Raw genomic sequence first — 72089 nt, 5'->3', positions numbered from 1 at the left:
AACCAACCTGTCTCATGTGGATTTATGAAATTGATTACTTAGCCACAGTGTCCCTAGGAATAAAATACATGGGAAGCCTACTAAATATTTATGTGATTTATTTGTGTGGGAGAATGCTAGATCAGGTGAGTAGCAGAATAGAGAGTCATCACAACCACTCAATAAATTCCAGACCTGAGCCAGTTTACAAACCCACAACCCCTTGAAGGAGTGTAAGGCGAGGTCCCTTTGAAGGAGGACCCTGCAATATCACCAAAGGTTTATACTGTTAGTCTTTCTTCTAGCCTTCCCCGAAGGGACCTGCGTCCTTTCACAAGAGTGACTGTTCAATGGGAGAAAGGAAATAATCAACATTTTAGGGGATTACTGGATATTGGCTGTGTTTCAAAGGCCCACCAGTCAGTGAGAGGGGGGCATATGGAGGTCAAGTTATCAATGGAGTTTTAGCTCAGGTACACCTCACCATGGGTCCATTGGGCACCCGAACTCATCCTGTTGTAATTTCCCCAGTTACAGAATGCATCAAGACATACTTAGTAACTGGCAGAAACCCCACATTGGATCACTGAAATGTGGTATAAGGACTATTATGGTAGGAAAGGCCAAGTGGACACCATTAGAACTCTCATTGCCTAGGAAAATAGTAAGCCAAAAGCAATACCACTGTGTTAGACAGGGTTCTCTAGAGAAAAAAACCCAGGGCACTAATAACTATATATATAAATAGATAACATAAGAAATAAACAGTTAATTTATAAAGGAGTATAAATGGCTCAGTGCAACTCACTTCGTGAGACAGCTAGTACACCAGCAGTCCTTCAAGTCTTGAGGGCCGCAGGGTAGTGGAGCAATTCAGGCTATCCAGCCACAGGCAGCAAACAGCAAGCAGGTCACCAGCAGTCAGCCAGATGACAGCGTCCGACAGTCCCCAGTGCAAGAGGTGTACCTTCCGGTAGTGTGCCGAAGCAGATCTTGAAGGAACCTCGTTACAGTGACACAGTTCATGGGTTAGGTGTTCCACAGGTAGTGTAGTTTGCTAATGGAGGCACAGAACAAGCAAGGCAGCTGCACACTGGTCCGATGATCAAAGAGCAAGAGGGAGAGAGGCGAGGCTCGCTGAGCCATCTATCTCTCCACCCTTCAACTAATCTCACATGTGTTCATTGGCCATGTTGGCACAACAAACTTATGTATCACAATCACATTCCTAGAGGGATTGCAGAGATCAGTGCCACCATCAAAGACTTGAAGGATGCAGTGGTGGTGGTTCCTACTACATCCCCATTTAGCTCACTTATTTGGCCTGTAACGAAAACAGATGGATCCTGAAGAATGCCAGTAGATTATCATAAACTTAACCAGGTGGTGACTCCAATTGCAGCTGCCATTCCTGATGTGATTTCATTGCTTGATCAAATCAATACTTCTCTTGGTACTTGATATGCAGCTATTGGTCTGGCCAATGCCTTCTCAATACCAGTCTTGAAGGACCACCAGAAGCACTTTGCCTTCAGCTGGCAGGGGCAACAATACACTTTCACAACTCTCTTCCATGGGTACATCAACTCTTCTGCCCTGTGCCATAATTTGGTGTGAAGGGAACTCGATCACCTGTCTCTTGTGCAAAATGTCACACTAGTGCATTATATTGACGAGATTATGCTAGTTGGACCCACTATGGAGGATGTATCAAAGACTCTAGATTCATTGGTACAACATCTGCATGCAAGAGATTGGTACGATAACCCAAAGAAGATTCAAGCACCCTCCACCTCAATCAAATTTCTAGGGGTCCAGTGGTGTGGGGTATGTCCTACTAAAGTGATGAGTAAGCTATTGCATCTTGAACCCCCAACAACTGAACAGGAGGCACAACGCCTAGAGGGTCTCTTTGGATTTTGGAGGCAACATAGCCTTCACTTGGGTGTTCTATTTCTATTTATCAAGTGACATGGAAGGCCTCCAATTCTGAATGGGACTCAGAACAAGAAAAGGCTCTGTAACAGGTTCAGGCTGCCGTGCAAGATGCTTTGCCACGGGGACCATATGATCCAGCTGACCCAATGATGCTAGAGGTGTCAGTTGTAGATAAAGATGCAGTGTGGAGTCTTTGGCAGACCCCTATTGGGGAATCACAGTGTAGACTGTTGGGACTTTGGAGTAAAGTCCTTCTATCCTTTGCAGACAACTACTCCCCCTTTGAAAACCAGCTGGCCTGTTACTGGGCCTTGGTGGAGACTGAACACCTCATCATAGGCCACCAAGTCCCCATGAGGCCTGAGCTGGCTGTCATGAACTGGGTATTGTCTGACCCACAGAATCATAAAGTTGGACATTCACAGCAACACTCCATTGTTAAATGGAAGTGGTATATATGAGATTGGGTCAAAGCAGGACCTGAAGGTACAAGTAAGCTGCATGAAGAAGTGGCCCAAATGCCCACAGTCTCCACTCCTGTCACAGTACCTTCCTTCTCCAACTCTGCACCTGTGGCCTCCTGGGGAGTTCCTCACCATACTTTAACTGAAGACCAAAAAGTCATGCTTGGTTTACGGATGGCTCTGCACAATATGCAGGTGCCACTTGTAAGTGGACAGCAGCAGCACTACAGCCCCTTTCTGGGATCTCCCTAAAGGACAGTGTTGAAGGGAAATCCTCCCAATGGGCAGAACTTTGAGCAGTGCACCTGGACGTTCAGTTTTCCTGCAAGGGGAAATGGCCAAATGTGAGATTGTATACTGACTCATGGGCTGTGGCTAATGGCTTGGCTGGAAGTGGAAGACCATGATTGGAACGTTGGTGACAAGGAGGTGTGGTCTTGGAAGAGGTATGTGGACAGACCTCTCTGAATGGGCCCAGAAAGTAAAGGTAATTGTATCTCACGTGAACACTCACCAAAGGGTTACCTCTGAAGAGGAAGACTTTAATAATCAAGTGGATAAGATGACACGTGCTGTGGAGACTGGTCTTCCTCATTCTTCTGCCACCCCTGTTATCAACCAATGGGCACATGAACAAATTGGACATGGTCGCAGGGATGGAGATTTTGCATGGGTGCAACAACATGGACTTCCGCTGACCAAGACTAACTTGGCTACTGCCACTGCTGAGTGCCCCATTTGCCAGCAGCAGCAGAAACCAACATTAAGTCCAAGATATGGGGCCATTCCTCGGGGAGATCAATCAACAACTTGGTGGCAGGTTGATTACGTAGGGCCAGTTCCATCATGGAGGGGGCAGCGTTTTGTTCTTACTGGAATAGACACCTACTCTGGATATGGATTTGCCTTCCCTGCACGTGATGCTTTTGCCAAAACTACCATTCATGGACTTAGAGAATGCCTCATCCCCCGGCATGGCATCCTACATAGCATTGCTTCAGATCAGGGAACTCACTTCACAGCAAAAGAAGTGCAGCAATGGGCGCATGCCCACGGAATCCACTGGTCATATCATGTTCCTCATCATCCTGAAGCAGCTGGCTTGATAGAATGATGGAATGGGCTCCTAAAGACACACAAACAACTTGCGGGGCTGGGCAATGTTCTCTAGGAGGATGTATATGCTCTAAACCAGCAGCCAATATATGGTGCTGTCTTTCCAATAGCCAAGATTCATGGGTCCAGGAACCAAGGGGTGGAAGCTGGAGTGGCACCACTCACTATTACTCCTAATTATCCCCTTGCAGCATTTTTGCATCCTGTCCCAGCAACCCTGTGTTCCTTAGGCCTGGAAGTCCTGATCCCGAAGGAAGGGACTCTCCCACCCGGAAACACAGCACGGATTCCACTGACCTGGCAGCTGAGAATGCCCCCTGGCCACTTTGGGCTTCTCATGCTTTTGGATCAACAGGTCAGGAAGGGTGTCACTGTACTGAGTGGTGTGATTGATTCCAATTACTAAGGAGAAATTGGACTGGTGCTACATAATGGAGGTAAAGAAGAATATGTCTGGAATCCAGGAGATCCCATAGATTGACTCAGTGCTACCATGCCCTGTGATTAAAGTAAATGGTAAGGTACAGCAACCCAATCCTGACATGATGTATAATGACCCAGCCCTCAGGGATGAATGTCTGGGTCACCCCATCAGGCAAGAAAACCACAGCCAGCTGAGGTGCTTGCCAAGGGCTCAGGTAACACAGAATGGGTAGTAGAAGAAGGTAGTTCTACCTATCAGTTACGACCACGTGATCAATTGCAAAAGCAAGGTTTGTGCTTGTCAGTTTATTTTCTTCACATATGCTTATTGAATATCTTTTTTATATATGTATCAGATACAATTCGACTTAGTGTGTTTTCATTTATATGTATAATAGATGTCTGATGTTAAGTATAAGTGTGATTTCATTAATGTCTGGGAATTATATATGGCTAAAATATTGTGTACAGGTGCCAAGTTGGCAAGGGGTGGATTGTGATAGGTAGTTTTATTGTGTCAACTTTGCCAATAGACACATATGAGATTAACAAGGTTGAAGTTTACTTGAAGGGTAAAGAGATAAATGGCTCGGTGAGCCTTGCCTGCTCATTTCTTGCTCTCTGATGATCAGACCAGTGTGTGGCTGCCTTGGCTGGTTCTCTGCCTCAGCTTTGAAGGTATACTGCCTGTGGGACACCCAACCCGTGGACCATGTTGCTATAGTTTGAGATTCCTTCAAGACCTGCTTCGCCACACTGTTGGTGTGTACATAACTTGAGCTGGGGACCGTCAGACCCTGTCATCCTGCTGACTGTTGGTGACCTGCTTTGCTGTTTGCTGCCTATGATCAGACTGCCTTTATTGATTTACAGAAGACTCAGCTGTCTCTTTCCTTGACTTCACCCAACAGCCTTCATGAGTTGAAGGGCTGCCAGTATATTAACTATCTCACAGAAGTGAGTTGAACTGAGCCCTCTGTACTGCTCTGTGGACTAATTAGCTGTTCATTTCATTGTGTTATATAAAGATATATAGAGAACCCTGTCTAACAGTTGTAAACCTGAACTTAAATGTATCAATACACCTAAAGGGCTAAAACTTAGGTGAAACTTAGGTGATTTACCATTTGAAGTTTCTAATCACTCTAGTCAGACGTTACAATGATGTTTCAAATCATGTGGTTTCATCTGCACGTACTATAAGCCACACAGTGTTTTTATAAACATGGTTAGGGAGGGGGAAAAAAAGAGGACCTGATGCAAAGGGCTTAAGTGGAGAGCAAATGCTTTGAAAATGATTAGGGCAAAGAATGTACGGATGTGCTTTATACAATTGATGTATGTATATGTATGGATTGTGATAAGAGTTGTATGAGCCCCTAATAAAATGAAGAAAAAAAAGAAAATGATTAGGGCAAAGAATGTACAGATGTGCTTTATACAATTAATGTATGTATATGTATGGATTGTGATAAGAGTTGTATGCGCCCCTAATAAAATGCTTTTTTAAAAAAACATGGTCTTGTCAAATTTAATGTTCTAGCTAGTGTAGTGTAGTAATTAGTATTGGTGAACCTAATCAATAACTTTTTGAGAAGCAGGAATTAAAGGAACAGAAGGTGAAATTTTAAAAGGCTTCAATTCAGTTACCAATAATGTTTTAATTCAAGATAGAAAGATTTAAAAAACCATTTGGTTAATATTCAAATAATCTAAGAAGTACTACATTTAAGCAATTTCCAACTATATTGATCACATATTTTTCTATGAATTGATATCAGCAAGAAATGTTATGAAGGCACCTTTAACACAACCTGTGTAACACTGTAAATTCAGCAGCCAGCAATAAACCTACCCTTCAGGTATGAGAGCGTACCACAGCATGTTAAAAATGCATATTTCATACATAGCCTACGACTAACCTTTTTTCATTCCCTCCTGATACCTGTTTCTTTTTGACCCATTGGCCTCCTGGGAATTATCCCACTACAACAAGCAAATATCGGTTCTAACCAGATCTGGCCCAAGGAATGTGTGCAAAATGGACAGCCACAACTTACAGTTGATCCCAGAACAAAATCTTTAGTTAATGTAGAAAACGTCGCCAGAAAGACATCACCAGACCAACCAGTCACTTCCTTGCCAAGAATTACAACTCTACTCTATTGCCTATTTATGACCATTCCTTGGATAGCTGTAACTTATTACAATCCCCTCAATTTACTTCAGAGTGTAGACCTGTAAACCTTCAGGATCTCTCGCCCTGTGGGCTTGCGTTAGCTTTCCCCGCTCACTCGCCTTCATTCTCCGTGTTTGTGGCTCAGCAGGGCTGAGCAAGACCTGGGCTAATGCCATGTCCTGCAAATCACCTAGAGTGTTCGTCACGTGCAGCCGAGGGCTGCTTCTCCCAAACTCTGCAGCAGTGCAAGCCGGCACCTGGGATTTCCCCAAGGACAATTAGGAGAGGGCTCTGACCAAGCCCTCGTATCAGGGTAGACTTCTGAAAGTGCAGGAGTTTTCAGATAAGACCTGAATCCCTGTTACGGATGGGTGTAATTTGGTTGTGCAAGTGCTAGTCTTGTGCGCATGGAGAATCCATTATGCACTGAAGGGAAATACCCTGATTTTCTAACACTTGGGGTTCAGGGCTGGGCCCTTGGACCATTAGCACTTGTGCACATGTCTGCTGCCACAGTTTTCTTGTTACTCGGTGAGTTTAAACTTGTTTACTTGAGTTTCTGCCTGAACCTAGTGTGGGAAATCTGCCGGGAATTCTTGAGTGTTCTCCCTTAGGATAGGTTCTTAAAAACTGGCAGGACTTTGGTTATGGCCCCATGACAAAGAAGAGAGTGATGCTTTGTGTAATGTTCCATGACCAGTATAAATTACAGGGATCTCAGCGGCCCTAAAAATGACTCTTAGATGATGATACCATTTTACAATTAGTCCTATTTTGTTCCTCAGTTGGTAAAACCAAACACCAAACTCACTGCCAGCGACTTGATGCTGACTCACAGCGACCCTATAGGACACAGCAGAACTTCCCCGCTGTGAGTTTCCCAATCTCTGTTTACAGGAGTAGAAAGCCCTCTTTCACTCACAGAGCAGCTGGTGGTTTCAAACTGCAGACCACGCCAACTGCAGTCAAACTCATAATCACTAAGCCACCAGGACTCCTGAGTTGGAAACTGGGATGAAAAACGTTATGTTGAAGCCTCTCTATCTTTGTACAATGACAAATACATTCAGACACCATATAAAATCTGAATCCAGACTCAGTGTCCTGTCTTGGCAGGAGAGAACCCATACAAGCCTTTGAATCCACTCCATTTGTCACTTCTGTAGGCAGTAGGAGCTGGCAGGCCCCTGGGAGGCCCACGGGGGACAGCATGGTAAGAGTGGTCAGTCTCACTATGGACTCTTTTCACACACACATACACACACCACCACCTGACCAGATTCAACTAGTTCTGAACAGAACCATATAGGGACATCTTCACGACAGCTTCCTCATAAAACTTTCCAGCAGACCCCTGCTCCAACACCAAGTCATCCGGGGGTCCTTTTCAGAGTCCATGTTCCGTTTATGACTATTAACTTGTACAATCGGAAAAACCATGCTCACAGGTGAAGAGAAGATCCAGTTCACTTTTCAACTTGATTTTCCATTCTTTTGACACGTGTGCGATTGAGGTGACCATTGGGCAGTGCTTGGTGATGTGTTTACCCCAGAGAAGCAACACCTGGTTTTAGACAAAGCCAAAGAAGCAATGCACTGGCCATGCGTGGCTTAACCAGCTCAGCACGGTCATCCAGATGGAAGGAACATTTTCCCCAACTGAATCCCCTGTGGGACACAAAACAACTTGACCAGTATATCACATTAGTCCTTTACCTTGACTGTTTGTTCAGGGGGTTGAAGGATGGGGTACCTGTACCCAAAAGATTAAACTAAGTTTATGAAGTCCCACAGAAATTGGAGGAAGACCCTGGGGTGGTGGTGGTGCATTTCTGCTGCATTCAGACAACATATTGATGGAGGCTGAGAATCCCCAGGGAATGATACAATGGTTAATGCTACTTCTATTGGACAAAGCGCAGCAGACGTTCAGAAAGAGCTTCATAGAATATTGAAAGAGTTGACAATAGCAGAGGGACGGAAAGGGCAAAGGGCAGAGCTACCAGGGAAAAGAGGCAAGTCTGAAGCAGGCGGTCTGTCTAGTGTTCTTGCAGCCACCCTGTCGGGCCAGAGGGCAGGCGCTCCACGAAGGGATGCTCCCAGCTGTGCTCCTGCTGACAAAAACCAAGGCTCCTGTTGAAAGAATGGTGGCACTGGAGAAATGGTTGCTCAGAGAGCCTGGGGGCCAATAACAGACGTCCTATGGTTAGTTGCGAGTGTGACTCAGGGCAGGGCGCTGCTTCAGGCACGTGTATGACTTAAGAGCCAGCAATAAGTAAGTGCTACAACATGCTCAGTTGGAGCTAAGCCTTCTGCTCTGATCGTAACACCAACCCCGGGACAGAGTGGGTTTTCTGCCGTCGATCTCAAGGACGCCTTCTTCACACAGAAGAATTGCGACCGGCAAGCATGAACCGCAGCAGCCCACAATTTCCCCATTAGATTGGAAGAGCTGCGCTCTCAACAAAGACAGCTCTTCCTCAGACTCCAGACACTTGCTTGGCCTCGCTGGAACTACTTTGGCATTTGAGCGACAATATCTTGCTCTCACATCCGTGTGTAGTATGTTGAAAATGAATTGCACTCCGTGCAGTTCGCTTCAGAGACTTTAAGCTGCCAAGCCGAGGCTGGCTGTCATGTGACTCAAAACAAGATCTAGGCTGTGTAACAGAAAGTTATTTATTGGTGATTTTCAATCAAGGAAAACAAGGGCGACGTCAAGTCAGGCTGGCAAGAGGCCAGTTGCCACCTTGTACCCTGTACAACCCACAAATACTTGCAGGGATTTCCGAGCACGGAAGCGTTCAGCAGTATTTCGATTCCTAATATTGGCCTCCTTATTAAGTCTTTGTCGTCCCTTTTGCAAGGCAAAGAGACAAGCAATGGGCCTTTGAATATCTGGAGGTGGCCTTATCTGGGACTATCAAAAACAAATCATAACCAACTCACTGCCATCGAGTCAAAACAGACTCATAGCAACCCTATACGACAGAGTCAAACTGCTCTGGTGAGTTTCTGAGACTGCACATGTCTACAGGTGTATAAAGTCCCATCTTTCTCCCTCTGGGGCGCTGGTGGTTTTGAACTGCTGACCTTTTGATCGCAGCCCAATTGTAACCGCTAGGCCCCATGGCTTGGACTATGAGACATGTGTAAATATTTTGATTTATGTCATCATGAACTCGAGGGCATTGCGGCAAGAGGATTGAATCAGTATCTGAGAAACTGGAAGTAGCCTGTTTCAGGGGCGGGGTGGGCACCTCAGACTTCACTGAGGTGCCTCATGCATTTGCCAGGCTGGCTTCATCACCCAAACTCACTGCCGTTGAGCGATTTCTGACTCATCGAGACCCAGTAGCCAGAGTGGTTTGCTGAGGCTATAAAACTGGACAGAGCAGAAATCCTTGTCTTTCTCCCTCAGAGGAGCTGCTGGGCTCGAAGAGTTGACCTTTTGGCTGGTAGCTCAGTGGCTGTGCACTGTGGTCACATCACTCGTAGCCTGTTCTCCTTGTTTTTGTTGTGAGGTGCTAGTGACTCAGTGCAGACTCATCGTGGCCCTGTGTCCAACAGGCCACAACACAGCCTGCGTCTGCGACATCGTGACAATTGCTGCTGTGTGTGAGCCCACGGCGGCAGCCACTGTGTCAGTCCACCTCGTCAAGGGTCAGCAATCTTTTTGCTGCTTCCAAATTTGCCAAGCATGAGATCCTTGACCATTTGGTTTTTTTTTCTTCTTCTTTTTTTGTAAGTAGTTTTCTTGATATAGTGATCACGTATCATACACTCCCTAATTAGAGCGCTTTAAAATTTAATTAGTTGTATGTACATCATCACAATCAGTTCTAATGTTCCCTTTTGCCTTCCACATCCCTTGTTTGCACTCCAAATCCCTTCTCCCCCGCCTCCAAGTGCTCTATAAACAATTGCCTGTGATTGTCTCCATGCATCGACGCCTTCCATGGTCCAAAAAACTTGGAAACTCAACAGCAACAATAAAAACAAAAAGAAAACAAAGCAGCAAGAAGGAAAAAAAAACATAAAGATAAAAGTAAAAGTAAAGAGTAAGAAAGAAAACTGTTGTGGGTTCAAATCAATGACAGCCACTATCACGTCTTGAGATTTAGAAGAGTCTTTTATTCGGTTTTAACCAGACTGCGAGAATCTGAAAGCGACTCCTGGATTGCAGTCCAGGACTTAGGCACATGTGGACCAAAGCAGAAAGCAAAATTAATGTTGCTATGCTTCATAGTGTGTGAGTGTTACAGGGTACAGCATTGATTATAGCATCCTGGTTAATAAAATAAAAATAGTAATACCCTGGTTACAACCTGAAAAGGAATCATATTATTAATTACAGTGTTCTGATCTTGAGAACGTAAGCGTGCATTCTACAATCGATCAGTAGTGGCTCTTTCCAAGAGGGCAGGGAAGGAGGCAGGACATTCAGCAGTCAACAAGATGGCGTTGCAGTGGCTCGTGCTAGTGTGACTCAAAACCACCATCAATACTTTAAAAGCCAGAGAAGAAATTTCTGTGGTGGAACAAGGGAGAAATACGTGAGCCTAGAGCGAATTCAAGTTGGGTTAAGAGGGAGGGCAATTGACCAAGTATCCTACTATACTGTGGTTTGATCCACCATAATCAAGTTTATAATAATCTCTGTCTGAATTAGACATCCCCTCACAGAAGGGTCACAAGGAAGGGACGAGCCTGCCAGGGTGCAGAGTAGCACTGATGAAATATACAACATTCCTCTAGATCAGCGGTTCTCAACCTGTGGGCCACGACCCCTTTGGGGATCAAACTATCCTTTCACAGGGGTCACCCAATTCCTAACAGTAGCAAAAGTACAGTGATGAAGTAGCAACAAAAATAATTTTATGGTTGGGGGTCACCACCACATGAGGAACTGTATTAAAGGGTCACAGCATGAGGAAGGTTGAGAACCACTGTTCTAGATCTTTAATGCTTCCTCCTCCCCACTATCATGACCCCAGTTCTACCTTACAAATCCAGCTAGACCAGAGCATGGACACTGGAACAGATAGGAGCTCTTGATACATGGAATCCAGGACAAAAATAATAATAATTTATAATTTATCAAAGGTTCACAAGGGTGGGAGGGTAGGGGGAGGGGGGGTGGAAAGAGCTGAAACCAAAGGCTCAAATAGAAAGTAAATGTTTAGAAAATCATGATGGCAACATTATGTACACATGTGCTTGATGCAATTGATGTATGGATTGTTATAAGAGCCCCCAATAAAATGATCTTAAAAACTAAAAACACAATAATCCCTGTTTGATAGTGAAGCTGGTCAGGTCCCTGGCCTGTGGCTAGTGGTATCTGCCAGAGGCTTCATCTGACTAGACACTGTGCAGATGGATTTTGTCCTCCACGGCCTTCAAACATTGGGTGTTCCCAATTTTAAGTTCTGATACTGTTCCCTTCATCACATTTGGATTTTGTTATTGTCATCCTTGGATCACACAGGCTGGTGTGCTTCTTCAATATGGACTTAGTTGATGGCTCACTTAGATGGCTGCTTGTTTGAATAGAAGCCTATAAGACTCCAAAAACCGATTCCAGTTCATAGCTGGACACCATCTGCTTCCTTGACCACACTTTGCTGTAGCACCCTTATCTTAAATGATTTCTTCACGAAGGCAGATATTAAGCAGAGCCATGTTATAAGAACTAACAGTTCTTGGATGGGGGGCTAGAATTAAATGGGAGCCCAGAATCCATCTGCTTCTCCCAGGATTATGAACAACCCGGGTTTCCTTTGGTGGTCACATTATGACAAAAACAAAACCAACAAGAACAACAACAAAAACCAAAACGAAACAAATGACAGACAGAAAAACCACAAACCAAAGAAACAAACAAGAAAAACATTGCCAATCATCCTCCTGGGGGGTAAGGCATTGCATTGATAACATCGATAATTTATCCAATGACATAGGATTTAAGGTCCTGTTGACGTGAAGAGTTTATCTGAGTGGAGTCCAACTGTGAGCTGTAACCCTAGAGTTGATGCTTTGTACAGACGGATTTCTTAATCGATCGAGCTGTGTTTGCACTGAGCGTGGGGGTTGGTGCTAGGGGAAGTTTTCCTGTATCATTTCTTACAAGGACAGATCTTGCCTATCAGATTGAAAACGGACATATTCATGCAAGGGGAGCACTGAGGCACTAAATATATGGTGGTCCGGGTCCCATTTCACTGGACCGCCACTAAGCCAGGTGTCCTGCCCAAGGCCAGTGACAGCCATGTCCACAGCCTTGAGTGGCCATTCTTTGTTCCCACCGGAGGATTTCAGGCCCAAGTCCAAGTGCACAGGCAGTTTTGAGGCTCAGTACATTCATATGCATTTCTACATTAAGTCCTTCTGGTGCGGCCCCTGGGGGATGCTGTGTTGCCTGTGAGGCCAGCGTCTAAGACCGTCATAGAGCTCAGCCTGTGGCGTGGTTCACCGAGGGCTGGGTAGAAACATATTCATAGTGTCTACTCAGGAACAGAAAATCGGGTTCCTTGCGATTACTGTTTAGCTTCCCTTCCTGATGTGAGGCCGCTCCTCTCCATTTACTCACCACACCCACCCACAGAAATCTCAGTGCCTCCTCCGAAATGTAGCTGCTCCCCTCCCCTGGTCTGAACTTGATTTTCCAGTAAGGTCTTCCTGTGAGGTAGAGGGCGGCTTGCTGACTTGTTGCAGCCCCTCAGGATCTATGTATGCTACATGATCTAAGTCAGCAGTTCTCAACCTGTGGATCTTGACTCCTTTGGGGGTCGAATGACCCTTTCACAGGGGTCAACTAAGACCATCAGAAAAACGCATATTTACAATGATTGGGGGTCACCACCACATGAGGAACTGTATTAAAGGGTCGAGGCATTAGGAAGGTTGAGAACCACTGATCTAAGAGATCTCCCTCTGTCTGATTCAGAATTTGAATTAAACATGGATGGATGCAGCAAGAAGAGAAGCAGATTCGATGGATTGTAACTCTCCAAATTTTAAGAGCAACTGCATTCCCCATAGGCACTTCAGCACACAAAGTTGCAGTTACTGCAGTGCTTCAGACCATTCACCTAACTCTGGAAAGGAGTTACAATTGTCGCAAACGAACATAATTTCCTTGGAATGCTTCATGGACCTGGACACAGCTAAAACAATGAAACTAAACTCACTGCCCTCAAGTAGATCCTGACTCATAACCACCCCACTGGAAATGGACCCAGGGGGTTTCCAACTCTATAGCCCTTTATGGGAGTAGAAAGCCTCGTCTTTCTCCTGAAGAGTGACTGGTGCTTTCAAACTGCTGACCTTGAGGTCAGCAGCCTAGTTTGTAATCACTATGCACCAGGGCTCTTTATGGAGGCAACCGATAAACCCAAACCAAACTCACTGCCATTGAATCGATGCTGATTCAAAGTGACCCTATAGGACAGAGTAGAACTGCCCTGATGATTTTCTGAGAGTGTCACTCCTTACAGGCATAGAAAGCTCTATGTTGTTCCTGAGGTGGTATCAAACTGCCGTCCTTGCAAATTGCAGCCAGGCTCCTACCCACTCTCCAATCGAAGCTCCTACAGAGGCAGCACGACTTTTAAATTTGGCTGGTAAAGGAGTCAGCTCTGCTTAACAGATCCTTCAGTGTCTAGACATAGGACTCTTTCCCCAAACCAGTGGTGGGAGCACACTGTGGACTACATGGAAGGGCAGGCACAAAGCCCACATGCAGGTAAAAGGAGAGCAGCTCAGACTGAAGGCCTGGCAGTGACAACTGCCCTGATTCTCCATGTCCCCATCCCCTCCCTTACCCATTTGAGCCCAGCTGACATGAGGCGCCCTCTGCAAAGTGACCTTCAAAATACACACCTAGAGGGAGGGCGTATGGCTTCTTGGCACCAGTCAGGCTCTCCCCCAGGCTGTCTACCCTCGCCCTGGCCAGCAGACTGGATGTCCTACAAGCCTGAGCTTGTGCCTGTCCTGCAGCTTGTTCCTGCAGCAGTGGACTCATATGGTATTTGTCCTTTTGTGACTGACTAACTTCACTCAGCATAATGTCTTCCAGATCCCTCCACGTCTTGAGGTGTTTCATCGCTCTTGTTTAGGGATGCATAGTATTTCATTGTGTGTACATATGAGCTTAAATTTTTTTTGAAATCTAATCTTCTAGTGGTGGAGATTTAGGCTGTTTGCAACTTCTTGCTGTCGTGGACTCCGCTACAATGAACATGGGAGAGCATATATCCTTTGGGGATCTCTTTCTATTTCTTCGGGGGTATATGCCCAGTAATGTATTGCTGCTGGGTCATATGGTATTTCAATTGCCATGTTTCAGGAATCGTCATATCACTTTCCTCAGTGGCTGTTGTGTTTACGAGTCCACCAGCAGGGAATAAGAGTGCCAACCTTATCACACCCTCTCCAGCACTTATTGTTCTTAGCTTTTTGGTTTTTTGAATTGGGCTACGGTCATGGGTGTTAGATGGTGTCTCATGGTTGTTTTGGCTTGCATTTCCTGGAGAGTTAGTTACCAGGTGCACATCCTCGTGAAAGGGTAGCTTTACTTTCACTGTCTGTTATAATTACACAACCTCTAGCCTTGATCTCTGTACTACATGGTTAACGCCCACCTTAGAGAAATGACTTCATCTAGCTCATATCTTCGGGCCATACTTTCAAACAGTGAAGTCAGAGTGCCACAGTGAAGTCAGGTGTACATGAAAAACACATACCGATGAAAATTCATTTGTTCCTATCTTAGAAAGCTGGATAGCACTACAAATGTGCTAACTTGGCTCCTCTCTCCACAGAACTGATTTGCAGGAGGGTTTTCTCCTGCGTATCCTCCCGGTCTTTAGTCCCTATTCACCGTTTCACAGTGATCCAAGCAAGTAAACTGTCCGATAGATAAATCCCACTCTGTGTGTTTACTTTCCTTTCACTCAAACCCTGCGGCACCCTTCCATGCATCTCTGGAGACAAATGAACCATCAGCACTTGACTGACGCAAGCTAACCGGTCACTTGCTACTCTAGCCCCACCACAAGTCCTTTGGTGTTATAAAAGCCTTTATTTGGATTTGTGGATATAACCCTTTACCTACAAGTTCTAGGTCTAGACCTATGACCCCAGGTCAGGTAAAGTAGAACCAACCTTTTATCTTTTTCCCCGGTACTGCCAAGGCTAATGCATGCTGGGATTTGATTTTTCAAACTCCACTCTTCAAGTTTTCAATAGCAGACACACTTAGCTCATTCTTTCTTAACTCTGAAGAAGCCTGAAGGCTGATTTGGGAGGATATGGGTGTGCAGCCTTTGATTCTAGTTACATGAAATGGCTTGGTTTTTCATGAATCTACTCTGCATAATTTAACCCAGACCCACAAAATTATTGCAGTGCTTCCAGGAACATATCTTTGGCCCAAGCACAGTTGCAATTCTCTTTGAAAAGTAGTTCATGATGATATGATTTTTTTGGGGGGGTGGGGGGCAGGATAACTTGAAGTCAGTACAATAGCCAACTCCTGTTGTACCCACACCAACTCCTCTGGTGAAGTAGAAATAACTGTTAAAAATGGATCAGCATGCTGACTGGGCACACAAGTTCAACCAAGAAAATGTAAGCCAATATATTTGAAGCGCCTTAAAAGGCCTGCCCGTGTTAGATTAGTTCTTTCCTAGTCATAGTCATCATAGTATTTTTAGCTTTGGGGTTCTGATTTTTCAATACATTAAATTTGTGTCTTCTGGAGTATATCTCTCCCATATACATCCCATTTTTTCAACTCCATGCACCGTGAAATCAGTGCCAGATTGCGTTGGATGTCTGCCAAGCTCACTCACTGCCATCAAAGTCAATACCAAAACATAATGAACCTTTACGACAGGCTAGGACAGCCCCTGTGAGTTTCCAAGACTAACTATTCACAGCCTCAGAGAGGCTGCTGGTCTCAAACTGCTCACCTCGAGGTTAGCAGCCCATTGTGTAACCACTATGCCACCAGAGCTCCTATAGGACACAGTAAAACTGCCCTTAGGTTTCTGAGACTGTACTCTTTACAAGGAGAGAAAAAACTATCTTTAGCCCTTAGAGCAGGTGGTGGTTTTGAACCGCTGACTTTGTTTATCGCAGCCCAATTTGTAACCACTATGTCATTAGGGCTCTATCTAGCTTGATGTATGTAACCGTGGTTAATGACATGACAAGAGCTCATTGAAAGAGGAGGGTATGAGTTCCCCTCCCAACCCCATCAAGCCTGTTCAATGCTGTGAATTCTGCAGCTGGCCTGAAGAATCTACCCTTAGGGTACAAGACATCGCCACAGGGTGTTGAAACATGCACCTCATCTAGGGTCTATAATTAGCTTGTTTTCATGCCTCTTCCCTCCTGATACCATTTCTTGTTGAGTCCTTTGCCTCCTGGGAATGTATACCACCACAGTTACAAACCAATCTGGCTTGCTGAACCTGACCAGAATGGATCATCACAACCTACAGTGAATTCCAGAAGGAACGAATGTTTGTAAAGGAAAACAAACCACTGAAAGGTCGTCACCAGAGCATCTTGGCCACTTAGAAGGATTGTGACCAGCAATTTCTTCGCTAAGAATTGCAGCCCCGCCCCATTGCATGTTCCTGGCCATTCCTTGGAGACCTGTTGCATATGCATAGCTCCCTCTGTTTACTTCCTAGTGGGAGTGTATAAAAAAGCAAAGCATGTTCTGGGGTTGGCCGTGGCGACTCTAGTCTTGGCGTAATCCTTTCAAGGAATCCACTGAAGCGAAGCTTACGGCTTTCACCTTCATTAAGACCGTGTTTGTTGAATTCAGACCTGGGTGATCAACGTTTCTACTAAGCCAGTCAGGAGCTTTGTGTCCCAGTACCAAGTGCTGGCTCTCCGGCAGCTTAGCGGTGACCAAGCAGGCACCTGGGATTTCCAAGAGGAGCCCTGTGTGGTCTTGAAGAGCTGTGTTTGGCACGACATTGGCCTCTAAAAGCAGAAGAGGAACACAGAATTACCAGGTAAGACCTTCTTTTGTCCGGTAAGAGATTCTTTGGCATCTCTGTGATCTGCGGCTTTAACAAGGGCTCTAAAGGGGCAGTTGGTTGATTGTTGAAGAGCTGATGTGCCTGGAGGAAAATCGCCTGGTGCTCAAGCACCTGGGGTCCAGTCTGAGCACACAGAAATGTAAGGTGTTGGATCATTAGCACCTGTATCTATGTCTAGTGGCACAGTTTGATTTTTGTTCTGTGTTTTAAACTTGTTTGAGTTTCTGGTTCAACCTAATAGGGGAAATCCGCAGGGAATTCTTGAGTGCTCTCCTTTAGGAAGGGTTCTTAAAAACTGGCAATTGGTTATGGCCCTATAAAAAAGAAGAGAGCGATGCTTTGATGTGATGCTCCATGACCACAGTATAAATTACAGGGATCCCAGCAGGCCTAAAAGTGAACCTTAGATGATGATACCATTTTACAATTAGACCTCTTTTGTTCCACAGTTGGGAAGTGGGATGAGATGATTAAGTTGAAGCCTTTATGTCTTTGTACAATAACCAGTAAATTCAGGAATCACCTAAAATCTGTGTCCTGTCTTGGCAGGAGAGAACCCATACAAGCCTTTGAATCCACTCCATTTGCCACTTCTGTAGGCAGTAGAGCTGGCAGGCCCCTGGGAGGCCCACTGGGGAGAGCATGGAGACTCCCCAGGGAGTCTTTTCCACGCCCCTATCCCACGCCCCGCCCTTACACGGGCCAGAGTCAACTAGTTCTGAACAGAGCCATATAGGGACATCTTCATGACAGCTTCTTCAAGCAGCTGCCCAGCTGACCCCTGCTCCAGCATCATGTCATCCAGGGCTACTTTTCAGGGTTCATGTCCCCTTTATGACTATTAACTTGTACAATAGGACAACCCACGCTCACGGTGAAGAGAAAACCCAGTTAACTTTTCATCTTGATTTTTCATCTTTTTGATACCGATTGAGGTGACCATTGAGCAGTGCTTGGTGCTGTGTTTACCCCAGAGAAGCAACACCTGGTTTTAGACAAAACCAAAGCAGAAATGCATTGGCCCTGCATGGCTCAGCTTGGTCATCTAGATGGAAAAGACATTTTCTCCAACTGGATCCCCTGTGGGGCTCAAATCAACCTGGCCAGTATGTCAAATGAGTCCTTTACCTTGACCATTTGGCTCAGGGGGTTGAAGGATGGGGTACCTGTATCCCAAAGATTAAACTAAGTTTATGGAGTCCTACAGAACCTGGATGAAGACCCAGAGGAGTGTATTTCTGCTGCATTTAGATAACATATTTAGGCTGAGAATCCCCAACGAATGACAATATGGTTAATGCTACTTAAAAAAAAATCATTTTATTAGGTGCTTGTACAACTCTTATCACAATCCATACATACATCCATTGTGTCCAGCACATTTGTACATTTGTAGTCATCATCATTCTCAAAACATTTGCTTTCTGCTTGAGCCCTTGTTATCAGCTCATTTTCCTCCTCCCTCCTCACTGCCCCCTTTCTTATGAACCCTTGATAATTTACAAATTATTTTGTCATATCTTACACGAAAGCGCAGCAAATGTCCAGAAAGACCTTCATAGAATATTGAAAGAGTTGACAATAGCAGAGGGCAAAGGGCAGAGCTCCCAGGGAAAAGAGGCAAGTCTGAAGCAGGCGGTCTGTCTAGTGTTCTTGCAGCCACCCTGTCGGGCCAGAGGGCAGGCGCTCCACGAAGGGATGCTCCCAGCTGTGCTCCTGCTGACAAAAACCAAGGCTCCTGTTGCAAGAATGGTGGCGCTGGAGAAATGGTTGCTCAGAGAGCCTGGGGGCCAATAACAGACGTCCTATGGTTAGTTATGAGTGTGACTCAGGGCAGGGCGCTGCTTCAGGCATGTGTACGACTTAAGAGCCAGCAATAAGTAACTGCTACAACATGCTCAGTTTTAGCTACGCTTACACTCTGGTTTTAACATACCTAAGCTTATACCCTTAACATTAACCCTAGAGAGATCTCAAAGATGCCTTTTTCGGTGTGTTCATGAGCCACAAAGCCCCAAATTTCACCATGAAATTGGAGGACCTTCACTCTCAACAAAGACAACAGCAGATGTCGTCAATTCCTCCTCAGTTTGGTCAGCCTCTCTGAGGTGGCTTTGGCAGCTGAATTACAATGTCTTGCTCCTTACACCCCTGTATAGTATGTTGACCTGTTAGTGGCTGGTGAAAATGAATTTGACTCTACAGAAACCATTTCAGAAATGTTAAGGCTTCTAGCTGAATCTGGCTGTTATGTTTAGAAACAAAACTAGTCTGTGCAACAACAAAAAAGTTATTTATTTGTGACTTTCAATCAAGGCAAGCCAAGGCAAACTCCTGGGAGGCTGGCTACAGTCTCATGCTCCCTTGTGCCATTTTCAAGTCACAAAGATTTGCAGGGATTTGGAGGCATTGGAAGGCTTTTTCAGGATCCCGTGTTGGCCTCCCTACTAAACCTTTGTAGTCCATTTTGGAAAGGAAAGATAGAGCCCAGCCCAGTGGACTAAAGCAGAACCACCGAAGGTCTTTCAACATACAAAGGTGGTTGTATTAGAGGCTTTTGGACTACCAGACATGCATGAGTCTTTTGTCATTAAGAACTCTAAGGCACTGTGGCAAGAGTATTGAATCAGTAGCTGAGAAACTGGGAGTAACCTCTTTAGAACTTCAGACCAAGTGAGTAAAAGGGTGGGGCTGCCTACCTGAAGGCCACAGCTGTACCACCTGCTGATAAAGTCTGCTGAGAAGCTCACACTGGCCTAGCTGCTGTGGGTACAAACAGCCCACTTGGTGAGAACCCTCCTTGAGCAAAGGTTTCATGCATTGACCAGGCTGCCCTCATAACCCAAACTAGACACAAAAACACCCTGGAGCCAGAATAGAACTGCCCTTGTGCTTTTCTGAGGCTGTAAAACTTTATGGAGAAGAAATCCTTATCTTTCTCCCCCTGCTGGGTTTAAACTGCTGGCCTTTCAGTTAGTACCCCTGTGCACAATCCAGGGTGATACCGCTGGTCTAGGTAGTTCTTACCGTCAGCTTGATCATAAACCACCTGATGTTACCAGCAGTTACCATCAACCAGTCACTCGTCTGCTCAAGTTTCCTTGAGCATTCCATTGTGCAAAATGATATAGAAATCAATGACTCTAGTTAAGCTTCATGATTTGAGTGATCTTCCTCTACCTGATTTAGAACTTGAATCATACAAAGACAGAACATTTTGTGTAGTAGCACAGAGAAAAGTGGATTATGTTGTTGTGATTCTCAGGAGTTTTTGAGGCAAATGCATTCATTACCCATAAGCACTTGTGAACAAAAAGATGAACTTACTGCTTTGCTTCAGCCCTTCCACCCATTTAGAGGAAAATTAATTTGAATTTTCACAAACTATTTAAAATTTATTTAAAATTCTTCATGCTTATGGTAAACTGTAGAGGCAAAACTCACTCACTGCCATTGAGTCAATGATGATTCATAGCAACTCCCTGTGGGTTTCTGAGACTGTAACTGTTTATGGGAGTAGAAAGCCCAGTCTTCCTTCCCTGGAGCTGCTGGTGGTTTCCAACTGCCAACCACGTGGATCACAGCCCAACACGTAACCACTACACCACCCACTTCACCTAGGAAGGAGTCAAGTATGCTCAACCTATTCTTCAGCTTCTAGACAGTCTCCCTACCCAAACAGGTGGTGACAGTACACTGTTGATTACAAGTGATACAGCGATTGCAAGTGAGACAATCAAATGGCCAATATGGAAGTTAGGAGAGGAACCCAGACCAAAGACCCAGCAGTAATTCCACATATACCCTGACCCAAACTTGATGCAAAATTAGGATCCTCTCCGGATGGTTGTCGTACAGCATCCCAGTGGCAACTTGTGCCCCATGGCAAGTAGTTTTGCACCAGAGATGTGAGACTGTTCCTTTCATAGACCCATGTGCCTCAGGTAATCAAAGATGTACAGTGTACTCATTCTAGACGAGGAGCACTGTGAGACGGGGACGACGACACACAGTCAATGGAGGCAAGAGAACAACCCTTTGAAGTGTGGTCCAATGTTTTGACTTTCCAGTAAAATAACTCCCCAAATCCTATTTCAAGAAAGCCAAGTGTCCAATACCAAGGACAAATCTGAATAAAGATTGGCAGGTGGATTTCATTGAGATACCACTTGTTGAGGTCTTTAGTGGCAGGATAGATGCCTTTCTCTGATGCTCAGAAAAAGCTACAGAAATGGCAAAAAGCCACTTGAAGACATCATTCCTCATTTTAGCTTTATCCCCCAATTTATCCAAAGGGACAATGAGATTCGTTTTATGGTGACAAACAATAAACTATTGACAGACTATGTAGGTATCAAGTTCAATTCCATTGTTCCTGGAGGACTCGGTACAGTGGAAAGGCAGAGGGGATGAATGTCTGTTGGGTGCCATTGAGTCGGTTCCAACCCAAAGCAACCCTATGTACAAAAGAAAAAACTCCAGCTGGTTCTGCTACATCCTCACAATTGTTCCATGCTTGACCCATTCGGTCAGTCCACCTTGTTGAGGGCCTTCCTCTTTTTCACTGCTCCACCACTTTGCCAAGCATGATGTCCTTCTGAGTCTGGTCTCTTCTGATGGCATGTCCAAAGCTGAGACGAAGTCTCGCCATCCTTGCCTCCAGGGAACATTCTGGCCATACCTCTTCCAAGACAGATGTTTATTCTTTAGGAAGTCCATGGGACTTTCAATATTCTTCACCAGCACAATTCAACACATCAATTCTTCGGCCTTCTTTGGTTTCTTCTGTTGGTTCAACTTTCACATGCATATGAGGCAAATGAAAACACCATAGCTTGGGTCAGGGTCAGGTAACAAAATCGGATTTCAACACTTTAAAAAGGCCTCGCGCAACAGATGTACCTAATGTAACACATCTTTGGATCACGAGTGCTTCTTCATAAGCATTGATTGTAGATCCAAGCAAGACAAAATGTTCACAATTTCAATTTTTTCTCAGTTTATCATGATATTACCTATTTGGTCAGTTACGTTAGTCTGGGTAGACTAGATAAACAAATTCATACACTCATATGTGTACAAGAAGCAGCTTTATATACAAGAGTGATTGAATATTGAGGAAACATCTCACCCCAGTCCAGATCAAGTCCTTAAGTCCGATATTAGCCCATATGTCTGATACCAATCTATAAAGTCCTCTTCAGAATCATGAAGCACATGCAATCACAGGTCAGTGGGTGCAAAGTCTTGTGTATCCAGTGGCAGTAGAAGCATCTCAGCACTGGCAAGAGTCTCCACATGGCTCCTCCACTTCCCAGGGCATGGGCTCTATGAGCGTAATGCCATGTGTCTTGTCAGTAAAACGTGTCTCCAGGAATGAGCAGAGAGAGAGAGAGAGAGAGAGACTCCTACCTCCAAGAAGGAAATACCAGGAATCCCAGAATCTTTAGGGGAAGGCCCCAATTGACTCCACTCCTTCACTCTTCATCTTCTCAAGTCCCAAACCAACACCAGATTATGTAACTCCCACACCAGTGGTGACAATTTTGGTGGTCTTTTTGTTGAGTCATAATTCATAAAGAAGGCTGAAATCCTCGATCTTCATCAATGAGGGCAAGTCCTTCTCACTTTCAGCAAATGAGGTTGTGTCATCTACATATTGCAGGTCATTAATAAACCTTCCTCCGATCGTGAGGCCACATTCTTCTTCATATAATTCAGCTTTTCTGATTATTATTATAATCCAGCATACAAACTGAATCAATATGGTGAAAGGATACAGACATGTTGCATATCTTTCCTGAATTTAAACCATGGAAATAGTCCCTTGTTCTGTTCACACAAATGCCTCTTGATCAGTGGTCCTCAACCTTCCTTGTCAGGGGAAGCCAGCCCCTAACACATCGTTACGGGTCTGGTAGGAGCAATTGTACAGCGATAATAAGGAAAGATTATAGTAAAGTTATAGAGAGCATGAGCGATAGAAGTATTGAAATAAATGGAATCAGACACAATTCATGGTAGCATGCTCACCTCAGCCCTGCTTGGTGGTCCACGTGGAGGGAGAGAGAGATATTTAATGCTAGCCCAGGCTTTTTATATTCTCTGGGGACATGCTAGCCCCCTAATTACAGGTGAGGACATACGTCACAGGAAAGGGTTGTGCTATAGGTAATTCAGTAGTGGGAGGGGTGATCTAGGGGTATCCATGCAATAGGAAGTGGAGAGATTGGGAGTATACATGTGGCAAGATGGGTGGATCCTGGAGTCAGGATGGCAGCCTAACTTTGGATATCACAGAGCCCGTTTGGCCTGTTCCCTGGCTAAACTTGATAGAGACCATGATCAGTGGGGTGTGAACTCCACCTACAGAAACCAAGCTAATGGTTGCAAGCCCCCACCCCTGTGGTGTGGGGAGACAGCAGTCTGGCAGGGACTGCCTTCAGGGAAGATGCTTGTGAGCATCTGACCTCCCCCCACAAATCCCTTTTGTTTTATATATAAAATTTTCTATACATTAAAAATTGTCAAGACAAATCTTCATGATCCAATTAGTATAGCCAAAAATTCAGGCCTAATGGAAACATTTAGAATCAGGCGCTAGGGAAAATGTCTCCTATGCCTATCTGCTATTGGAGGACGGTACGAGAGAGATTGGATACCGCGGCTCGAAGAAATAGGGCCAAATAGGAATGTCTGCTTCTATAGGGAGAATGAATTAACCATGTGCTCACTCTGCAGCACAGCTTTAAGGGAGAAACTGTGTTAACGATAGACAACCGCAGGAACATGTACTCGGACTCTATCTCCAACTCCCAGAGTGGCGGTCTTCCAGCCACGGAATACTAGTCTTCCAGATTCCCTCCGTACCAATCAGGGAATAAGTCCCAGATTTATTTCCCTCAGTGCTAGTATCCAACATTTCCCCTCTCTACATTACGTTTAAAATTCAATAGTGTCACGGAGGCAACATGGTCTCTCTTCCTCTCTCTTAGCTTCCCATAGAAGTGACAGGAGACTGCAAACATCACAATTAAGATAAACAGCACAGTCAGACTGGAACTTAAGCTGTGGGAAATGCTTTGTCCCCAAGCTTGCAGGTCCGACCCTTCCATGCCACTCACCAACTGCTTAATCGCATCAGAGCCAGGAGACGCCTTGAGTCTGTCTTTGAATAGAAAATATCCCCTTTAAGCTGATCAACATCTAATGAAATGTCTCCCTAAAACCTTTGCAAATGTTTCTTAATCATATCCCAATCATGCAATGTTACATTATATAGGTAAGGAGTTACACAGAAATCAGTTACATTCCAATCACATTATAGCATTGACAAGTCCAAAATCTTGATCTTCCAGCAAAACAGTCTGCAGTAACAGTCCAGTCACTATTGTATAAAATGTTCAGTTATGATAGAGTCCCAGGGTTTCTCTTCGCCAGTGTCAGCAATGGAAGAAATATCTCAGCGGTCATCAATCGCCATTCTTAGGAATCTGCAAGGTCTTCTTGAAGTCTTGAATAACTTCAGTAACAGGGCAGGGAGTCAGGTTACAAATCAGCTTCCCTGCTTTCTTCTGGGTCTGGCTGGCTGAAGAGAAATCAGTCTATCTCCTTTGTCTGTGAAAATAATCAAATAGCCCCTCTCTTCGGGGTGTAATTAGCCTGAAAAAGGAATTATGATTAAGATTGGGTGGCTTCTCCATCTCTTCCTTGTCCATCTTTCTCCAAGTGTGGATGCATCCTTTTAAAGGGAGCAAAAACATAAATGCATCGCCTTCGGATTTCTTAGGATCAATTTTCTCTGTAGAAGTGAAAACGTGTTTATCTGCCCTAATTTTGTTACACGCTTTTAGTAAGAAGGACATTTTTTGGTCAAATTGACCAAATGAAATTCGTCATACATAAGATTCCTCTTCTCACCCTTCTGTTTTAACAATGTAAATATTAAAGCATTGCTAGCAGTCTCAGTTACCTTGCTAGGTCTTGAACCAGTAAAACTACTAGCTAGATAGTCTTCATTGTTATGTAAATTTTCGCTCCCAGCTCTCAGAGAATTAAAAGAGCTATTTGGGAGAACTTCTTACCATACTTTGAAAGGACTGAAAAAATTCTTAATAAATTTGTCCAGCTGTTCTTGAAGTAACTTACCAGACAGACATTTTTTCTCCAAGTTTACCAATAAGGTTACAGGCTTAATTAAGCCGCTTTGCCCTTCAGGCTTCTCACACTGTATGATTTTACAGTCTTGCCATTGTTCCTCTTGGTTACCTTCACTCATTCCTTCCATGCTGGAGTTAGAGGAAGTTAATGGGAGGTCTTAGTCCCTCCAGAATGCCCTAAAGCAATGACCCCATATCCAAAGTTTAAAAACCTTTTCCCTTCAATTTCTAATTCCATGTGGGGACGCTGTTGTTTCCCCAAACAGCATTCCAGAAGACCCCTTGATTTAAAGGGTGGTCAGATTTCTCAAATACTCTTTCCTGATAGACATACATTTTTACTTTAGGAATGCAAGGAAGCAAAAATTGGCTTAAGCGATCTTCCTTTTTTATAAACCATGGTATATCAGAATTCATCACTGCCTTAACTTTTTCATAATCCTGTTCAATAATTCCAGCAACAATCAGAACACCTTGAGAATTTACATTAGACTTTCCTAATGAACATCCTAAGTTCTTTTATAATTTCTGATTTAATCACAGCTTTTGGCTTTACTTCACAACTCCAGTCAACTCCAGTATTAATTTTAATTTCTTGGGTACTTAGGTTAAAACTTCCTGATAGTAACTGTATTACAATTTCAATAAGAGGTTCCTGCTTTTTAGAATCAACAGGCTGCTGCAAGGGCTTCTGAGGTATTTCTTGGTTAGTCAAACCAACTGCAGGGGGAACAGAGCTTTTTGGTCTCCTGCTGTGAGATTGGGGGATGCCTGCAGTTCCTCTTTAAGATCTTTACCGGCAGACACCTTGCCTCCCATGTTCTGCTGGGTGGGGTCTGTATCAAGCTCCTTCCTCTATTACCTGCGCTCCATTCAAAGGGGCTGGGAGCACGTCCCACTACATGTTTTTTGGCTGGGCGTTACTTTCAGGTAAATGTCCTCTATTGCTAAACTTTGATTGACCACCTCTCTCGCAGCAGGGGCAGAGTCCAGTTCCCTCAACTCTTTCCCTGGATCGTTTCTGCTGTGAATCATCCTGTTCTTTTGCAATATCTGCCTGCAGTCTCTCTGGTAATGTCCCTCTGCTCCACATGTAAAGCATCTCCCTTTAGGGTTTGGCGTAGCTCGCCAAAGCAGCAGCCATGAGGTTGGCCCTGTGCTCATCTGTCCCTACATCCCTGCGTAGCCTGATATAATCTAACAGCGTGCTCTGTTGTTTGAAAGGGTGTATGGCCGCCTGACAAGATGTATTGAGTTCTCAAACACTAATGTAAGAATAAGATTATCCGCTGCCCCTTTGTCTGTTACATTCTTGTGGACAGCATCCTGTAACCTGCATATAAAATCTATATAAGGCTCGTCATTCCTTTGCTTTACTGTCGTATAACTTGGCATCCTGCTTCCTGATGGTATTAATTTCTCCCAGGTCTTAATACAGACTTCTCATACTTGAGCAAAAATCTTCTCATCAAAGTTTAATTGTGCCTCAATTGTGATATAATTCTCATCTCCTAGCAGCTGGTGAATCCCTTTATCTATGCCCTCTTCTGCGTTTTTGCGTGCTCGTGCGAGGGCTGCCTCGTTCCATAGCATCTGATATTGCAAAGATTCTGAAGGGGAAAGGCACATTTTCATCAGAGCTTTCCAGTCTGCCGGGATCCAGTTTTCCCTATCTGCCATATTCTTGACCATACCAATTACAAATGGTGAATCTGGACCATAACCAGATACTGCTAGCTTGAGATCTTTCAGTAGCTTAAAGGGAAAGGCAGTATATCGCCTTTCTTGACTCCCTTCTGGGTGCTGCTCGGCAGGCTCCCTGTCTATAATTCTAACCTGTGAGAGCAAAGGTGCGTTGTCTCTCGCTCTCCCAGCCTCACTTGCTAAGTTAAATCTCTCTATTTGCCTTTCTTTGGATCTATCTCTTCTCCTCCAGCACTGGCTTGCTTGATAGTATTGTGATTCTCTGCGCTATACTCTGGTGGGGCAGATGCTTCTACTCTGCTATCTCCTGATTCAAACTTTGCCTTCTCAGCTACACCTAAAATCTTCTCATCTGCCTGAAACTCATTCTGCCTGCTTCTCACCTGATTTAAGTCTGCGTGGCTTAGAGGTTTCTCACTACTCTGCCTGTCTTGATCTTTCGTTCTCTCACCTTGCTGCGGCTACAACACTGCTTTAATCTGCACCCACAGCTCCCAGGTCTCCAAGGGTATGCTCTGTCCTTCCCTGGGAGCTTTTCTTAAGTTAATGGCTACCTGATCCCAGATGTCCATATCAAAGGTTCCTGACTCTGGAAAAGAAGGATTAACTGTCTTTACCACTCGAAGAAACTCTTTCAGTCTCTTATTCGTTACCACTACATTTTGTTTCTTCAAGAGGTGGCAAAGAGTGATACCATACTCTGTATCCTTGCTCTTTGCCTGACCCATATCTCACTCAGACTAAAAAATTCACTAAAATTAAAAAAAAATGTCCTGATTCACCCTCACTGTCCGATGAGGCCGTACACAAGATTTTTTAGTGGCCGCTTCCTCCATAGAGGACAGCTGAGTCCTTCTTCGCAGTCTGTTCTTAGCCTGTACGCTCCGTTGGAAACTTTTCACTTGGGTGATCCTGCTGGCATTTGAAGTACCAGTGACAGCTTCTACAATCGCAGAAGCAAACAAATCATCACAGTGTGACAAACCGACAGACATGTGGTGGGAGGGCGTGATTAAGACCATAAAAAGACAAAAACCAAACTCTGCCAAAAAACCAAACTAGTTTTCACAAAAGTCCTCTCTTTGACTGTTCAAAATCCATATTGCTCCTAAAAAGTATGAGGTAAGTCCTTTTGTGATAACATAGAGCTAACCCATGCTATGCAATTGTACTATGAAAGACTTAGGGGGAAAAAAACCACTTTACTAATAATTTAAGAGCCAGTTCCATTCAAGAAGTAGTATTATTCTGTGAAAATAGTTACATGTTTGGGCTAGACTCTTGGATATGCTGCATCCACAGCTGTGCTGCATCTACTAATCAAATGATTTTGTCACCAGAAGTTCCTCTACATACCACCAGTCGTGGACAGGGGGTGTCTGGGAAAGAGTGGAACTTGGACACCCTTGAAGAAAAGCGGAAACTTCCCTTTGAGGTGTTGATGTCAACCCCACTACAGTGAAACCCAGCACTGAGGAACCTGGATCCATCAAGCCCATATCAAGCCAGCACCTGAGCCAGCCTGACAGACCACCCCAAATTCTGACAACTGGGAGGCTGAAAAAAACCCAGAGATCTCAAGTGGCTGTTCAAGAAATAGTGCTCAGCTAAGTGATAGTCTCAGGAGATAGTTGCTGTTATCTTTCAGCTACCATCTGTCCTCCTTTCTCTTTAGTGTTTTACTGGTTTGTGATTTGGCATCTCGTTTCCTTCGGACTTCGTCACTGTACTCATTGGTTAGATCTGAGTTTAGTGTGTATGATGTCTACAATGAACTATTTAATAGTTTATTTAATGACAACTTTTTATTGGGGCTCTGGAAATGCCCAGTGGGCTACCAACAGTCTTTTAAGAATTTCTAATATTATTGCCACAGGAGAAAATTTGCAAGATTGTTGGATTTGTCACCAGGCCCCTGGGACACAGAAAGAGGAAGGCCTGCAACTTCAACCTATATCCAATTATACAGATGTTCCCAATGTGACAGTCCAAGAGAATTGGAACCCCATCACATATACTGCTTATCTGGCTTCTGGTTCCAAAATCTCATACAGTTTTAATATCACGGACTATTATAATTACACAGTCTCTGACAATCACATTTGCACTAAGTGGCTCCCGTACGGAAAACCAACAGATCAGGACCACAAGGTCAAATGGGCGGGTATGGATGTTAAAACCCTCACAGTGAACTCAAGTAAAGATGAAGAATGTGAACCTGATCATAAACGAATTTGTTGCTATGCTTGTGATCCTGATGACATCACCATGAAGCCAGGTTGGCCTTGCCTTCCTACTTCTAAAGAATCAATATGCAGACTAGCTGTCCCCTGTATGTCCTCCTGGTCCTTAGTCCCTAATCACCATCCTGCAATGACCCAAGCCAGTAAACAGTGTCCTGAAGGTGATGCCCACCGGCCTTGTTTATTTTACTCTCACCCATATTCTGTTGGCATACTTCCATTCTCTGGAGGCAAACGAACCACCAATGTTTGGCTGAATCAAGCTAACCAATCCCTAGCTACTCTAAAACCACCTCAAGTTCTTTGTGCTCCAAAAGGCTTTATTTGGATTTGCGGAAGTATTCCTTTACCAATGAGTTCTAATTCTACACCTATGACCTCAGATCTAGTGAGAGCCACCTTTTGTCTAGCTCCCTGGCTCAACCAAGGGGAATGTACTCTAGGTTATTTTGGTTTTTCAAGCTCCGCTATTCAAATCTACAAAAGCAAATACTTGGACCACAGTAGATCTAAGCGGGCCTTAGGGCTAATTTTGGCAGGCATTGGGGCAGCCATTGGATTCCTCGCTCCATGGGGTGGCTTTGCTTATCATGAAGCGACTCTGAGGAATTTAACCCAAGTTGTCCAAAATATTGCAATGTCTACAGGTAAAGCCATCGAGGCTCAACAGCGCAGCTTAGATTCTCTTGCCAACATGGTTTTGGATAACAGAATCGCTTTAGATTTTTTATTGGCAGAACAAGGCGGTGTCTGCGCAATAGCCAACACCTCCTGCTGTGTCTATATCAACTCATCTGGGATAGTCGAGATGAATGTTAAGAAAATTTATCAGGCTGCTGATTGGCTACACGAATTCAACCAACAAAACGGAAGCCAAGGTATTTGGAATTCCATTAAAGCGATCCTACCTACGTTTAGCTGGTTCCCCCGTCTCATAGGACCCGTTGCAGCAACACTTTTACTTTTAGTTTTTGGAGTTTGTCTTTTTAATCTGATTTTTAAATTCCTATCTTCAAAAATAAAGAGCACGTCTTCATAGATGGTGCAACAAGTGTTTCCAGGCCAGTCCTCCTCTTCCCTGGCAATGTGAATTTGGGCCCCAATTTCAGAGCAACGTCCCCGTTCAGCTGGAAGTAGTTACTGAAGAATGACCTCCGTCCCTTTCCCCGGGGGTTCTGTTTACAAGTGAGATACGCACCCAAACCCACTGAGTCCTGTGCAGTATTATAAACTCTGTGGCTGCTGAATGTAGTTACCCATAGCATGTAAGATATTGTCATGAGCTATTGAAATATCTACCTCACATACAGTCTACAATTAATCTGTATTCTTGCGTTCCTGATTGTATTTAAGCCCTTTTCTTCCTGGGAAAGCTTCCCACCACAGCAAGCAAGTATTGTTTATCATCACACCTGGTCTGCCACACATATGAAGAAAAGACAGTCGCAACTTACAGCTGACCCTGGAACAAAAGAACTCTGTTAAGGAACAAAAGGTTGCTGGGGTGATGTGACCAGACCAACCTGGACAACACTTACAAAACAGGATTCCCAGAAGCCACTTCTGTGCTGTGATTCATAACCCCACCCCAGTGAATATTTATGACCATTTCTTGGAAATCTGTTACATAGCTATAATCCCCTCAATGTACTTCCTAGTACCTGTGAATAAAAGCCTTTTTTTTAGGGGCTTGTCTTTTTTTTAGGGGCTTGTCTCCGTGTTTCTAGTCCTAGCTGTCTCCTTGATTCATCAAAGTAAAGCTTTCTCAATTCCCTTTCTTCTAGTCTTTTGGTCAGCTGCGCCGACTGATACCTGTGTTAGTAATCTTTCTAAGAATTTTGGAACAAGAGGGGGTCCAATGGGGGGGGGTGACACCACAAGTTACTGGTGGGTATTGACCGATTAACCGTAATGATACTGCTGGTTGAGAAAATGATTTTTTTCCCCTTTCATTAGTGTATACTTTAAAAAAATTTTAAATCATTTTATTGGGGCTCATACAACTCTCACCACAATCCACACACACATCAACCGTGCAAAGCACACCAATACACCTGTTGCCCTCATTATTCTCAAAATTCACCTACTGCTTGGGTTCCTGGAATCAGCTCATTTTCCTTTCTTCCCTCTAGTGTATACTTTTTGCATAGATACATTTTAGCAGCTTGGGATAAAACTCACACATTGTACAATTTGCACATTTAAAGTCGACACTTCTATGATCTAATATATTCATGGAGTTGTATCAACAAGATGCTTTGGAATAAAAACCTGAAGAAAGGAATAATGTGCAAGAATCTTGAGTAGCAGTTAATTACAAGCAGTGAGCGGGGAACGAGTGGTGAAGGAGAATGAGTCTGGTGTCTTGAACAAGAGGTCAGCAAGGCTCGCATGGAAAGAACAATATGAATATCAGAAAAAATAATAAGGAACCAGGATCCCATAGAGTCATGTAGAACATAGGAAGGGCCCTGTCTATTCTTGTGCCTGAGATGAGAAGCCATTCCCTCAATATGGTCAGACTTCAGTTTTACCAGGATCATCTGTTTCAGTATTGAAGACAGACTATAGAAGGGCAAAGGCAGATGAGATAGCACATAAGAAGCCACTGCAATAACAGGCAAAGATAACTGAGACTTGGGCCAAGGCTCTGCCAGTGGGGGAGATGAGAGTGGTTGAGTTTCATCCGGTTTTAAATGGAAAGCCAACAGACCATATGATTTTGGTCTGCGGTTTTAAGAAACAGATTTGTTCTTAATGAGATGGGGAGACTACGAGGTGAACAGGCTAACGGCCAAACCCCTATGTGAATAAGTTACGGTTTAACAAGTCTTTCGAGTGCCCAATGAGAAGTGTCAAGCAGGGAGCCCCAAGAAGTCTGAATCAAAGAATTCTGAATTAGGCAGCTTTTGCGGAACACAGTTTCACAATTCCTGAAAAAGTCAAACATGGAATTACTATGTAACCCATCAATTTCACTCCTAGACATATACTGAGGAAAATGGAAAAAACCAAAAAAAAAAAATATATATATATATATATATATATAGGGAAAAAAATATATAGGAAAGCAGACACAGGTCACATATTAGATGATTTCACAGGTATGAAGTATCCAAAATAAGAATCGCATAGAGATACAGATGGGTGGTTGCCTAACTGTGGGATCTGGGGGAGGGGTGTATGGGTGTGGGGGCGGAATGGATAAGGACTTAATAAATACATGGTACTCTGAGGGTAATGATTTAAAAATGGTGTTTCCACATTGTGAGTGAACTAAATAGCATTGAATGATATACTTGAAAACTGTTAACTTGATGGTATGTGAAGATTTCACCTAAAATATGTATGCTTATCATTCAGGCAGTCACCAGCATGTAGATGATATTTGCTCAGATGTTATCTGGAAACATGAGCGGCTTCAAAATCACCACTGGAGATCGATCCCCTTGCAAAGGTGTCTCGGGGAGGCGACAAGCCAGTCAGGGTGCGATGTAGCAACGATGAAAAATACAACTTTCCTCTGGTTCCTAAATGCTTCCTCCCCGCCACGCTCAAGATCCCAATTCTACCTTGCAAGTCTGGCTAGACTGGAGGATGTACACTGGCACAAATAGAACTGAAAACACAGGGAATCCAGGCCGGCTGATCCCTTCAGGACCAGTGGTGAGAGTGGCGATACTGGGAGGGTGGAGGGAGGGATGGGTTGAAAGGGGGTAACGGATTATAAGGATCTACATGTGACCTCCTCCCTGGGGGACGGATGGCAAAAAGTGGGTGAAGGGAGACGTTTAACAGGGCAAGAGATGACAACATAATGATTTATAAATTATCAAGGGTTCATGAGGGAGGGGAGAGCGGGGAGGGTGGGGGAAAAATGAGGACCTGATGCCAGGGGCTTAAGTGGAGAGCAAATGTTTTGAGAATGATGAGGGCAATGAATGTGCAGATGTGCTTTACACAATGGATGTATGTATGGATTGTGATAAGAGCTGTATGAGCCCCTAATAAAACGATTTTTTTTAAAAACCCAAAACAAGGACACCCAGATTGCACAGTGTAGCTAAAGACAAGGCATGGATACAGGAGACGGATATTTCACAGTGCAAGCTAAAAAAAAAAAAAGGCTAAAACAAAGAGGAAAAGGTTCATTGGTTTTGAAAAATCCTTATTCTGAACTTATTTATCCTAGCACAAATGTTCACATGATTAAGGGCTTTTTGTGGTTATCTGAACAAGATCAGGTCTGGAGAGTTTCTGCAGACACTGGAAATTGCCAGTAAAAGTAAGAACTCTTCCAGCTGTCTGTCTTCTTGCCTTGTAACTTTGAAGGAAACGTCACTTAGCTTCTGAAAATCAAATAGAAAGATAGAGTCCAGAGATATGTTAGGAGCAACTTCTGGGGTTCCAAAGTTCACTAAGTAGGTTCAGCTGATTCTCCAGGTGGAACCTGGTTAATGCATTTCTGGAGTGATTCTGGAGGTACCTGGCAGCCATTCCTGCTCCAGGGCCTTCTTCTCAAGTGGTTCAAGGCTTTCCTGTGTGAATAAAATTTTCTTTGTCAGCCTGGCATCAGAAATGGGTACCTAGCAGATAAAACGAAATGCCCTAAGGTTACAGGTTATTAGAAAGAGCATTCAAATTTGTCCATTCATTGAGGCCTAATTAAAATGATAATTTTCCACTCTGTTCTGTCCCCATCAACCTATTGCCTCTAGAAAAATGGCATTTCACATTTGTCCTGTTTATCCAGTATTAACTTACCTGTATACACGCTCGAATATAAGCCAAACCGAGTATAAGCCACGGTACCTAATTATTACCTGGGAAACCAGAAAAACTGATTGACTTGAGTATAAGCTTTAGGTGGAAAATGCAGAAGCTATTGGTGAGTTTCAACAATCAAAACAAATGAAAATAAAATTACTAAAAATTGAGATATCAGTGGGGTAATGTATTTAAATATTTATTTTAAATAAAAAACATAAATAAAAGGACAAGTCATTTAACATTAGTAAGCCAGCACAGTAAGTGGAAAATAGGTTCAACCAAAACAATAAGGTTGGGAGCAGATGAAGGGGGAGGAGGAGACAGTGGAGCACAGCCTGGCCCACCAGGCCATGAGGATGATGTTCCTTAACCAGCAGTTCTCAACCTGTGGGGTCGTGACCCCTTTGGGGATGAACGACTTTTTCAAAGGGGTCACCTAAGACCATCAGAAGAGACATATTTCTAATGGTCTTAGGAACCAAAACACCACTCCTCTATTCGCCCACATGCAGATATGCCCACATACGCGTACCCGGTGTGAAGACTGTTACCCATGCTATTCCACGATTCAAGACAAAATTTCATTTATTTGTAATTAGAAATAAATATTTCACAATAATTACATATTGTTTTTGTGATTAATCACTATGCTTTAATTATGTTCAATTTATAACAATGAAAATACATCCTGCATATCAGATATTTACATTAGGATTCATAACAGTAGCAGAATTAGTTATGAAGTAGCAACATACATAATTTTATAGGGGATCACCACAACATGAGGAACTGTATGAAAGGGTCTTGGCACTAGGAAGGTAGAAAACCACTGCCCTTGACCTCCTGTACACTGGAGCTCTGTCACTGACCCTGAGGGTTGCTGTAGTCCTGCCATTGTTCCACCGACCTTGGGTCACATGAATCTGACCTTCCTCCATCCTGCATCAGTGCATGTGACTGCGGGAGCCTGAAGAAGGACTTATGGACTTGGACTTAAGAACTTGAGTTGGACTAGGCTGAGATGCTTTCTTCATATACACTTACTTCTTGATATAAAGCTATTTCTTATAGATGTCAGTGAATTTGTTTCTCTAGTCAACCCGGCCTAACGCATTATGGTACCAGTTGGGTGGGGTGCTAAAGAAACAAGTCATGAAGATGGAGAGTGGAGGCTTGTCTGACCTCTGCCTTATGGCAATTGGGTGGAATTGAATTTTTCTTCTTTGGATAGCTGGAGGTCAGATATGGCATACGGCTTACTCAGTTGGTTTCTGGAAAAGGCATGGGAAGTGAAAGTTTTGATTATGAGATGTCTTGTTATTCCTACCTGAAATGGAGTAAATGAATGTAGTGTGCGTTAAATTGTGGCTCACGGGGTGAAAACACCTCTTGCATTTCTTGGAAGCAAAAGTCATGTTGCACTGTCAACATGGCTGACAGAGGCCTGACCCTGGCTTGCTCTTGGCAGAGGTCTCCGGCTCTATACCATGTAAATGGGGTAGTTAGATAGGCAAGTGTTGCATTTGACGGTTTTAAGAATTGTGTTTAGGATCTGGCTGTACTAGGATTATATTGATTTCTTCTATTTACAATAGTAGGTACATAATGTATGATTGAAATGTGTGAATTGATATGATGTATGATCGAAATGATTATTGGGAAGTATGATTAGAGAGTCTGTAAGGCCACTGCTTTCAGCCATTAAACTGAATCTGCTAAATGGGTATTAGGAATTGCCTACAAAGAAGGCATGGAAAAGGTACACCGCACCCCACCCAGTGCCTTAACTGCTCAAGACCTTTGCACTTGAAAAGAATTGCCACTAGAGCTGTTGGCAGACTAAAAAAAAAAGAAGAAGCTATTCTGGCTTTGCAAATTTTGAGCAAGCTGTTTGCAGTTTGCAACTAAGTTAAAGAAATCTGGAGGCATGAAGGAACTCCCCTCTAGGATGGAGGAATGTTGAAGGTAGCTCACTAGGGGACCTCCTGGATCCAGTTGTTGAGTGAAAGTGAGGGATTTGCAACAATGGAGAGATGGGTTGAGTCTGGCCATGGACACCTGTGGACTTGATTCACAGGGACTAAAGGAGGGAAGAGATCTGGGTGGCTGGTCAAAAGTTTAAAGAGTTGTATAAAACCTGGGCCTATAGCATGAACTACAGCTCAAGGGGGCTATGATTGAGATTTTTTGAAGGAGCCAGTGGTCTGAAGCAGGGGGGTTGTGTGGGGAACCCTGTGCCTTGCTGCAGTGGTGCCCACTGATTTAGCTTGGAATGGCTAGAAGTGAGTTGACCAGAACTTGATCAGAGTAAGATTTTTGAGCCTGTGAATTGGTGCACATTGCCTGCTGACTTGATGGATGGCCTGGCATGACTTTACTTATGGATGCAGATGCATCAGGTTCCAACTGGAATGAAGATTCTTCACATAAAAGAATATATTTTTCTCCTGGGTTGATCAAAGTGGGCAGTGCAGAAATTGGAAACCCAAAATGGGGCGATGAAGGCATGAAGTGGCTGGCTTACAAACTTTCATAGGTGGTGGAAGATAGGATCATAGGACTCATATGTAGGTGTTCATATAACTGTAATTGTTAGGCATAGAAGATTTTTGTTTTATTCCCTTATAGATCATAAGGTTTAAAAGGGGCTGGAGTGTTTTTGATTATACATATTTTAGTTATACCGTTAGGTACAAACATGATTTTATTATTGTCTTTGTTTTGAGATTAATGTGTGGCTAAAGAATTGTGTAAACGTGTCTGTGGCAGTTAAGATAATTTATGTCATCTTGAAGGTGCATGAAAAATGTAGGGATGGAATTCAACCAGTCAATCAAGTGACAGCCTCATGATGTCATCCTTGGGGGTTTGGCCTTCTTATGAGGAGGGGGTAATCTCTTTCTTTCCCCCTTCACCGTCCTGCTTGCTGGGACTCTGTCACTGACCCTGACAAATGCTGGAGGGCTGGCATGTTTACACTGACCTTGGATCCAAACAACTCTGCACCCAATGGCCTGTGACCTTCTTGCATTCTGCATATTGCATGTGGCTGCATGAGTCTGAAGAAGGACTTAGGGACTTGAGTTGAACTGGGCTGGGATGCTTTCTTCATGTACAATTACTTCTTGTTATAAAACTATCATGTATATATATGATATATGTCACTAGATTTGTTTCTCTAGTCAACCTGTTCTAACACAGATGGTGCCACTTGGTCTTACATATTTTAGACATAGTCTCAGGAGAGACCCGTCCCTGCAGAAGGTATCATCCTTGAAAAAGTAGCAGGGCAGAGAAAAAGAGGAAGGCCTTCAACGAGATTGATACAGTGACTGCAACAATGGGCTCAAGCACAGGAATAATTGTGCAGGATAGTGCAGGGCTGAGCGGTGTGTTATTCTGTTGTGTTGGAACTGACTCGACAGCACCAAACAACAACATTGATGAGCTTTAAAACTATTGTAAATTGCTATCACCCAAACATTTTTATTTCATTTCAAATTAACTGAAAGCTTCTTAATTTTGATATTCTCGAGGCATGGTTTCTTGATCTTTCTAATTACCCGATGTGCAATCCACAAACAAAGCCACAAGGATGGTAAACTGATTTCAATGTACGTAGGACCATGTTCCCTCAGGATCTCTTTTAGTTAAAAACAAACAAAACTCTTTACAATGTTTTTGGTGAAAAATTCTTCAACAAATTCATTCTCAACTTCTCTATCACTGTTGAGCAACTTTGGTTAGCTTTTACATTGTGTCAGCATGATCATGATTTCTCTTTTGACTATTCCACTCCCGTTCCTCTTGCTTCCTTGTCCTCTCCGCCCAACCATCTCATCTTTACTTTAGGATAGATGCTGACCACTGGGTCTGAAAGCAGAGAATTCCAGAATGATGTCTGTGTTTTGATGACTATGGGCCACAACAAACTTTGGAAGCCTTTTGAAGAATTATTCCAGATCACTTCATTGTACTCTTGTGGAACTTGAATATGGATCAAGAAGCAGCCGTATGAATGTAACAATTATAAGGATGTAGCAGTATCTCGTGGTTTATTGTGTTTCACCAAGGTCACTTTGAATTGGAACCAACTCACGTAAGAACGATAAGCAAAAGTGAAAATTAAAAATTAGAGATGAGAAAAAAGTGAAACTTTTCAAGACAAGGGGAAAATCCGCCTTGCTAGATTTTAATCAAAATAAAGGCGTTTGTTTGTATCACTTGCCTTCTTTCAAATTTATGAATGTTGTTCTTTGCTGAGAAAGATTTACAGGGAAAAGATAAGGAAAGAATAAAAAATAAGAGAATGTAGAGATACACGTTGAAAACAGTGCAGCATGCGTTCACACACAGTAACAAACAATGCAGAAGAAGTGGGAGACTTAGACTGCATCTCTGACTTCTTGGAACTGGTTTGGAATCTGCGTTTCCTCATATCTGGTTTGTGGCACCAAAGGCTTTCGGTTGCCGTCTACATCTTTCAGGTTACAGTTTTTAGAGAACATTTATTTGGCTGAAGTAATCTTTTTAGTGGAAAGTATTTGAGTTTTCCTTTCTGGTTTTACTGGGTTCTGGTTCATACAGATTTTACTGTACGTACTATAAATTATTTTTTCTAATCCCCTTTTTGTTAATATTTGGATGATTTTTAAATGCTGGGTATTATAAACAATGCTGTGGTGAAATCTGTCTATTTGCCCTTAGTGTACTCATCCAATGATCACTGTACTATAATAAATTGGTTAAGCACTTGTTAATTTTTGTGTCCATGGCCTTATTTACTACATAAAAATATTTCTAATAATTATTTTAAAAATGTTTTTGTTTTAACTATTGATAATATATACAGAATGTACACAGAATACACATCAATCCAACCATTTATACATGTACAATTCACTGACATTAATGACATTCTTCAAATTGTCCAACCATTCTTAGCCTAAGTTCCTTCCTCAATCATAGAATCTCACTGCCCTCCAAGTTTCCAATCTGAGCTTTTAAATTTTCTGTTGTTAATTTGATCCCATATCCATAGATCTAGGGCTTCAAACCAGTTCGTTCTCATTTGATCTCCCTGGTGAGCACTTGACTTTCCAGATCTGATATACTGAACCCAAATCTACATCTTAACATGATTCCCAGGTGATTCTGAGATACAGACACTGTTAAGGTGTAGATTTTACATTCTCATCTTTGTTCTGAGTAACTGTTGTCTGTTTGGTATATCAATGAACTTTTAAAGGAATACAATATTTAATGATATTCATTATTATTATGTAGTTAATCTGTTACTTTGCTACAAGGTAAATTCAGTGGTTAAGGTTTGAGGAGAATCTCAGTGTAATAGTCTCTGGAAGTTCTCCAGTCTCAATTTGGTAGTTCCACATTTTCCCCATTCTATTATGGTCTGATTTTGATTAATATACTCAATAATGGTAGCAAGTCATCAACTCATTCTTCCAAGAAACAACAACAACAACACACACAATCTAGATTCCCCATAAAGTATCTTCACCATAGTGTGAAAATAATAATCCCTGATGTGTAAAATATCAACATGTGAACCACAATCTAGAGAAAAGGATAGTAACAGACTCCTAAATGAAAAAGATGAAGAGATTACGGGATAAGGAATTTAAAAATATTAAGGGAAAGTCTGCACATAATGAGTAAAAAGGAAGATTAGTAGAGAAAATAGAAATTATAAAGAGCCAGATGGAAATTATAGAACTCAAAAATACAATCTTAAAAGAAATAAAATACAGGTTAGAACACTGGATGTTGCAGAAAAGGTCAGTCAATTTGAAGATAGATCAATAGAAATGAACCAAACTGAAGCGAAGAGAGAAGAAATATTGACAAAAAATAAAACTGAGCTTTCGCGACCTCTAACACGGGAGCAAGCTGCCTGATATCCATGTGACCTCAGTCCTTGGCAGAAACAGCAATCCTCAGCCTTACTCTCTACTGTCCACCTCCGTTCCATTTTTGCCTGGAAGTCCACTTAGAAAACTCCATGAGGGACAAAGAGAACGGAGGACTTCCGGGAAGATGGCGACGGAGTGACACACACTAGAGGGACTCCGCAGAATCCAGCCCAGGAGAGTTGCTCAGAGTGAAATTCAACGCCACTGGATCGCAGGAGGCACATCATAAAGATAAGTAGGCACAGGTCCACGGGGTTTTGAGGGGCTGTGGGCTTTTGGCTTACCTCAGTGGAAGCCGGCTGGGGCTCGACCCTAGTCCAGCTGCCGGATCTGCCCAAGCCGGGACCATTTGGAGCCTGTAGCAGGGCTTGGTCTCAGAACAGCCACAGTTTTCCCCTACCTGCCTCAGGGCAGGAACGGGAAGCTTGCGGCTCCACTGGCAGGGATCGGGGTTCAACTACATTGTTGCTTCTGTTTGCTTCTCTGCTTTATATTCCCACTCAGCCTTGGAGGGCTGCGCAGGGGCTTTTTCAAGGCACAGCCGCAGCTGCGACGCGTGGTCTGAGCAGGGACTAAACCCAAACCCGCACAGCTCCATAGGCAGGGATCAAGCTTCAGCTACACTGAAGCGTCTGTAAACATCTCTGCTCTCTGTCCCCCCACTTCTCTGGGGGCTGCTCAGCAGTTTTCTTGCGACCCTTCTTGGGACTCAGCTGCGGACTACCGCTGGGGCATGGGGCAGGGAGTAAGCCCTTTCAGATCCACAGGCAGGGAGTGGGACTCAGCTACATAGTTTCTTTTGCTTCCCTCCCTTCCCTGTACCCCTGCACAGTCTAGTCTCACTTTTTGATTTCTCTCCCCGCCCCCTTGTTCCTGCCCTGCTCTCTCACACTCCATTGTGGACTTACGGGGCACTCCCATTGCCCTAGGGCATTTGCGCCTGGGTCACACCCAGCTACGTGAGCTCCACCCTGCATAGATAGCCCAAGGCTAGGGTAAGGCCTGCTTGCTCTCCAGGGGATACTCCTCACACTTCTCACCAGGGAGTTCCTGCCTGTGTACCTGGGGACATAAGGCAGCTCAGGCAACTCTTATCAATATTCAAACCAATAGCAGGAACTTCAGCCCAGCCTCTGCATCACTGGGGCAGGCAGTCGACCTGGCATCTGGGGCACTCCCCTGATAGGGAAGCCACAGAAAGATAAAGTGGTAGGTTAATCCCGTAGCAAAATCAGCTGTAGGTTAATCCCGTAGCAAAATCAGCTGTAGGCAGATCAAGAAGCATTCCTATAAGTCTTCCAGAGAGAGACTAGAAAATGGCACCTGGTCCCTCAAAAACAACTCAACCCAAACAGCCACCACCCACAACGACCTCAACGAAAAAACAGGAGAAACAAAAGACGAAGGCAGAAGATGTCCTGAACATAGCAACATCCATAGAAGAAGCAGACATTGGGATGCCATACAAAGAAACTCTCAGAATGCTGCTTGGAGCCATGCAGGATATGAGGGAAACAATACAGAAAAAGGATGAAAAGATAGAGGGGATAAAAGACATACACCAAAGGGAAATACAGGAGCTTAAGGAGTAGATAACGAAAAACAATAGCAGAATCATGTTCCTTCAGAATCGATTGGAGGAATCAGAGAACCGCATCAGTGTCGTGGAGGACAGCCAAGCAGACTTTAATAAACGTGAACAAAAATCTAATAAGAGCATCAGAGAAGCCAAAGAAAACCTAAGAGCTATGTCTGATGCTATGAAGCGGAACAACATTAGAATTATTGGCCTACCGGAGGAAGACACAACAAAGAAGTCATCTGCAACAATAGCGAGAGAATTCTTGGAGGAAAACGTCCCCAGCCTAATGAATGAAAACCAAGCAACCATCCAGGAGGCTGAAAGAACACCAGCACGACGGGACCCCAAGAAGAAATCACCAAGGCACATAATAGTTAAACTTTCAAACTTTGAGGAAAAGAAGAAAATCATGAGAGCAGCTAGGGAAAAGCAAGCAATCACATATAAAGGTTCCCACATAAGGATATGCTCAGACCTATCAGCACAAACTATGAAAAAAAGGAGAGAGTGGAGTAACATATTCCAAAAATTGAAAGAAAACAACACAAATCCAAGAATACTCTACCCAGCCAAATTATCGATCAAGATCGATGGAGAAGTAAAAGTCTTCCCAGACAAGGAAAAACTCAAAAAATACATTACAACAAACCCAGCCTTACAAAAGATCCTTGCCGACTCAGTATGGGCAGAAGAACAACACTCACCAAGCACAAATAAGAGACCAACACATAGAACAACCTCACCCAGAGCACAACAAAGAGAAAACAGACCCCAAGATAGCAATGGCTTAAGGATGGAAAGAAGTCAAGAATGATACACACACACTAATGAGAAAGGAAAGTAGGAAAACTCCCAACACAAAAGGTATAAAATGGCATCACAGAGTCCGCACATGGAGATAACCCTGAATATCAATGGCCTGAACTCAGGCATTAAAAGACTGAGACTAGCAGAATGGCTTAGAAAACACAACTCATCAATTTGCTGCCTACAGGAGACACATCTCAAGGCTACAGACAAAAATAGGCTGAGAATCAAAGGCTGGAGAAGGACCTACCAAGCAAACAGCAATACAAAAAAAGCAGGGGTTGCAATCCTTATCTCGGATAAAATTGACCTCAAAGTGCAAACCATAAAAAGAGATAAGGAGGGACACTATAAAATGCTCAAGGGAATGATAGACAATGAACCACTAAGCATTGTAAACATATTCCCCGAATGAGAGACCAGCTGAATACGTCAACCAAACACTCCAACAGATTAAGAAAGAAATCACAGACTCGACAATTATAGTGGGCGACTTCAACACACCACTCACTGAGAGAGATAGATCACAGGGAAAGAAACTCAACAAGGATAAAAGAGAGCTAAACTCCACAATTAGACAATTTGACCTAATAGATATTTACAGAGCTTTTCATCCAAATATAAAAAATTTCACATTCTTTTCAAGTCCCCATGGCACATATTCGAAGATAGACCACATGCTGGGGCATAAGGCAAATCTACATAAATTTAAGCACATTGAAATAATACAGATCTCTCTCTCTGACCACTGTGCCATAAGACTGGAAATCAACAAAAGGAAGACAAAGAAAATAAGAGCAAATAATTGGAGGATGAATAACTCTCTACTGCAAAAGGAGTGCATACTGGTGCAGATCCGAGACGAAATCAGGAAATTTCTAGAAACCAACGAAAATGAGCACACAACGTACCAAAACTTATGGGACACAGCAAAGGCAGTCATCAGAGGAAGGTTCATAGCAATACAAGCACACCTGAGAAAGGAAGAGAGACTCATGACGGATACGCTGACACAAAATTTACAAAAACTAGAGCAGGACAACCCTACTAATAGCAAAAGAAAAGAAATTATAAAAATCAGGGCTGAGATTCAGGAGAGGGAAAATAAAAAAACTATGGAAAAAATTAATATTGCTAAAAGTTGGTTCTTTGAAAGGATAAACAGGATCGATAGACCATTGGCAAACCTAAGCAAAGAAAGGAGGGAACAAATCTCAATAGCAAGAATAAGGGATGAAAGAGGGGTCATTACAACAGACCCTAATGAAATCAAAAGGATAGTTACACAGTACTATGAAGGATTGTACTCCAATGAATTCAACAATTTGGAAGACATGGACAAATTCCTGGAAAAACAATCCCTCCCTAGACTCTCCCCGGTGGACATCAAGAATCTCAACAGACCCATAGCAATAGAAGAAATAGAAAAGGTTATCAAGGGATTACCAACAAAAAAATCCCCTGGACCAGATGGATACACTGGAGAATTCTATCAAGCATTCAGGGAAGAACTAATACCAATCCTACACAAACTTTTCCAGAACATAGAAAAAGATGGCAAACTCCTTCTATGAAGCTAGTATAACTCTGATACCCAAACCGGGCAAGGATCCCACAAGAATCGAGAATTACAGACCAATATCCCTAGTGAACATTGATGCAAAAATCTTAACAAAATACTAGTCAACAGAATACAAAAGTATATAAAACAAATAATTCACCATGACCAAGTGGGATTCATACCAGGGATGCAGGGATGGTTCAACATACAAAAGACCATTAGTATTATTCGTCACATTGACATGAAAAAGTATAAGAATCATATGATAATATCAATAGACGCAGAAAAAGCATTTGACAACATACAACACCAATTCCTGTTTAAGACACTAGCGAAGATAGGAATGGAGGGAAAGTTCCTCAAGACAATACAAGCTATATATGAAAATCCAACAGCCAAAGTCATAGTCAATAGAGAAAAGACTAACACAATCCCACTGAAAAAGGGGACCAGACAAGGATGCCCCTTGTCTCCACTCCTATTTAATATTGTGCTGGAGGTTTTAGCTAACAGTATAAGGCAAAGAAGTGACATCAAAGGTATTCGTCTGGGGAAGGAAGAGGTGAAACTATCGTTATTTGCAGATGATATGATTCTATATATGGAAAATCCCAAAAGTTCCACAAGGGGAGTACTGGAAGCAATAGAGGAGTTTGGCAGAGTGGCAGGATACAAGATCAACAAACAGAAGTCCACCGGACTGTTATACACATCAGATAAGACCACAGAAGAAGAGATCAAAAAGGTGGTACCCTTCACAATAGCCAAACACAAACTGAAATATCTAGGGATAAACCTGACTGAAAAAACAAAAGATCTATATAGGGAAAACTATAGAACACTATTACAAGAAACCAAGAGCGACCTGAACAAATGGAAGAATATTCCATGCTCTTGGATTGGGAGACTTAATATAGTTAAGATGTCAGTTCTGCCAAAAGCACTATATAAGTTTAATGCTATCCCGATACAATTACCATCATCTTTTTCAAAGAAATGGAAAAACTCATTACCAACTTCATATGAAGAGTGAAGAAGCCCAGAATTAGCAGAGAACTCCTCAAGAACAGGGACACCGTGGGAGGGCTTGCTTTACCTGACTTTGGCACATACTATGCAGCCACAGTTCTCAAAACTGCATGGTGTTGGTACAATGACAGATACTCAGACCAATGGAAAATAACTGAAAACCCAGAAGTAAAAGCATCAGCATACACACAGCTGATCTTTGACAAGGGCCCCAAAAACATCAAATGGGAAGCAGATGCCCTCTTTAACAAGTGGTGCTGGAAAAAATGGATATCAACATGCAGAAAAATGAAGCAAGACCCTTATCTCACTCCATGCACAAGAATAAACTCAAGGTGGATCACAGACCTTGAAGTTAAACCCCAAACTATTAGGGCCATCAATGAGGGAATTGGGACCAACTTGAGAACTTTGGCGCAGGGAATACACAGGCTATCAGAAATATGGAAGGACACAAACACAGAGGAGGCACAAATTGACAAATGGGATATACTGAAGATAAAACACTTGTGTACATCCAAAGAATTCACCAAGAGAGTAATAAGAGAGTCCACAGACTGGGAAAACATCTTTAGCAATGACACATCAGACAAAGGCCTTATTACTAAAATTTACAATACTCTGCTAGATTCCAAAAAGAAAAAAACCAATAGCCCACTTGAAAGGTGGGCAAAGGACTTGAACAGAAATTTTACAGGGACAGAAATCCGAATGGCCAACAAACATATGAGAAAATGTTCCCGATCTTTAGCCATAAGAGAAATGCAAATTAAAACAACAATGAGGTACCACCTGACACCCTCAAAGGTAGCCCAATTCAAAAAATCAGAAAGCAACAAGTGTTGGAGGGGCTGTGGGGAGACAGGAACACTCATCCACTGCTGGTGGGCCTGTAAGTATGTACAGCCACTATGGAAATCAATCTGGCGATACCTAAAACAGATGGAAATAGAGTTACCATATGACCCAGCAATCCCCCTACTGGGCATATACCCAGAAGAGGCAAGAAACAAACCAAGACCAGACATCTGTGCTCCAATGTTCATTGCGGTACAGTTCACAATTGCAAGGAGTTGGAAGCAACCCAAATTTCCATCAACTGACGATTGGATTAAAAAACTGGGGTATATACATACAATGGAGTACTACGCATCACTAAAAAGCAGTGATGAACATATGAGGCACATAGCGGCATGGGAAGAACTGGGGGAAATCATGCTAAGCAAGGTAAGTCAGGCACAAAAGGACAAGTACAACATGAGCCCGCTGAGGTAAGAATTAAAAAAATTTTTAAAAAGCAAAAGTGGCATAGGGGAAAAAGCTACTGTATACAAACATTTTAGGGGTGAAGACTGTGTAGTATGGAAGGGACCAGACAAAAACCAGGGATGTACATGGTAGACAATGGTGGGGGGGGGGAAGGAAAACAAAAGGACAAATATAAGGAAGAAAAGGGGAGCGGGGGCATTAATCCAACCAAGGGGAGGGTATTGTTTATATCTCCACAGGGAAAGTGGGACCAGACTTCAACCCAGTGCAGCAAGGTGTGAATGCAATATCCCGGCGTGGAGTAGGGAACCAGTGGAGAGGTCTGGGAGGCTGGCCCCAGCACCATAAATTAAGTGGATTCCTGCCCCTCTACCGAAAAGAATGTGTTCCAAAGGACGACATTGACTCTGCAGCTCCGGGAGATGAACATATCTAATCAGAGCACACGGGAGCAGATGAAGGGGCAGGAGGAGAGAGTGGAGCACAGCCTGGCCCACCAGGCCGTGAGGATGATGTTCCTGAGTAGAGCAGCCAGTCCACAGAGAGAACAACATGGCTGGCCCCACTATGAGAAATGATGCGAATCAGTGACTAAGGGCGATACAGGGGACTGCACTGGAGACACAGTGTGGGAATTGCACCTTACCTGATCCCACCACACCGAGGCAAATCACTGGGGGAATGCAGCGGAACAGCAAGGGAATGGAGTGGCAAGGTCCCCAGGGAATGCTGAAAGTGGACTTTGGGGCCAGGGCGTGATGCCCCAACAGACTGGACTGGAAAACGCTCCTAAGGGCCAGCAAACAATCCCTGAACTAACTACAAGCTTTTCTCTTGTGAACTGTTTTGTTCTGTTCTTTGTCAGTGGTTTGTTTTGTTGTTTTGTTGTCTGGTTGTATACTGTTGCTTTGTTTACCTCTGTCTTGTTTTCGTGCATGTTAGTGTCTCCACAGGTCTGTCTGAATAGGACAGGCTGGATGAACTATCTGGAGGAAAAACAACGGGACCAACAGTTCCGGGGGAACTTGGGGTGTGGGTGGGGGTAAGGAAGTGGTGTTAACAAACACAGGGACAAGGGAAAAACATGGGACCCCAAATGGTAGAGAGGGGGGAGTGGCAGGCCTGGTGGGGAATGATCAAGGGAAAGGTTGCTTAGAGAAGAGGTATACTCTAGCCCAGATGGCGACGAAGCATGGTAGTAGGGCAGGAGGAAAGTCAAGGGAGATGGAGGAAAGAGCTAGGAGTCAAAGGGCATTTATGGAGGTCTAGACAAAGACATGTATATGCAAATATATATAGGAGGATGGGGAAATAGATCGATGTGTCTATATTTATAGGTTAAGCATTAAGGTGGCGGAAGGACCTTGGGCCTCTACTCAAACACTCCCTCAATGCATGAATACTTTCTTTTATTAAATTGGAACTCTATGATGCTCACTCTCCCGACACAACTGATGGCGCCAAAGGGGGTGACCAAGTAAATGTGGTGAAGAAAGCTGATGGTACCCGGCTATCAAAAGAGATAGTGACTGGGGTCTTAAAGGCTTGAAGATAAACAAGCGGCCATCTAGCTCAGAAGCAACAAAGTCCACATGGAAGAACTCACCAGCCTGTGTGATCGAGTGGTCCCGAAGGGATCAGTTACCAGGCATCAAAGAACAAAAAATCGTATCATTGACTGCACACCTCCATGATAGGATCGCTGAAGACAAATGGGTGCATAAGCAAATGTGGTGAAGAAAGCTGATGGTGCCCAGCTATCAAAAGAGATAGTGTCTGGGGTCTTAAAGGCTTGAGGGTGAACAAGCGGCCATTTAGCTCAGAAGCAAAAAAGCCCACATGGAAGAAGCACACCGGCCAGTGCGATCACGAGGTGCCCAAGGGACCAGGTATAAGGCATCATGCAAAAAAAACCAAAAAAGATATATGTGTATATATATATATATATATATATATATATATATATATATATATATATATATATATATATATATATATATATATATATACCATATTAAATGAAGGGGGAAGTGCAGAGTGGAGACCCAAGGCCCATGTGTCGGCCAATGGAGATCCCCTCATAGAGGGGTTTAGGAGAGGAGATGGGTTAATTAGGGTGTGAGGTAGTACCGATGAAGAACACAGCTTTCCCCCAGATCCTGGATGCCTACTCCCCCCAACTACCATGATCCGAATTCTACCTTGCAGGGTTGGATAGGGCAGAGGCTGTACACTGGTACATATGAGGGTTGGAGACACAGGGAATCCAGGGTGGATGATACCTTCAGGACCAAGGGTGTGAGGGGCGATGCAGGGAGAGTGGAGGGTGAGTGGGTTGGAAAGGGGGAACTGATTACAAGGATCCACATGTGACCTCTTCCCTGGGAGAGGGACAGCAGAGAAGGGGGGGAGGGGAGACTCTGATAGGGCAAGATATGACAAAATAACGAGGTATAAATTACCAAGGGCACATGAGGGAGGGGGGAGAGGGGAGGGAGCGGAAAAAAAAAGAGGACCTGATGCAAGGGGCTTAAGTGGAGAGCAAATGCTTTGAGAATGATTGGGGCAGGGAATGTATGGATGTGCTTTATACAATTGATGTATGTATATGTATGGATTGTGATAAGAGTTGTATTGAGCCCCAAATAAATTGTTAAAACAAAACAAAACAAAAAAGAAAACTCCATGAGGGACTGCAGAGATCTTGGTGCAGTACAAGAGCACATAACCTGTAAGTACCCTTCCTTCCATCTTCAAAGTACTATAACCTATCTTTGCAGTAAACACCTGTATTGATTCTGCACGCGTGTACTTGAAATAAAATTGAAATAAGGGTCATCTTTGCCAGCTCTATCCTAGGCCTGCCTAAATGTTACTTAGAGGAAGCCATTTCATTCCTTTAATTGGCTATGATCTACCACTCATAGAAACTGCTTGTATCCTTTAGACCAACACACTAGACCAATAGTCTTCCATCGAGGGTAATCAAGCACTTTCTAAGGTATGTGCAATCCAAAGTATTTCCTCTTCCCTGTCCCAACAAAAACCAGTTGCCAAGAACTAGACTCCAACATATGGTGATGCTACGTGAATTGAAGGAGAGGACCGGAGTGACACATACCAGAGAGACTCCGCAGAATTCAGCCCAGGAGAGTTGCTTAGAGGGGAATTGAACACTGCTGGAATGCAAGAGGAGCATCATAAAGATAAGAAGGCACAGACCACGGGGTTTTGAGGGGCTGGGGACTTTTGGCTTACCTCAGTGGAGGCTAGCTGGGGCTTGACCTTGGCCCTGCCACTGCCTCTGCCAGAGCTGGGACCATTTGAAGCCTGTAGAGCAGCTTGGTCTCAACACGGTCACAGTTTGCTACCACCTGCCTCAGGGCAGGGACTGGACCCTTGCAGCTCCATGGGCAGGGATCAGGGTTCAGCTATATTGTTGCTCTTGTTTCTATCTTCTCTGTCCCAGTCTCCGTCTTGGGAGGGCTGCACAGGGGCTTGATCAGGAATCAGCTACATTGTTGCATTTGTTTCCATCTCTTCACTATACCCCCCCCCCCCCCCCTTTACAGGCTCAGCAAGCTTGCTTTTTAATTTTTTCTTCTCTTTGTCTCTTTCTTGGTCTCTCACACTCTACTGCTAACCTCCAGACCACTCCCCTTAGCCTAGGGCATTTATGCCTGCACCACACACAGCTAGGTGAGCTCTACCCTGTGTAGTTAGCCCAAGGGTGGTGAAGGCCCTTCTGACCTCCACCAGGGGATACTCTGCTCAACATCCTCTGCTCAACAGAGGAATTCCTGCCTGTGTGCCAGGGGTCCTAAGGTGGCACAGCCAACACTCCTCAACATACCAAGCTGCTGTAGGAACCTCTGCTGAACCTCTGCAACACCAAATCAGGCAATCCACTAGCCTTCTGGGTCACTCCCCTTAGAGGGAAGCCACAGGAGGATAAAATGGTAGATTAATTCCATAATGAAATAAGCTGTAGACAGTTCAAAGAAGCATTCTTACAAGTCTCCCAGAGAGAGCCAGTGCTCTTTGACTCCCTGGAAGATGGCACCTGGCTTCTCTAAAACAATGCAACGCAAACAGCCATCAGCCCCAACGACCTCAACAAAAAAATGGGAGAAACAAAAGACAATGATGGAAGATGTCCTGAACATAATGACATGCATAGAAGAAGCAGACGTTGAGTTGCCACAGAAAGAAATTTTCAGAATGCTACCTGGAGTCATACAGGATATGAAGGAAACAATACAGAAAAAGGATGACAGAGGAGATAAAAGCCATAAACCAAAGGGAAATACAAGAGCTTAGGGAGAAGAAAACAAAAACCAGTAGCAAGGACCTCAAGAATCGACTGGAGGAATCAGAGAACCTCATCAATGACATGGAGGACAGCCAAGCAGACTTTAACAAACATGAACAAAAATCTAATAAGATCATCAGAAAAGCTGAAGAAAATCTAACAGCTATGTCTGATGCTCTGAAGTGGAACAACATTAGAATTATTGGCTTACCGGAGGAAGACACAACAAAGAAGTCATCTGCAACAATAGTCAGAGAATTCTTGGAGGAAAACTTCCCCAGCTTAATGAATGAAAACCAGGCAATCATTCAGGAAGCTGAAAGAACACCAGCTAGACTGAATACCAAGAAGTCACCAAGGCACATAATAGTTAAATTATCCAACTTTGAAGAAAAGGAGAAAATCATGAGAGCAGCTAGGAAAAAACAAGCAATAACATATAAAGGTTCCCAAAGAAGAATATGCTCAGACCTATCAGCAGAAACTATGAAGAGGAGGAGAGTGGTATAACATATTACAAAAATTGAAGGAAAACAATGCAAACCAAAGAATACTACACCTAGCCAAATTATCGATGGCAGGGACCAGACCAAATACAGGGATACACATGGTAGACCACTAAAAAGGAGGTGGGGAAAGGAAAAAAAATTAATAATAAGAAAGAAAAGGGTAGCGGGGCACAGGGCACTAACCCACCCAAGGGGAGAATATTGTTTATCTCCACAGGGAAAGAGGGCGCAGATTTCAACCCAGTGCTCCATAATGTGAATGCAGCATGCCAGTATGGAGTAGGTAACCAGTGGAGAGGTCTGGGGGGCTGGCCCCAAGTGGAGAGGTCTGGGGGGCTGGCCCCAATCCCAACTACTAAGTGGACACCTGCCTCTACCCTCAGAAGAATTTATTTCAAAGGACGTCAATGAATCTACAGCTCCCGGAGAGAGACATATCTGATCGGAGCACATGGGAGCAGATGAAGGGGGAGGAGGAGAGAGTGGAGCACATTCTGGCCCACCAAGCCGTGAGGACGATGTTCCCAATTAGAGCAGCCAGTCGACAGAGAGGACCATATGGCCGGCCCCACTATGAGACATGACACTCCTCACTGAGTCAAAGCCCTATATGGGACAACACCAGAGACACGGTGTGGCAATCACACCTGATCTTTACCTACCACACCGAGGCAAAACATTAGGGGTTGCAACAGAACATCGAGGGGATGGAACGGCGAGGTTCCCAGGAAAAGCTGAAAGTAGACTATGGGACCAGGGCTTGGTGCCCCAACAAACTGGACTGGAAAACACTCCTAAAGGCCAACAAACATTCCTTGAATTAACTACAAGCTTTACTTTTTTGTGTTTTTGGTTTTTTTCCCATTGGTTTGTTATTGTTGTTTTGTTGTATATTGTTGCTTGGTTGTGCTCTGTCTTGTTTTGTGCATGTTATTATCTCTGCAGGTCTGTCTAAACAAGATAGGTTGGATGAACAATTGGAGAAGAAAACAACGGGACCGACAGTTCCGCAGCAACATGGGAGACAGGGAAGTGGGGGGAAAGGTAGTGGTGTTAATAAACGTAGAGACAAGGCAACAACAAGTGCTCCAAATCGGTGGTGAGGAGGATGTGGGAGGCCTGTTTGGGCATGGCCAAGGGTAATGTAACCAAGAGGAATTGCTGAAACTCTGGTGGGGACTGAGCATGATAGTGGGACAGGAGGGAAGTCAAAGGAAATAGAGGAAAGAGCTGGGAGGCAAAGGGCATTTATAGAGGTCTATATAAAGACATGTACATAGGAAAATATATTTATATATGAGGATGGGGAAATAGATCTATGTACATATATTTATAGGTTTAGTATTAAGGTAACAGAAGGACATTGGGCCTCCATTCAAGTACTCCCTCAATGCAAGAATACTTGCTTCTATTAAATTGGCATTCTACGGTGCTCACCTTCCAAACACAACCACTGAAGACAAAGAGGGTGAACAAGTAAATGTGGTGAAGAAAGCTGATGGTGCCCAGTTATCAAAAGATACAGCGTCTGGGTTCTTAAAGGCTTAAAGGTAAACAAGTGGCCATCTGGCTCAGAAGCAATAAAACCCACATGGAAGAAGCACACCAGCCTGTGTGATCACGAGGTGCAGAAGGGATCAATTATCAGGCATCAAAGAACAAAAAATCATATCATTGTGTGCTCACCTCCCTGATACGACCACTGAAGACAAATGGGTGCATAAGCAAATGTGGCAAAGAAAGCTGATGGTGCCAGGCTATCAAAAGATATAGCATCTGGGGTCTTAAATGCTTGAAGGCAAACAAGCGGCCATCTAGCTCAGAAGAAACAAAGCCCACATGGAAGAAGCACACCAGCATGTGTGATCACGAGGTGTTGAAGGGAGCAGTTACCAGGCACCATCAGAACAAAAAATCTTACCATAGTGAATGAGAGGGGGAGTATGGAGTGGAGACTCAAAACCCATTTGTAGGCCACTGGAGATCCCCTTGCAGAGGAGTCTCAGGGAGGAGACAACCCAGACAGGGTGCAATGTAGCAATGATGAAAAATACAACTTTCCTCTAGTTCCTAAATGTTTCCTTACCGCGCCCCCCAACCCCCACCCCCACTATCATGATCCCAATTCTACCTTGCAAGTCTGGAGAGACCAGAGGATGGACACTGATACAGATAGGAACCAGAAACACGGGGAACCCAGGGCGGATGATCCCTTTAGGACCAGTGGTGTGAGTGGCGATACTGGGAGGTTGAGTTGGAAAGGGGGAACCGATTACAAGGATCTACATGTGACCTCCTTCCTGGGGGATGGACAACAGAAAAGTGGGTGAAGGGAGACGTGGGACAGGGCAAGATATGACAAAATAATGACTTATAAATTATCAAGGGTTCATGAGGGAGCGGGGAGGAAGGGGAAAAAATGAGGACCTGATGCCAGGGGCTTAGGTGGAGAGCAAATGTTTTGAGAAGGATGAGGGCAATGAATGTACAAATGTGCTTTACACAATGGATGGATGTATGGATTGCGATAAGCATTTTATGAGCCCCTAATAAAATTATTAATTTAAAAAAAGAGTGAATTGTGCTCCAAGGGCTTTCTTTCTCTTTAAAAAGAATATGTTATTTTGTTTTTCATAAAATTTTATACAGCAGTTTATCTTCCCATTCAAAAGGCTCTACACATTTTGTTCCGTTCACTGGTTACATTCTTCACAATGCATGAATATTCTCAATATTTATTTCCATTTAGAGTGCTGTTTCCGTTAATCCAATTCCCTGCCCCCTTACATTCTCATCTCTGGCTTAGTTTCGTCTCCTACAGATGATTTTTCAAAAAAGAACACAGCGTTCATGGGTGATGTGACATTCTTATTTTTTGAGCTATTTTATCACTTGGCTAACAGCAACCTAAGCAGCCAATTTGGGTTAAAGTTTAACGAGATTCTCAAGGTAATAGTCTCCAGGAGTTCTAAGACTGGTCCAGTAACTCCGGGTTTTTTCTTCTTTTTAGGAATTTAAGGCTCACTTCCATAGTTTTCTCACATTTTATCCTGGTAAATTTATTTTGGCTCTGATTAGAATGGTTGGCATGGATCCAGGCAACATCTAGCTTTCCTAGTCTTAGGTGGAGGAGGCCAAATACGATATGCCGTTTGATACCTTGGTATCTTCTCTGAGTGTTCATCCTGGACCCAAGGAAAAGGAAATCCTTGACAACGTCAGTCTTTCTGTGTTTGTTATGATGCTGTTTATCGGTCAATTATGAGGACTTTTGTCTCCTTTACATTGAGGTGTAATTCATAATGAAGACTATATTTTTTAATCTTTATCAGTATTGGCGAAAAACACTGAAAATACTGTGGACCGTCAGAAGAACAAACAAAGCTGTCGTGGAAGAAGCAGAGCCAGAAGGCTTCTTAGCAGTGAGGACGGAGAGCTGTTGTCTCACATTCCTTGGGCATACGTACTATCAGGAGGCCAGTCTCTGGAGAGGACTCGTGCTCAGCAAAGTGAAGGGTCGGTGAGAGCTGGCTCAACACAGTGACTGCCACAATGGGCTCAAACACAACACCAACAGTTCAAGGTTCTTTTAGGGGCCAGTTACACTGTCTGTTTTCCTTTCTCACTTTGGCTATTTGCATCTTCTCTGTTTGCTTCTTTGTCAGTTTTAGTTCTGGATTATTGATTCTCTCTACTGTTTTTCTGCTTTATTTCATTTATTTATGCTCTGATCTTTATTATTTTTCTTCCAACAGCTTTAGGTTTTAGTTTGCTCTTCTCTTTCTAGTTCCCCAAGTTGCAAAGTGAGGTTTTTGAGATCTCCTTTGTGACTATAGGTGCTACATTCTCTGCTGAGTGCTGCCTTTGCTGTAATTCGTGCATTTTGTTATGATCATGTTCATTTCCAAATGTCCCCACGGATTTTAAAGTCCACTCTTGATTTCTTCCTTGGCCCAACAGTTATTGAAAAGTGCATTGTCTAATTTCCTTCAATTTGTGTATTTTCTTGTTTTTCTCCTGCTGCTTATTTCTAATATTATTCCTTAGTGGTCAGGGATGATACATGTAATTTCAATCTTTTCACATTTGTTCAGACTGACTTTACCACTGCTGATTTTGGGGAAGCAGATCACTAAGTCTATATTCGGAGGTGTCTCTAGGGGAACTTAGACCACCCATCTTTTGGCTGCTAATACAAAGTACATTAATACCATGTGCACCACCTGGGCATTCCAAGGTATATGCAAACACAGCTACACCAAACCCACTCACTGCTGTGGATGCAACTCTGACGCATATGCCCTTACACAGCAGAATGGACCAACCGCACCAGGTTGCTAAGGACAGCATCTTTATGGAAGCAGGTTGCTACATCTTTCTTCCATGAGGTGACTGGTGAGTTCTAGTCATGGACCTTCAGTTAGCCCTTAGTGCTTAGACACTGTATCAGTAGGCTCCTCAAGCAAAGTTAGCTTTCATCCATTAAGACAAAACTTTGCCAAGATCCTGCTACATGGTGACAAGCCCGCTGTTAGCTAAACCAGCATGCCCGTTGAAATCTTAGGCAACTCATGCTGGGTTCCTTGGCTTCTCAGTTCTAGGAATGCCGAATCTAAAGATGACCAGTAGCAAGAAAATGGTTGCAATCCAGCCCAACAGCCAGCCAGAAATTAGAATCTCCTTTTATTTGATGTACCTTCGCCTGTCTGCCCTTATGCAGTCCCTGTCTTTTACTTGCGAGAATAACTTACCTTTGAATGTTGTGACTCTTCCTTGTCAGGTAAACAAATTACCTGTTGTTGGTCCTACATCCTGTTTGGTTCTCTTTTCTTCTAACAAAATCAATAAGACCAAACTCACTGCCATCAAGTCCATTTTGGTTCAGGGCAACTCTATCGGCAGGGTAGGGCTGGCCCTTTGGGTTGCAAAGACTGTATTTACAGGAGTAGAAAGCCCCATCTTTTCCCCTTGGGGTGATTGGTGGTTTTGAATTGCTGACCTCATGGTTAGCAGCCCAATTCATAATTACTGGCCACATGGGCCCCTTTCTTCTAACAAAGGAAATCAATTTCCTTAGTTGCAAGTTGGCATATAGAATTTTTCCTAAAATTGAGAACTTGCATTTGGTCCAAGCATCTTGCTAGCTCTTACTTCCTGCTTGCACTTAGGACCACTTTAGTCTTATACTTGGCAAGGAAATGACATGACTTTTACTTATCCAAATTTACTAGGGAATATCGCTACAGGGTATGACATGTCTGCAGGGAGAGTCACCATGTTGGTGCGAGTAAAATTCTCTTCAGTAAAGGCATCACATTACAGTGCAAGGATGCTGCCTCACTGCACAGCCTCTTCCTGCCTTCCATACATTTGTTACATGGTGTTATGGATTTCCAGTGAGCGACCAGGTTAATGACAACTTTTATTTCAAGATTTTGTCTCTCTCATCCTACAACTACTGTTGGAAGGCTGAATCATTTGAGGCATAGTTCCTTTGGACTACGTCAAATAATGATATAAAGCCTCTTTATCTTGATTTAATATAGTTATAAAACATCCATTTTTGTATCTTTTAAAAAGCCAGCATTAGAAATCCTGTAAGCACTGCTTATGCAAAACGTTGGCAGGTAGATACACTGTATTCGAGAGTCCAGGTCACAGGACACACTGACGAGTTACAGTGACCTTAGGGATCAAGTCCAACATTGTAGCTGAGTCAATTCCCTATTCAGATATCGCTGTACTTTGTGGAATTCATAAACTGCCTCATAACATTGTGGAAGAGTTTGGGATTAAAAACTGTGGAAGTAAAAAGATATCCAGTCCATAGTTGTTTCTAATCATTTTCAGCTAAAACTTTAGCTCTGTTATTACACTATTGCCACGCATCCAGAGGCAACTTGACAGTAACTGACTAATTAACAGCCTTACAGCATTGTGGAGGAAATATGCGTTGGCTGGCGCATAAATCAGTAATATACAATAAACTAACTGCATGTAAGGAGGTTTCAAAAAGATTGTGTTGGTCTGGGTAGACTAGAGAAACAAATCCATAGAAACTCATACGTGTATAAGAGAGTTTTATATAAAGGGTAATTGTACATTAAGAAAGAATTCCCCATCTAAAACCCAGAACAAAATCTTACCCAGTGTGAAAGGTGGGGGGGCATGGAGTACAGACTCAATGGCCAGCTGTAGACAATTGGGCAGCCCCTACAGACGGGTCATAGGGAAGAGATGAGCCAGTCAGGGTACAGTATAGCACCGATGAAACACACAACTTTTCTTTAGTTCTTTGGTGCTTCCTTCCCCCCACTATCATGACCTCAATTCTACCTTACAAATCGGAGGAGACCAGAACATGCACACTGCTACAGCTAAGAACCCACAACACAGGGAATCCAGGAGAGATGAACCCCTCTGGGCCAACAAGGAGAGTAGGGATACCAGGAGGATTAGGGGAGGGTGGGGGGAGAAAAGGGGAACTGATCACAGGATAAACCGATAACCCCTTCCCAGGGGACAAACAATGGAAAAGTGGGTGAGGGGTGATGGAGGATGATGTAAGATATGAAAATAATAATCTATAACTTATCAAGGGTTTGTGAGGAAGACTGGGGGAAGAAATGGGGAGCTGATATCAGGGACTCAAGTGGGAAGAGAATGCAAATGTGCTTGACACGCTGGATGAATGTATGGATTGTGATGAGATGTAAGAGCTTCCAATAAAAGTATTTTTTAAAAAAAGAAACATCCCAACTCAGTCCAGATTAAACCCATAAGTCTGATATTAGCCTATATGTCCGACACCAATATATAAAGTTCCCTTCAAACTCACGAAACACATGCAATGAAGCTGAATGCAGGAAGATCATAGGCCAGTGGATAGAAAGTCTTTGGATCCAATGGCATTGTAAGCATCTCACTGCTGACAGAGGTCTCCATGTGGCTTCTCCAGCTTTCAGGGCTGCATCAGGGTAGTTCCATGTGGCTTCTCCTCAGAGATGTCTTACAGGGTGTCAGCCTTGTCAGTAGAGTGTCTCCACAAGGGTCAAGAGAGAGAAGTGTCTTCCGCCTCCAAGGAGGAAAATCCAGAATTCCCAGAATTCTCAGGAGAAAGCCATGACAACACAAAGGTCTCATTGGCTATGATCTGATTGACAGGCTAGACTCCACCCCATTCACTCTGAATCCTCAAATTGACAAAGGATTATATAACTACCACAATGATCATGGAAAAGTTTCAGATCTTTAATTCCATTGTCCACAAACATTTTGAAGCCCCTATTATATAGTTTGTAAGAAATAAAGTATTATACTCTCAAAATCCTATTTGGTCTCTTAAAAGTATTAATTTTTTGAAAGGGCTTCAAGGTCTTGTATGAATATACATTTTTCCAGGTGAAGTATTAGCTTTCTTAAAAATCTAAGTTTTAAAACCAGTAGCACCAATGGTATTTCACGAAATGGAAAATGGAATTGCCTTTTTAACGTTCTTTTTCACAGAATAGGCATCGTCAGTAAGACTGAGCTATATATAACTATGTGAATATGGAAGAAACAGTAGGCTCTTGGGAACCGAATGGGCACTGCACTGTGGTGTGAATTTCTCGGTCTCCCCTTCTGTGACACACGTACCCAGCGCTCACATCTCCCTTCTTACCTCACGACACTTTTCACATTTCTGTTGGATCTGATACTCTTCTTGCTTTAGCATTTCTGCCATCTCAGCTTCCTGAAGGTACCTCTCCCGTTCTTCCTTCAGCTGGATCTTCTCTTGAGCTTTCTAAATGATGTGAGAGCACTGAGTCAGTTCAGCACCTGACGGCACGAGAAAAAGAGCTCCCTCTCCTTGCTGGGAGACCCTCGGCCCTTCGCACTTGCCCACTTTGTTCCTGACACTAGCTTTTGCTTGCTAGTAGCTCTAAACCCCACAACTACACCGCACCTTCTACAGTCCCCAGATTGCCTATGTGTCGCGGTATCAGGACCCAAATCCAGAAATTCCCCAGGTTAGTTCAAGGACTCTTAAGGAAAGCTGGGAGCGCCCCGCCCCCCGCCCCTTCAATGGAGATTCAGCACATAGACACACCTCTTCTCTTGCCTCCTTGGTTTCTTTATAATGATAAAGCCAGTGAGCCAGGTACTCGATTGGGTCATTGGGCTGAACCTTCGCCACCTCTGCCAGTGCCTGGGCCAGGCAAGTCCCAAAGCATCTCTTCAGGTATTCAGTCTCCATTCTGGGGGCTTGGGAAACAGTCAGGCAGAGTCCCATTACTTTAAAATTCCAATCTGATTTAAGACATGGATACATTCTTACCAACTATAATTTACTTCAGCAAAAAAATGAGTTGTTTCTAGGTTCCACCCTGTCCCCGCAAACCAACAATGACAGGCTTGCTAATCATTCTTATATTAAAATAAGCTTTCTTTTTACAAAAGCTTTTCAGCGCTATCCAGTTAATAGGTTATAGGAGTCATCAGTCAGGAGAATTCTCACTACACTGGCGGCCATGGGTTGCTACAGGCTTCCACCCTTGAGTAGGGAGGACATAAAGGAGCAGACAGGCTGTGCCAGGAAGAACTCGGAGCACCCACAAACCTAGAATTATGAAGGAAACCCACAGACATCCATGACATGGAAACAAAGACTTAGTTATTTCACAGGACTCCTCAGAAGCCTAGAAGGGGAGGGGGAAGCGCAGCCTCTGCAGATCCCAGGTGCTGCTAGACTTAATGCACACGTCAAACAAGAAGCGACTTACTGTTGAGTTGATGGCCCTTGGCTTACTACTAATCAGATTTCAAGAGCTGGAAGCAATGTAGTCTGAGCCACACCATACATCTAAATGGCAGTGTCGGGCAATAAATATGAACCCAGACTCTGGGCACTAACGATCAAATTCCATCCCTGGTTCTTGCGTGATCTTCAGCAAATCACTTAGTTTCTCTCAGCTTCAGAAAAATAACAAATGTACCTCAAACTGTGAGGATCCTGAGAGATAATTTATGCAAGACACTTTGCATGGTGACCAGATGCTATGCAGTTGACTCATAATGGCCCTCTATTACGAGGAGAATTATGCACCACGGGGCATAATCTGAATATGATTTTGGGGGGCTTTTCTCTTCTTCACATTAATGAAGAATGTGTATGTGTATTCCCCAACACTACTTCCAGGGCCTAGAAGCAAAATACATAGTTTCCAGGTCTTATTTTTAAGTAGGTACCCCCAGTTAAGTGGAATTCCTTGGAGAAATGGCTGATTCTAGAATGGCGGGAGGGAAAATTCACTGAACCAGGATCATTTTGTTGTGCCAGAATGTAAGAAAACAATTTAAAAAATAAGAAGAAGACTTGGAAGCTTTTACTACCAAATCTACAAATTTGAGCATTAAAAGAAATATTGACTGTAATAGATAATAACTCATTGAGTAGAGTAAGAACCCATGCGTCCCCATGAGATTGAATAAATAAATGAAGGGGAAGGGAAAGTCCTTCTTTAAAGCAGAATGGCACATGGAGAGAAACTGGAGTTTAAAAATGGATACTGCAACAATCCTAGTATAACTGAATCTAGCCAGATTCAACAATGAGGGCTAAAACTTGGTGACTATTTTACAAGAAATGGTTTATGTGTATAGACTAAAAGTTCCCCACAAGGTAACATTAATTCCCAAGGAAAATTCAGAAACAATACAGTGGTGAAACCCGGCCAAAATAATGGAACCAAGTGATCAAAGGGGGGTTCACTAATTAAGAAAGACTTCTGGCGTGATCAATCTACAACTGGTCTGCATACTTCAAACCATCAAGGCCATAAAAGACACAAACAGATGAGGAGCCAGTTCAGATTAAAGATTAAAAAAGCATGTTGGCAACATGCACCACAAGATATTGGATTGGATTTGGATCAGGAAGGAAAAAAATAGGACTCTTTTGGTGGGAAAATTGGGTTAATTTGAATATGGATTGTAGAATAGGACTGTAGTAGAATTGTATCAAGATTAAGACTCGTGTTTTTGACCATTGAAATATATCAATAAAATATTTCCCTTAGGAAATTAAATATTGTGGCAGGCTGGATAATCTCCCAAAGCTATCCACGTCCTGATCTCTGGAGTCTGTGCATATAGTCTCCTCTTACATGGCAAAGGGACTTTGCAGGGGGCAATGAAACTTCTAAACCGAGCAGATTATTCTACATTACGTGGGTGAGCCCAATGCAATTACCAGGGCCTTCGCGTGGGCAAGGACGCAGTGACATCAGGCAGGGATGCAGGGGAGGTAGTGGTGCTGGCATATGTATCACATATCACATGTGATACAGGGCAAAGAGTCAGGGGAGGTGGGCTGTCACTGGAAAGCAGAGCAGGCAGGACATGGATTTACCCTTAAAATCTAGAAGGACCCACCCAAACGACAGCTTGGTTAGCCTTTTAAAATTCACGGTGGATTTCCCACCTTTGTAACTGTTGTTTGAAGGCATCAGATTTGTGATAAGTAGAGGGAGAGTGGGTGTTTTCTTCTGCCAAACTGTAGCCCACCTGAACTGGCGCACATGGAGAAACAGACTACATCCCTTTTACTCAGCGAGTCGTCCAAGAATTAGCGGCTTGGGACCAATGGGGGTGGGGTGGGGATGGAATGCTGATTCCCAGGTACCACTCCAGACACGAATCCAGAAGCTGGGTGTCAGCAAGATTCTCTGGGGATTCACAGGCAAGCTCTTGCGTGCCTTTCCAGAGGGTAGCAACCATCATCCACTCTGCGTGCACGGGAAGCCTTTCTGCTTGTCCTGCCAGACAAAGGCTTCCTGCATGGATGAAGCACACCCTACCTGAGAAAGCACCTGTCCGAAACAGACAGCCCTTGCCAGTTCCTCTGGGACCACATTACCCCTTCACCTCTCCCAGGTCCTCTGCTCCATCTCGGGTTCCTCAAGCTTCCACACGGCAGCCCTCAGCCCCGACCCCCAGCCCCGCGCCCAGAGGGCGCATGCGCGCACCTCCACCTTTTAAAGGTGCGCTTCCCTGCTCCCACGGGGGAGTTCTGGGCTCACCCACTCGTGCACCCTTCTGGCTCCGATCCAGGCCCTCGTGGGGGGCGGACACAGCGCGCGCGCCCCCTCGCACGTGCGCTCGCGCCCGCGCCACGGAGCCTTTCCTCCCAGTGTGGCGCAGGCAGCGACGCGCGCGTGCGCACCTGGGCTTGTTCCCTAGCGACCGGCGGGGCTGCTGGACGCGGGCGCTTGCAAGTGGGCGTTCGGAGGACGCATGCGCAGTGGCCTGGCGACGCTGTAGCTTGGAGATAGAAGTCGGTTGTGACGGTTCGGCCAGGCAGCGGTGTCAAGTTTCAGGAGGAGCCTGGAAGCCAAGTGAGGGTTCGCTCTGGGCCGGAGGGCTTTGTCTACTGGTTTCTCTCCCCCTTCCTGTTTCTTCCTCCCACTCTCTTATACCAGAGCCCGCCTCCGGTGGAGAGTTGCCTGATAACATTTAGTTACATGTGAATTTCCGTTAGACAGTGAAAACAAGGGTGGTTGGTGGGATACATTAAGTAGTTGCTGTGTCGCTGACATTAAAATCTCACTGGGTATCCTGTATACTTACTGGCCCAATCTGGCAACCCCACCTGGATCTGTCACCCTGCTTTGGGTGAAACATCTCAGTTCACCTCTTTGGGACACCATCTCCAGACCTTCGGTGGCAGACTGTGTGGGAGGAAATTTGTTCCTTTCTGTTAGTCAAAGATAGTGCCTACGGTTATACATGAAACAACAAATAAATCCCCAGCATTTCTGTCAGCAACCCTGGGCAGTGAAGTGAATTTATTTAGTATGGTTCTTGTATCTAAAGTCTCTAACTCCCTCCACATGATTGGGCGAGGACATGCAAACTCCAACACAGAGCATTGGTTAGATTTGCCATTCTACTGGGTATAAAGTGAAGCATTTCTGAAGCTGGGACAGAACCTCCCACTACCACCAAAAAGGGACAGGAGGTCTTTGCACGGAGAGACAGAGAAGCAGCAGAGGACCAGTTGAGAGTTAAGACAGCAAGCAGCAGCACCTAGACCATGCGACTGAGCGGTGGCTTCCAGACCCACAGACGAAGCAAAGCTGAGTGCCTTCCACATGGAGCTTGGTTTATAAAGTGTAGTGGCCCTGAGCATTTGTCATCCCTAAAGCAACTTTGTAACGCTTGCCCTAGTCCCACAAAGGCAAAGAACTATGTGGCCAAGATTGAGGACCAGAGAGAGACGTGACTACTGGCATGGCGGAAAAGTAGCACTGCAGACAAATGAATTGTATCGATGGTTCTGAGCCTGACTTGTATCTTGTTAACTCCCCAATAGCCCCCCACAATCATGAGTATTTGTAGGCTGTTACCATGGTTCTTTGTAGTTATTACAATGGATGGTCGAACCTAGTAGAGAAATATAGTGTCATGGGGAGGAGGGGGATCATGATTGGAATCAGAACAGGGTAAAGAAAGTTGAAGGATGGAGGTGGGTATGCCCTCTCCCTTGTGGGAACTGACCTTGACCGTGTGTGTGTGTGTGTGTGTGTGTGTGTGTAGTTGGATACTCTTTCCCTCTTTTTTAACTGGAGGAGTTGTAACCCCACACTATTTCCTCATGGGGATCCTCATTTCTTAGGTAAAATATCGATGTGAGGCGATGAGCTTCACCCATGTCACACTGATACACTGACAGTGGTATGCAGTGGACCCAGACCTACTTTCGGCCAGAGTCTTCCTTTTCCTTTTTAGTGACTATCCTTTCCCGTGTATTTTTATCTTTCAGCAGCAGGAGTTCCTTGCCTCTTTTATTTTACTCCACTTTAGATGTAGTTATCTTTTTTTTTTTTCTTTAAAGAAGTAAGGTGAACATACTGTGATTAGAACATCAGCACCAACTTGATAGGGAATTGGGTTCATTAGTGCCGGTTTTTCAGTGTGTAGAGTTAAACACTTCCACACTCACAGTCCTTTCCTCATTGCTTTTGGTAATGCAAAGGAAAGCTTACTAAACGACCACCCCTCAGTACACACAGGGAATTAATTCCATGCCACCGAAATATTAAAATCCCCAGGTGCTCCATTCTCTTACTTACAATGGTGTAGTATTTGAATATAACCGATATACACCCCCCCCACACACACACCTTAAATCACCTCTAGTTTATAGTTTATTCCTTATTCTACTCGAACAACTGCCTTTTGGCCATATCATTTTGAGAACTAAAGTGACTGACCCCAACTATTTTCTTTCTTTTAAATCATTTATTGGGGGCTCATACAACTCTTATCACAATCCATACATACATCAGTTCTGTAAAGCACATCTGTACATTTGTTGCCCTTAACATTATCAAAGCATTTGCTCTTCACTAAGCCCTTGCCATCAGCTCCTCATTTTTCCCCTTCCCTCCCTGCTCCCCCTCCCTCATGAACCCTTGATAATTTATAAATTATTATTTTGTCATATCTTACACTGTCCAGTGTCTCCCTTCACTCACTTTTCTGTTGTCCATCCACCAGGGAGGAGGTTATATATAGATCCTTGTAATCAGTTCCTCCTTTCCACCCCACCCTCCCCCCACCCTCCCAATATCACCACTCTCGACACTGGTCCTGAAGGGATCATCTGTCCTGGATTCCCTGTGTTTCCACTTCCTATCTGTATCAGTGTACATCCTCTGGTCTAGCCAGATTTGTAAGGTAGAATTGGGATCACGATAGTGCAGTGGGGGGAGGGGAGCAAGCATTTGGGAACTAGAGGAAAGTTGTATGTTTCATCATTGCTATTTTCAATCACCTCTTATGCACCTGAATGTTGGCCAATAAGGAAGACCAAAGAATTGATGCATTTGAATTGTGGTTGTGACAGAGTATATTGACAGTCTCATGGGCTTCCAGAAGAACAAAAAAATCTGTCTTGGAAGAAGTACAATCAAATGTCCCTTAGTCTCTCACACTTTGAACATGCTATCAGAAGAAACCAGTCCCTGATAAAAATTTGCAAGATCAATGATGTATTCACTGAACATAACCATTTAAAACAACAAATGGGGACTGTACACGTGGACCTTATGAGGTGGAATACACAGGAGTCAACTAAGTGTTAATGAAAATAGAGAAGTTCAGTATGAGTCAGAAACAGGCCCAGGGATCACTGAGGAACAAACCATCAATTGCTCTTAAGCAAGTCCAAGTTGAAGCTCAGGAAAATTAAAATAAGTCCCACAGAGCCGAAACGTGACCTTGAGTATATCCTGCCTTAATGTAGAAACCATCTCAAGAATACAGTTGATGCATTGAGCACTCATGATTAAAGACCAGACACGTTGTGGAATGGCATCACAAGCATCATACACGAAGGAAACAGAAGGTCATTAAAAATACAGGACAGAAAGAAAAGGCCAAAATGGTTGTCAGCGGCAACTCAGAAACATAAAATTAAATGTAAGGTAAATGGACGAAATGATGAAAAGTTGAACAGAAACATAGGTTACCTTAAAAACACAAAATAAAGTCTTGTAATGAAATGTGCAAAGATTTGGAGAAAGAAAACCAGATAGAGGAACACACTGGGCATATCTTAAGTTTAAGAATTGAAGAAAATATTCAAAGCTCGAGTTAAAATATTGAAGGATTATATTGAACAATGCAGGAAGCCTCAAAAGAAGATGGAAGGAATCATTGCACCAAGAACTGGTTAATTAACCATTTCAGGAGATAGGATATCAACAAAATGTATGGTATTGAAAGAAATCCAAGCTACACTGAAAGCACTGATGAAAACAAGGCTCCGTGTATTAACAGAATCCCCACTGAGTTGCATCCTTTTCAACATAAGTGTGCAACTCTGGAAGCACTCAGACATCTATGCCAAGAAATATGTAAGTTTAATAGTCAACAGGCTAGAAGAGATCAGCATTTATGCTCATTCTAGAGAAAGGGACACAACAGAACGAGGAAATTAATAATAGCACAGACATAGCATCCAAGTAAAGTTTTGCTTAAGATAGTTCAAAGATTGTTGTAGTGGTACATCAAGAGGGACCTGCCAGAAATTTAAGCTGGATTCAGAAGAGGACGTAAAACAAGGGATATAATTGCTAACAACAGGTGGATCTTGGCAGAAAACAGAGTATCAATAAGATATTTTTTGTTTTGCTGACTATGCAAAGTCTGTGTGAATCATAAAAAAATTAGATAACATTTGAAGAATGGGAATTCCAGAACACTTAATGTGTTCATGCTGAACCTGCATATAGACCAAGAGTTAATCATTTAAACTGAACAAAGGAATAATGCATGATTTAAAATCAGGAAAGGTGCACACTAGGGTTGTAGCCTATCAACATACTTGTTTAATCTGTGTGCTAAACATATCTAAGAAGCTGGACTGAAGAAGATGCCAACAGGATTAGAGGAAGGCTCATTAACAACATGGAGAATGTAGATGATACAACCTTGTTGCTGAACTTGAAGCACTTGATGATGAAAATGAAGACTACAGCTTTTAGCATGCAATGTAACCCAACATAAAGAAAACAAAAATCCTCACCACTGAACCAATAAGCTAATCATGATAACAAGGGAAAGATTGGAGTTGTCGAGAATTTCATTTTACTTGGAACCACAAATAATGCTGGTGGAAGTAGCAGTCAAGAACTTAAATGTTTGTGCAGATAAGAGCTCACAACATATGGAATCCAGATCAGATAAACCCCTCAGGATCAAAAATGGGAGTAGCGATACCAGAAAGAGAGAGAAGGTGGGGGGAGGAGGGGATGAAGGGGGTACCAATTGCAATGATTGATGCATAACCACCACCTCATCACTACCCCCCACACGGGGGACAAACAACAGAAATGTGGGTGAAGGGAGACAGCGGACAGTGTAAGTTATGAAAATAGTTTATAATTTATCAAGGGCCACAGGGGAGGGAGAGTAATAAGAGGAGCTGATACCAAGGGCTTAAATAGAAAATAAATGTTTATTAAGGGGCTGGCCCCTATCTCTACTACGTGGACAGCTGCTCCTCCCCCCCTCCCCCACCCGAAGGATTTATTTCAGAGGACAGCACTGAAGCTGCAGCTCAGGGAGAGGGACATGTCTGATCAGAGCACATGGGAGAAAAGGAAGGGGAGGGACGAGAGAGTGGAGCACATCCTGACCCACCAAGCCTTAAGGACGATATTCCCGCTCAGAGTAGCCAATCCACAGAGAAGACCATATGGCCCACCCCACTGTGAGACACATCCCTCATTGACCCATATCCATACAGGAGACAACACTGGAGACAGTGTGGGAATTGCATCTGATCTGATCCCACCACATTGAGGCAAAACACTAAGGGTGTTCAACAGCAAGGGGAACAGAGCAACAAAGTCCCCAGGGAATACCAAAAATAGAGTTTGGGGCCAGGGCATGGTGCCCCATTAGAATTGACCAGAAAACACTCCTAAAGGCCAACAAACAGTCCTTGAACTAACTACAAGCTTTTCTTTCTTGTTTTTGTTTTTTTGTCATTGGCTTGTTGGTGTTGTTTTGTTTTCTTTTGCTGCTTGGTTTTGCTCTGTCTTGTTTTGTGCATGTTATTGCCTCTGCAGGTCTGTCTAAATAAGATACACTGGATGAACAATGGGACATGGAAAAGGGAGGTGGGAAGGTAGGGGTGTTAACAAACCCAGGGACAAGGGAACAACAGGTGATCCAAATCGGTGGTGAGGAGGGTGTAGGAGTCCTGGTAGGGTGTGACCAAGGGTAATGTAACCAAGACGAATTACTGAAACCCAAATGAAGGCTGAACATGACAATGGGACAATAGGAAAGTAAAAGGAAATAGAGGAAAGAGCTAGGAGGCAAAGGGTATTTATAGAAGTCTAAATAAATGTATGTATATATTTAAATATATATATATATATATATATATATATATATGAAGATGTGGAAATAGACCAATGTGCATATATGTATAGGTTTAGTATTAAGGTAGCAGATTGGACATAGGGCCTCCACTCAAGTACTCCTCAATGCAAGAATACTTTGTTCTATTAAACTGGCATTCCATGATGCTCACCTTCCTGACACAATTGCTGAAGACAAATGGGTGCATAAGCAAATGAGATGAAGAAACCTGATGGTGCCGAGCTATCAAAAGATACAGTGCCTGGGGTCTTAAGGGCTTGAAAGTAAACAAGCAGCCATCTAGCCCAGAAGCAACAAAGCCCACATAGAAGAAGCACACTAGCCTGTGCGATCTTGAGGTGTCTAAGAGATCAGGTGTCAGGCATCATGAGAACCAAAAACCATATCATTGTGAATGAGGGGGAGTGAGGAGTGGAGACCCAAAGCCCATCTGCAGACAATTGGGCATCTCCTTATGGAAGGGGTCACGGGGAGGAGATGAGCCAGTCAGAGTTCAGTGTAGCAATGATGAAACATACAACTTACCTCTAGTTCCTAAATGCTTCCTTCCTCCCACCTCACCCCACCCCACTCCCACTATCATGATCCCAATTCTACCTTACAAATCTGGCTGGACCAGAGGATGTACACTGGTACAGATAGGAACTGGAAACACAGGGAATCCAGGACAGATGATCCCTTCAGGACCAGTGGTGAGAGAGGCGATACGGGAGGGTGGGGTGGAAAGGGGGAACCGATTACAATGATCTACATATAATCTCCTCCCTGGGGGGCGGACAACAAAAAACTGGGTGAAGGGAGACATTGGACAGTGTAAGATATGACAAAATAATAATTTATAAATTATCAAGGGTTCATGAGGGAGGGGGTAGTCGGAAGGGAGGGGGTAAGATGAGCTGATGCCGGAGGCTTCAGCGGAGAGCACATATTTTGAGAATGATGTGGACAATGAATGTACAAATGTGCTTTACACAATTGATGTATGTATGCATTGTGATAAGAGTTGTATGAGCCCCTAATAAAATGATTTTTTAAAATAAATAAATAAATGTTTAGAAAAGAATGATGACAACATGTTTGATACAATTGATATATGGAATGTTATAAGAGCTGACGAGCCTCCAATAAATTTTTTTTTAATTAGCTATTTCATTGGGAAAATCTGCTTCCAAAGAGCTCTTTGAAGTGTTAAAGAGCAAAGGGCCAAGCCATGGCATTGCCCATGTGCCTGACCCAAGCCATGGCATTTCCCATGTGCCTGACCCAAGCCATGGCATTTCCCATGTGCCTGACCCAAGCCATGGCATTTCCCATGTGCCTGACCCAAGCCATGGCATTTCCCATGTGCCTGACCCAAGCCATGGCATTTCCCATGTGCCTGACCCAAGCCATGGCAGTTCCAAGTACCTTCTACATGGAAAAAGTTGGAAAGTGAATAGGAAAGACTGAAGAATTAATATGTTTGAATGATGGTGTTGGTGAAGAACATTGAATGCGCCATGAACTTCCAGAAGAACAAGAAGGGTATCATGCTTGATGGGATAGTTGGGTTCTCAGTGGTGTGGCATTTAGGGCCTGGAAATCCCCCATTATGTGAACTAATAATGTCATCCACTCCAGGATGGAATCAGCCATGGGCAGCGAAGCAGTTGTGAAAGGACGAGGGCGGAGTGTAGCCTCTCACTAGATCACATCCCGATGCAATTGAGAGGGAGTTTTCTCCGGGGTGTGGGCCATTGCTATTTAAGAAGACTCCATGGAAATGCTTCTCTCTTCTTGCTAGTGTGGATTCTGTACCTGTCTCATCAGCCTCTAATTCTCAGGACGTCAGCCAACGGCTCGTATTGCCTACTGGATTCATTCAATTCTGCAGCTCAACCTGCTGACCTGGAATTCATCCACCTCTACCTCCACTAGCCTGTGGTCTTCCTACTTCTTAGTTCATCTTCCTGCTTCCTGGTTTGTCAGCCTCTGCAGCTAAATGAGTCAGTAAAAGCCTCCAGCATAAACTCTGGCCCATGAACTTGAACCAGAGTGGATTTAGCACCTTCTACTAGTGTGTGCCACTTTCTTGACATGGTTCCTTATATATCTCTAATTATATATCTATACTTATAAAGAAAACATTAATATGGCCCTTTTTTATTAAGCCCTAATTATGTGGTGCATTCTAATTATTGACTTCATGCTTGTGGCTCTGGTCCTATAGGATTATGGAGGAGTTAAGTCCTGACCGTGGTAGAGGGTGTGAACCGAGTTACACCTTTTGTTTCCATGAAGGCATCTTTAAACTCTGTTATAGGAGTGACGTACAACAGCATCCATTGTTTTTTTTGCGGCATGGTCTTCTAAAAGACAACTACATCCTCAGAAGAGCCATTCCTCAGTGTGCACATGTCGTATGGAGTCAATGGGGACCCAGAAAACACAGATCATTTGAAAGAGCACATCAGATATCTCTGAAGTGGTGGAAGTCACTGAGACTAAATGTACCAGAGACCGTGACACAGAGACTCAGAGGAGCAGCACTGAGACTGTGGGGTGCCTTCTCTTTATCTAACCTGAGACTTCGGAACTACGAGACAAAGCAACAGGCTGGCTGGCTTCCTAGCCCTTGGAGACAATAGCCAAGGGACCACATGGCTGAGAGACTGAGGACCTGCAAGAGTGAAAGTGAATAGGCTGCTGGTTGAGGAGAGGTGTTGATGTGGACCAATGACCGTATCCTTTCTCTTTGCTGATCCTGACTTGTGGCGTGGAGACAGGCATGCCCTTACCATCATACGAGCCAGCAGTCTTCCCATGATTAAAACACACTCATCCCAAAGCTACAGGAACCCCTTTTCTGATAGGAGAACAGACACAAATCTGTCTAAAGGAGTACGCCAAGCGCTCTGCGAGCTGCCTGGGAAGGAGCAATGAAACAAGGCCCTTGTGGCGTTGGGATATGTATTTCAGCCCAGTCAGAGTGGGGGTTCTGAACCCAAGAGTTGGCACTCCCCAAAGCCAGGGTCAAAGTGGGCAAATTCCACTTCTGATGCCGACTGTATGGCTAGGATCAGCATGAATCTACCTGCAAAGTGTGAAAACGAATCCATTCCCACTTTCCCACTTCTCCATCTTCACTGCCAATAACAAATTAGATGGGCAGCATCCTTCAGAGCAGCTGCCCACGCACCTCTGCTCTGATACTTAGTCACCCAGAGCTAGATCAGAGATTACAAGTTTGATGCTGATTTTCAAATATGCAGATGCCAGTGCCTGCTTGTTCTCCCGGACCCTTCAGGTTTGCTAATTTGCTGGAATGATGCAAAAAATCTAGCAGTATACCATACACACAGTTTCAGATTTATTACAACCAAAATAGATACAAATGACGAAACATAAGCAGGTCTGAAAGGAGGGTCATAGGACAAAGCTTTCATGGCCCATGCATGATAACTAACCAGGACACTCATTTGTACTTCTGGTTCAGGATGGTCATAAGTCTCCCTTCATGGTCATGATGAATTGTATTATGTGGAACCTTGGTCCACATCTGACCATCAGATGGTCCCTTGTCATCTGTTCAGACTCCATTAGCCTCAGGTATTGGGATAGTTACATTTATTGTGCCAGCTAGGCCAATGGGAACATGTGGGCAGAGTTTGATTAGGTAGAAGCTTGACTGGAGGGTGACTGAGATAAATGAAGGTGGCCAGCATCTCATATCTCTCTCGCGCCCTGATGATCAGACCAGCTTGCTGCTGCTTTAGATCGTTGTTGGCCTGGCCAACCCATAGATCATGTTGCTAGAGCTTGAGGCTCCTTCAAGACCTGCTTTGCCACCCTGCTGGTGCATACATCACTTGCCCTTGAGGCCGGTGGATGCCGTCCCAGTGCACACCTTGAGTTCCAGATCGCATCACGCCTGCTTTGCGAAGCTCCCATGCTACTGCCTGTTGCTGACTCACCATGCTGCCTGCTGCCTGCAGGCAGACTCTGCCTGTCTTTCCAGAGGAAGATTCTGCCGTCTGCTTCCTTGACCTTGGACCCAGTAGTCCACGTGAGTTGAACTGAGCCCTCTGTACTGCCGTGTGGACTAATTAGCTGTTATATCCCTCCTCAC

At 43.8% G+C, this 72089-nt stretch overlaps 1 protein-coding gene across 1 annotated transcript; it reads right to left on the bottom strand.

Moving 5' to 3' along the window:
* Positions 1 to 33685: 33685 nt before the first annotated feature.
* On the bottom strand, positions 33686 to 59279 carry DYDC2 (DPY30 domain containing 2). The gene is given in 4 exon segments (XM_075559575.1): positions 33686 to 33724; positions 33726 to 33854; positions 58704 to 58826; positions 59133 to 59279. Coding segments are annotated over 4 exon segments (438 nt in total).
* Positions 59280 to 72089: the final 12810 nt, after the last annotated feature.

Source organism: Tenrec ecaudatus, chromosome 10, assembly GCF_050624435.1.
Source record: "Tenrec ecaudatus isolate mTenEca1 chromosome 10, mTenEca1.hap1, whole genome shotgun sequence".
Lineage (NCBI taxonomy): Eukaryota > Metazoa > Chordata > Mammalia > Afrosoricida > Tenrecidae > Tenrec > Tenrec ecaudatus.
This window is presented reverse-complemented; position numbering and strand designations above follow the sequence as displayed.